Source organism: Pipistrellus hanaki (assembly GCF_964339955.1).
Source record: "Pipistrellus hanaki genome assembly, chromosome: 7".
Classification (NCBI taxonomy): domain Eukaryota; kingdom Metazoa; phylum Chordata; class Mammalia; order Chiroptera; family Vespertilionidae; genus Pipistrellus; species Pipistrellus hanaki.
The window spans coordinates 4,136,772-4,207,110 of NC_140509.1; the positions used below are offsets into that span (position 1 = coordinate 4,136,772).

The 70,339-nt window shown below is 49.9% G+C and overlaps 3 protein-coding genes across 5 annotated transcripts in view; 1 reads left to right on the forward strand and 2 right to left on the reverse strand.

The window, feature by feature from the left end:
- Positions 1-35,884: 35,884 nt before the first annotated feature.
- Positions 35,885-42,310, reverse strand: LOC311626193 (HLA class II histocompatibility antigen, DM beta chain). 2 transcript variants are annotated; one of them, XM_084891248.1, is made up of 6 exons: positions 41,093-42,305; positions 40,207-40,488; positions 38,431-38,715; positions 36,951-37,070; positions 36,774-36,809; positions 35,885-36,216 (listed from the first exon to the last, which is right to left on the reverse strand). In XM_084891248.1, exons 1-6 carry the CDS (start codon positions 41,145-41,147, stop codon positions 36,200-36,202), a joined length of 795 nt encoding a protein of 264 aa, XP_084747374.1. In that variant the 5' UTR covers positions 41,148-42,305; the 3' UTR covers positions 35,885-36,199. The 2 variants fall into 2 exon arrangements, with proteins under 2 accessions (XP_084747374.1, XP_084747375.1); XM_084891249.1 differs by lacking the exon at positions 36,951-37,070 and having other exon boundaries at positions 41,093-42,310.
- A 9,643-nt stretch (positions 42,311-51,953) lies between these two features.
- Positions 51,954-55,041, reverse strand: LOC311626194 (HLA class II histocompatibility antigen, DM alpha chain). Its single transcript, XM_084891250.1, has 5 exons — positions 54,857-55,041; positions 53,687-53,968; positions 52,870-53,148; positions 52,539-52,667; positions 51,954-52,227 (listed from the first exon to the last, which is right to left on the reverse strand). Exons 1-5 carry the CDS (start codon positions 54,948-54,950, stop codon positions 52,223-52,225), a joined length of 789 nt encoding a protein of 262 aa, XP_084747376.1. The 5' UTR covers positions 54,951-55,041; the 3' UTR covers positions 51,954-52,222.
- Positions 55,042-68,891: 13,850 nt separating this feature from the next.
- BRD2 (bromodomain containing 2) overlaps positions 68,892-70,339 on the forward strand; it is an 11,768-nt gene continuing 10,320 nt past the window's right edge. The window contains exon 1 of one of the 2 annotated variants that reach the window (XM_084891080.1): positions 68,892-69,307. The gene's annotated coding sequence lies outside the window, so the exon portion shown is untranslated. The remainder of the gene's footprint in view (positions 69,308-70,339) is intronic. The other variant, XM_084891082.1, reaches the window with a different exon arrangement.

Below are 70,339 nucleotides of genomic sequence, written 5' to 3' on the forward strand. Positions count from 1 at the left end.
AATGAGAAACATTTGTAATAATATGAACAATAAAGATTTATTTAAAAAGTAAAAATAAAAAAATAAATAATAACAAATGAAAGCCTAAGCAAATGACTGGAATGATCAGTTGACTGGTTGCTATGACACACACTGACCACCAGGGAACAGAAGCTCAACACAGGAGCTATCCCCTGGTAGTTTGTGCACTCCCACAGCCAACCTCCTGCACCCGACCAACCTCCCATAGTCCCTCCCCATGGCAAGTCAAACTCCCATAGTCCCTCCCAAAGCCAGCTGGCCAACCTCCGTGTTCCCTCCCTCTGTCCATCCTCTAGCCTAGGGGTGTCGAACTCAATCAGAGAAGGGGCCAAAATCTAAAATCCAGCCTAAATCGCGGGCCGAATGGTTTACTGAACAGTCATAAACTGACAATGTCATAAACTGACAGCGGAGTGCAGTGATGACAGCGCAGTGCGGGCCACATTGCAAGGCCTGGCGGGCTGGATTTGGCCCACGGGCCTTGTGTTTGACACATGTGCTCTAGCCAGTAGGGCCTGATCAGCCCAGCCCCAACTGGGACTAGGCAAGATTGCATCGATTGGTCCTGATCTCTAGCCAGGCCTTGGTACCCCACCAGTGCATGATTTCATGCACCAGACCTTTAGTAAATAATAATGCAAGAATAAACTGTTTCACATACTCAAAACAGTAAACTTATGTTTGCCAACCCAGTATGTGTTTTATCCCTGCTTTTTCTTGGAAGGAAAGTGCTCCTGTATAATCTTCAGCTTCCCCAGGAGGTTAATGATTCTTTTTGTGTTAGAGTGGGAGACTTATCCTCCTGTCAGAGAGCCATGTGGCCTGTGTGCTAGTTAGGACTCTGGTATTTATATTCATGAGATGACTGACATAATTTTTCTTTCTTGTAGTGTCTTTGTCACTGTAGTTTAAAGGCTATACTACTAGCCTCATAAGTGACTAGGGGATATATCCTCTATTTTCTCTAGAACTTATGTGAGATTAGAATTACTTCTTCAAGTGTATGTACAACTTGCTGGAGTAGCAATGTGGGGAGACCTTCACCAATCAATTCAATTCTTTCTATAGATGATGATTGGAATACAGGATTCAATGCAACTGAAAATGAGTTAATCAACCAGCGGTTATTTTCAGAAAGAAAGAGCAAAGCTTGTTTCCATCACCCATCATCTCCTTTCCTTACAGATGAGTCAAGGGGGTGGAGGGGATCAGAGGAGAAGGCCAGGGGTTGAGAGCTCAGTTCAGGGAGAGGAATCAGTATTTTTCAGATTTTATCTATGATAATGAAAGCATAATATGTTAATTAGACTGGACAGCTGAACAACTTTCTGGACGTCATTCAGATGTCCTCTGACAAAGCTGCAGCATCAGGGGCCAAGGCAGAGGTGGTTAGGGGCGATCAAGCATGCAGGCGAGCAGTTAGAGGTGATCAGGCAAGCGGTTATGGGCGATCAGGCAGACAGGCAAGCAGGTAGGGGCAATCAGGCAGGCAGGAGAGTGGTTAGGGGTAATCAGGCAGGCGAGGAGTTAGGGTGGCCAGGCAGGCAGGCAGAGGTAGTTAGAGGTAGTCAGGCAGGCAGGCGAGTGGTTAGGAGCCAGTGGTACTGAATTATGAGAGGGATGTCCAACTGCCAGTTTAGGCCCGATTCAGGATCAGGCTTAAACCAGCAGTCAGACATCCCTAGAGGGGTCCCGGATTGCAAGAGGTGCAGAGTGGGCTGAGGGAGCCCCCATACCCCTGCACAAATTTCGTGCATTGAGCCTCTAATATATAAATAATGAAACTATATTGACACTCACTATCTATGATGCAGGCTGGTATTTTTCATTCTATTTTTTTCTATTCCATTCCATTATGTACATAAAAAATATTTGTTATAGACTCTTTATATATTACTATAGTGTATATTATAGATGCTAATATATAAAAACCCTGGGTCCGTCACATCCACAACAACCAGAGGCTCGACCAACTGAAAGTTAGTCCTGCAGGCGTGGTGACCCAGCACTGACTGCTAAGGGGGCTGCGAATAAGGTCTGGAGAGAGGCCTAAAAAGATAAGCAGGGTCTAATCCATAGCCTCTTTGGCAGCTGATGATCAGCACTTGCCTCCCTCTTTCTCTCTAGGCCTGAGCAGCAGACTGGCCAGCAGCCATGCCTCCATTTCTCTCCAGGCCTCCACCGGGTCTGCTGATCAGCCCCACCTTTCTGATCAGGCACTGTTGATAGGCCCAGAGATGCTGACTGGCATATAAACTGACCAATTAGAACCAAATCCGGGTCAACTGTGAGAAGCCAATGGCTCCCTAGGAGGCAAAGCTTTTGACACTGACTGGCATAGAAACCGACCAATCAGAACCAAATCCGGGTCAACTGTGAGGAGCCAATGGCTGCCTAAGAGGCAAAGTTTTTTATGCTGACTGGCATAGAAACCAACCAATCAGAATCAAATTGGCCAGCAGAGGCGAGCAGTTGGGGGAGAGATCAGACCTGCAGGGGAGGGCAATTAGGGGTGTTCATGCAGGCAGAGGCAGTTAGGAGTGATCAGGTCGGCAGGGGTGGGCAGTTGGGGGCAACCAAGCCTGCAGGAGAGGGCAGATGGGGGCAAGATCAGGCAGGCAAGCAAAGAGATTAGGGGTGATCAGGCAGGCAGAGGGGTAAGGGGCAATCAGGCAGACAGGCATAGGCAGTTAGGGACAATCAGGCAGGCAGGCAGACAGGTGAGCTGTTCGGAGCCAGCAGTCCCAGATTGTGAGAGGGATGTCCAACTGCCAGTTTAGGCTTGATCCCACAGAGGTCCCTGATTGGAGAGGGTGCAGGCTGGGCTGAGCACAAATTTCATGCACCTAGCCACTATTTTGTAGATAAAATCCATTTTAGCTAAATAAATATATTCCACTAATAAAATGTATGTATATAGCCTTTCAGGTCGTGGGTGAGATTTGGAAGTGGACTTAGGAGCACAACCAGTGCTGGAATTCCTATGATCCCACATTTTCACACCCACAGTACCTGTACTTTCAGGCTATTCTGTTTGGGGACAGATTCCAGGGCTGGCCAAGATGCTGAATTATCACGTAGGTTGGAGTGGACTTGATGCCAAGTTCCTGTTTCACGCTGTGGCCTCAGCAGAACCCAGTCACGAGGCCAGAAATCCCCTGGGATTTTCACAGCCACGGGGCGGGGAGCGGCCACTACCCTGGGGAGGAAACTGCTCCCCTCCCCCCCCCCCCCCCCCCGCCCCCGTTGCCCCGCTTCCTCCCGCGGCCCTCACGCTGCCAGCGGATAATCCTCCTGGGCCTCTGAGGGGCGGGAAGTCCCGAGGCAGCCGGCCCAGAGCCCAGGTGGGATGGAGGCTGAGTCTGGAGGGGCGAGGCGGGGACAGGGGGCAGCCCTGGCGCGGACGAGAGGGGGGGGGAGGGGGGGAGAAAGGGGAGAACCTGGGGCGGCGCCCGAGGGACTTGGGGAGCCACCCCACCCCGGGGGCACCGAGCGCGGAGAAGGACCCACCCGGGTTAGGCTGGAGAGTCCCATGGCGTTCCCCCGCCCACACCGCGCCGAGCTCTGAGTGGGGTCCAGCCGAGCCAATCGTAGCCTGGGGCTGAGCTGGGCGGGGCGCTGGGTGGGGGAGCGGTGCGCCCCTGGAGGCCGGTCCACGCTCCCTGCTCCCCGCTCCCCGGGCCCCTGGGGCGCCGGCTTTCGGACGCTCCAGCCCGCGGTGAGGGACCTGCTCCTGCGAAGGCCTCACCGAACGTCCGCACCGGCCTGGGGACCCGGCAGAAGAGGACCCTGCGGCCCGGCTCCCGGGGAGGCGCCTGCGGAGGGCGAGCCCCGGAGGCGCAGACACGGGGAGCGCAGGGGCGCCGCTGTGCCCGGGACCGCCCGGCGCGCAGGAGAGGAATCGGCCCTGAGCCCTCTGGTTCCCCCCCCCCCCCCCCCGGGGCCCAGTGAGGTGGAGGAGGGGGTCTGCCCAGACCTCTGGGGCTTCTACTTGTGGAGGGTGCGGGGGGCCCTGTTCGGGGGTCATTAAAGGCCCGGGTCCTGGGGGCGGTTCACTGACCCCTTCCATTCTCGCCGCGTTTGTCCGGCATAAACCCCTTCCCTTAACCCGGGGGCCTCCGTCCGGGCCACAGCCGCCTTCTGTGCAGACACCACCCTCCGGGCCACCTGCGCGGCCCTCCGCCGCGGTGGGGTTGGGGTGCAGAGTGAAGGGCACCTCCTCAGACCAGGAAATCAGGCGGCATGCAGGGGCCTTAAGCAGAAATCATAGCCGCCTCCCCTCCCCTCCCCAAAGCCACCTTCCTCCCTCACAGTCTTCGCGGACGCAACTGGTGGTCCTCCCTTCCCTGGTGCTCTGGTTGTCTGAGCCGAGTTTGGATAATGAAGAGGAAAAACCGGAGTGGAATGGGAGTGAGGGCACAGGCCTTTCAGCTCCACTCGTGCTTCCCCCTCCACGTAGGTGAGGGGCACAACCCCCACCGCTCCAACGCGGGGCCGAGGTGGGGCTCACTGGGCGCTACTGAGGATGGAGGGGGTATGGCCGGCAGGGGCTCAGCCGGATAGGCAGAAGGTGTGGCCAAGAAGAGTCCAGGAGTACCTGCTTGCGTTGGAGGAGGTGAGGCGCGAGCCCGGACAGCCTGGTGGTCAGTGAAGCGGTGAAATGGCCTGCCCTGGGGCTGAGCTCCGGGTGCCCGGTGTGCATTCCCGGGGGCGCGGCCTGAGCCGGCAGCCTGGAGAGTGACCAGAGGGCACCTGGCACCTGAGAAATGGCTCCCTGATCGCCAAGAGGTCGCTCCAGGAGCTCTCTTCCTGCATTTCCCAAATTGTCCTCCCGTGACTTAATGGAAGAAAACCAGGTCCCAGGCTTGATTAAGAACAAACAAACAGAAAAACTCCGGGTGAGCGTACATGTGTGTGAATGGGGCTACACGACCGTGTGACTGCTTAGTCTAGGGGTGTCGAGCTCAATCAGAGAAGGGGCCAAAATCTAAAATCCAGCCTAAATCGCGGGCGGAATGGTTTACTGAACAGTCATAAACTGACAATGTCATAAACTGACAGCGGAGTGCAGTGATGACAGCGCGGTGCGGGCCACATTGCAAGGCCTGGCGGGCTGGATTTGGCCCACGGGCCTTGTGTTTGACACATGTGGCTTAGTCAAAGGGGTGTCTACCCCAGGCCTATGTGAGGGGCAAATCTGGAGTCAAAGGAACATGGTGTCCCCAGATGCAGGGTCCATTGGCACAAAGCCACTGCTCCAGGACAGACTTCTAGGAGGGCAGTTGTCTAGCCCTAGCTGGTTTTGCTCAGTGGATAGAGCGTCGGCCTGCAGACTGAGAGGTCCCAGGTTCATTTCCAGTCAAGGGCATATGCCCAGGTTGCGGGTTGATCCCTGGGGATGGGTAGGGTAGGGGGGATATACAGGAGGCAGCCAATCAATGATTCTCTGTAATCATGGATGTTCCTATCTCTCCCTCTCCCTTTCTCTCTGAAATCAATAAAAATATATTTAGAGTGCAGATGTCTAATGCCAGGCCCTTCTGCCTCTTTTCCCTCCTCCTGTCCAGATCCTACCTGGTCTGGCTATAAAGTGTTCATGCACCTTTAAGTATAAGAGTAATGTTTTACTGAAGGAATCCTGCCCTGGCCTCACAGGGGTCGTTGTCTCTCCACAGGTGACAGAAGAAGGTAAAATTATCCTCTTCGAGTAAATTCAGGGAGGGATTCCAATGTAAGGGAAAGGAAGCATTGATTCCCTTCCCTTACATTTGGGAAGAATTGCTGAAAATTAAAGAACAACCTTCAGAGCTGTAGGGAGCTTTGGGGTTTGGTGACTTGGGCTGTGGGGTAGGCCCTCCAGAGCCAACACTGGTGTCTCTGCTGACACGTGTGTCTCTTCTCCAGTTGTATGTCCATGTTCCTGCCAGGCAACAGGAAAGGAAGGACTCTTTCAGCAGTCTCCCTTCTTGTCTCTCGTAAGAGAATTGTGAAAGACAACACCCTGCCTCCCGCAGGCTTAAGTTGACCTGAAATTCTCAGCATGGATTCCAGGAGTTGCAAGGACTGTAATTCCCAGCACATGGTGTACATTAACAGTTAACATGTGTTAATAAAACTTTCAATCACTCTGTCACATGTTCAATAGAATCTAAATACCATAATTTTTGACACCCATAATTTTTTTGTTGTTAATCCTAATCTGAGGACATTTTTTCCATTGTTTTTTGTTTGTTTGTTTTAGAGCGAGAGTAGAAGGGAGGGAGGGGAAGAGAGAGAGAGAAAGAAAGAAACATCAATGTGAGAGAGACACATTGATTGGTTGCCTCCCACATAAATCAATAACTGAGGCAGAGGATCGAACCCACAACCCAGATACATCCCCTTGACCAGGAATGGAACCCATGACCCTTCAATGTGTGGGCCAATGTTCTAACTACTGAGCGAGTTGGCCATAATTTTTTTTAAAGATGCTTATACAGCCCTAGCTGATTTGGGTAGAACATCAGCCTGCGGACTGAAACTTCCAGGGTTTGATTCTGGTCAAGGGCACATGCCTGGGATGTGGGCTCTATCTCCAGTGGGAAGCATGTAGGAGGCAGCCGATCAATGATTCTCTCTCATCATTGATGTTTCTATATCTCCTTCCTCTCTTGAAATCAATAAAAAATATTTTTAATAAAAATATGCTTATACATTTTATTTTTTAATGTTTGTATTGATTTTTAGAGAGAAAGGGACATGGATAAAAAGATAGAAACATCAATGAGAAACATCATTGATCAGCTGCCTCCTGCATTCACTCCACTGAGGATCGAGCCCAAAACCTGGGCATATGTCCTGACCATATTGGTTCGATGCTCAACCACTGAACCACTCTGGCTGGGCCATAATTAAATTTTAAAATTCACAAGCAACTTCCTTAACAGCTAGAAAAGATTTTTTAAATTATTTTTTAATTTATTTTTATTTATGTATTTATTTATTTATTTATTTATTTATTTATTTATTTATTTATTTTAGTTCTCAACCCTGGCTACATCCTAATATAATATATTTTGTTCTTGGAAACCTTGATCCAAGAATTATGTTTCCTTATAACAAACTATGTTCTTATAATGAATTTATTTCCTATTCTATGTGTTTACAAAGTTCTATGGGTTAAGATAATATTACAATTATTTAGAAATACACAGCTGGACCAATAGAACTTAAATAGTACAGATTTTGCTAAATAAAAGTATAAAAAGTAAAATTTAACTAAAAATGCATATCTTTCCAAGATACATATGGACTTTATTTTCTCAACTTTGTGTTGATGAAAATTACTTATTCTTATTATGAGACTAGTTCTACATGATTTCTATTTCTTTTTTTTAATTTTTACATGAAAGAACTAAAGAATATTGTTGACAAAAATAAGGATGGGAACAGAATAAGTTTGGAAATGGAAAGAATTTTGTGGTAGCAACTTCACTCAATTTTTAAAATTCCTTCTTAGTTATATGCCAAAAATCACATAGCGAGTTATTATCAGGTAGTATTTTTAATAATCTAATAACTAAGGGTTGAGTTCTTCAACTTTGTTGAAACAATTAGATACCACCTGGTTTGTAAAAGTATTTTTACATATACATTAGGTTCTTTCACTTTCACAGTGAATATCAAACCAGCCTTGCATCCATCCTTGGAATAAATTCCACTTGGTCATGGTGTGTGGTCTTTTTAATATATTGCTGGACGTGATTTGCTAATATTTTGTTGATGATTTTAGCACCTATGTTTATCAGCTATATTGGCCTGTAATTCTCTGTCTTTGTTGAGTCTTTTTTTGGTTTTGGAATTAGGATAATGCTGGCCTCATAAAAAGAGCTTGGAAGTGTTCCTTCCTCTTGGACTTTTTGGAATGGTTTGATGAGTATAGGTATTAGTTCTCCTTTAAATGTTTGATAAAACTCCTCTGTGAAGCCAACTGGACTCAGGCTTTTTTTTGCTGCAAGTTTGTTTTTTATTATTGCTTCTATTTCATCAGTGTTACTGGCCTATTCAGGTTTTCCTTCTATAACTGGGACCAAAATCTGATGGGTACTCTTCTCCACCCACTTGGGTGACTGCCTTTTGGCAGCGAGGTACCCTTCTTTATTTTGGGGGTTCAGCCCCATGTCACCCCCTTCCAGGACAACTGATACAGTGGCCGTCACAATTGTGCCAGGTGGGGAATGAATGTTCGCCAATATCCCAAAAGACCATTATAGGTGTGCAACTGTTCCACCCGCAGTGGTTCAGCGATAAGCCTGCACTTTGTCAATGATTGCTTCAAGGAGGCCAGGCCCCTGGACCTGAAGTCATTGACCATCCATCCCCATGAATCCAAAGCCTGCCATGTACTAATGGCAGCTGAGTTCAAATCTGCAAGAGAATCAGCAGAAGTTAGTACAACATCATCAATACAATGGAACATTGTCACCTTGGGAGGTTTGCCCCCTCTAGCTACATCATGTGCCACCAAACCATGACAAATGGTAGGGTCATGCAAACATTCCTGAGGGAAGACAAAAGTCCACTGTCAACCCTCCCACACAAAAGCAAACTGTTCTTGACTCTCCAGTGTCATGTCCATGGAGAAGGCACCAGCCAAGACTACCATATGGTGGCATCACCCTAATGCCAGTGCAAGGTGACCCGTGTGATCCGCTACAGCCTACACCACGGAGGGCAGTGGAGAAGTCACTCCACTGAGCTCTCTGCAAGCCATGGTCATCTGCTAGGTGTCATCGGGCTCCTCCACTGGCCACACCAGAGAACCGTAGGGACTATACCTGCACCAGATGCTCCTTGCCTTCTCTGGCCTCAATATTGCTTGCCCAATCTCTCCAGGGCCCCATGGGAGGCAACACTGCTGCACCTGGACTACTTTGTGGGCTGGGCAATAGTATAGCAGTGTGATGCAGGTGCCCTATAGTGATGGGCTTCACCACATGCACCCACAAGTGAAATTCACCTTGGGTTGTCACAATCGTTAACCTTTTCAGCACATCCATTTCCAGGATGTATTCTTAGGCTTCACAATCATAAGTCTCTCACTGCTTGACTTCCACATCCCCCAAGTTGGCTATGGCCTTAGTAACTCCATGAAAGGGGTCACCACCGGAGGATCTGCAGCGAGAATCAAATCTTTCATGTGCATTGCAAAATACTTGTTACCCAGGGTGATGGCTCCCGCACTCATGCCCTCCGTCCCCCCTCCACTCTTCCTCTCCACCCTATCCTCCCTCCTGTCCTCTGCCTGCTTCTGCTCCTAGTCCTTGGGCTCCTAAAGAGGTGGCCATACTGCTGTGCCTGATCGCCTGTGTGGTGGAGCCTGGCTCCCAGAGGCTCAGTCTCTCTCAGGCTGCATAGCCGGACCAAGCTTGAATTTGTTTTCCTAATTCTCTCCGTTTTTGCCAGCTGCCTCCCACTGCTCTTTGGGAATCTGGTCCATCAGGGACAGCACTGCCTTTACCAATGCCACTGGCATTACCTTGACTGGCTCCCAATCCTCCAGGAGAGTCCAAGACATCAGGACCGCTGCTACCAGATACCACAGCCAGGTCAGAGGCCACATGATCTCAGGTGAGGCAGATGGGTCACATAGTCAAGGATCCTGCTTGACTCTGCCAATTGTTGGGTCCAAGTTCTTCTGCCAGGGCCTTGACCTCTTTGGATGCCAGGAATTGGTATCAGACAGGAGCTGCCTGATACCAGGGTTTGTGTCATTGTATTAGGTAGATCTGCTATGCCTCCCAATCTCTAGTGCAAGACAGTGTCAAACACTGTTTCTGACTAATTAGATCAGGCAAAGACTCAAAGTCTCCATTACCTGCAGACTCAGGCAATCATCCACAGGTGGAGTGAGAGTTTTTTCAACAGGGTGATATAATTTCTTCTGCCTGGAAGCTAGTTGTTATTCTTGGTCTCTTAAAGGGCCTCAGAAACTCCACAGGGTGGGGTAAGATGTTTTTCATCCAATACAATGGGGCAACTGCCTTGCCCCCCCCCCCCCAAGCAAAATCCACCTGGATAACAAACATCTGCCTGAGAAAGATGTCCTCTGCAGTATGAGGGATTGATTCAGCACAGGAAACCATGGTTTATATCTTCTGAGCTATAACCCCAGAGACCCCAACCCTGGTTTCTGCTCACACCACTCCAGTCTTCCCTACCTCTGCTGGAGCCCAAGGTGAGTGGCTGCACATGAAATTTTGTGCATTGGCCCTTTAAGAGGTGCCTGCATTTCCAGCCATATCTCCCTGACAGACAGCAACCCTATGCTTTTCACAGCCAGATGTTATGTGGGCACTCTTTTCAGTCATGGCACTCTCTGCTGGGGGCCCAGCTTGGGGTTTAGACCCCAGAGTTCTCCGTAGCAACCCCCCACAGCTGAGATATCTCTCCAGAACTTTAGCTACTGCCTGTGGGGGCCTGGCCAGCCCTTTCACACCTACCAGTCTCTATGCAGTCTCTAATTTCCATCCTTAGGTACCAGGGCTCTCTCCAGCTAGTCTTAAGCTGACTATTCAGGATGGTTAGTTTCTATTCCAGTTTGGTCCTGGGAGCATGTCAGTGTAGCATCTACTTATTCCACTGCCATTTTTAATCTCCCCCATTTTTGTAATGTCATCTGGAAGTGCCTTTGAAAAGTATGACAAAGAGATGGAAACTTAACACTAAATGTATGTGTATAATTTCACTTCACTGTAAAAAAAAATGATTAATTTTATAATTGTGTATTTGACAGAGGTAGAATAATGTGTCAACATCCAAGAGGGAGAAATTAATCCAAAATAAATAAACCTGACCAGGCTGGCATGGTTCAGTGGTTGAGCATTGACCTTTGAACTTGAAGTTTATAGTTCAATTTCCAGTTAGGGCACATGACCGGGTTGCAGCTCAATCCCCAGTGTAGGATATGCAGAAAGCAGCCGATCAATAATTCTCTCTCATCATTGATACTTCTATCTCTCTCTCCCTCTCCTTTCCTCTCTGAAATCAATAACAAATATTAATAAAACAAAATAAATTGAACCTGGACCTCAAGGGTTTGTGAACCTTTTATTTTGTATTCATGCATAAGTGGATTTCTGCTTTTTAAAAAAATATATTTTATTGATTTTTGTACAGAGTGGAAGAGAGAGAGATAGAGAGTTAGAAACATCAATGAGATAGAGTCATCGATCAGCTGCCTCTTGCACACCCCCTACTGGGGATATGCCTGCAACCAAGGTGCATGCCCTTGACCGGAATCGAACCCGGGGCCCCTCAGTCCCCAAGCCGACGCTCTATCCATTGAGCCAAACCGGTCCCGGCGGATTTCTGCTTTTAAGAGCACAATTTAATCTACTTCGTGGAAATCAACAGCAAAATGTAGAGGAGCTGTTACAGCATCAATAAGTGTAAGTTTGCAGAAATTCTATTACTAATTGCTGTGCATATTATTTACAGCAGAATCCATGAGTTATTTCCTTCAGATTAATCTGGATTTAGTGTGTACTAATTAAAACTAAATACACGAGCAGAGAAGTAATAGTATATCATAGACCTGTACCCAAGTAGAAAAAGGTATTCATATGATTCAGTAACATTTTTAAAGTTAATGAAAATATTTCTCCTATGAGTCTGAATAAGTTCAAGAAAACCTAAATGTGGCAATTCTGTCAGGAATAAGTGTGCAGGTTTCTGCCTTCACCGCCTTGAGGTTCTGGAGGAGGAGTGAAGTGCAGATGAGTTGCAGCGAGTGTAGAGTGCTTTGCAGCAAGTCTTATTCCTTCGCATGGTTTTTGTGATTAGGTTGTGATCTAATCCTGAAACAGACAGGGTTTGGAGCTTCACCGTGAGTTTGTCACTTTGGTGAAATAAAAACCACCACTGTCGGTGTTTCTCGCCAGTGCTGGGAGCCATTCATTCTCTGCAAGTGTCAGGAAAGTGATCCTTGCGGTCCTCAGAGGAAAAGTTTTCACATTCCAGCTTCTCCCCTGAGGACTCATCTGAATCCAGAATACTGTCACTTAGGCCAAAACTCCCCCATTTCTTAAGCCATGTGTCACCCTTAACACAAGGTTTTCAACCTGGAGGGTTATTGCCATTTGGGACTGAATATTCATAGTTCCCCTATACAATGTAGGATGTTTATCAGCATTTCCCACTCTTGTCCACTAGATGTCAGCAGCACCCATCCTCAGTGTGACAATCAAACCTGTCCCCAACACATTGCCATGTTTCCTGGGGCGCTGAGTGGTTGGGGATCACTGACCTTAACAGAAATGTCTGTGCAAGACAGCGAAAAGCCCAAAGCTGTGGCCAACAGAGCTTTGTGGACACAGGTTTCAAATTGTCCTCTTCTCTGGTACTCAAATATCTTACTCTCAGGTCAAAGCACCGTCACTATTCAGGACAGCTAAGCAGTATGCCTTTCTTTTGTAAAGTGGGAGAGTGATTGTGAAAGGGGATGTGGGGAGAGAGCTGTAAATGCAGTCATAAGTATATCACTTTCAAAAACTGCTTAAAGCAACAAGCATTTGGTTAAGCACATCACTTTTTCAAATGTGTGCACATGGGTGTTGAATGTCTAGGTTCCCTTAAATCTTTCAGTGCCTATGTACACCTTGGAAAGTTCTGGTACCCTCAGAAGTACAAGAACCTCCATTTGAAGGCTGCTGCTCTTGGGGACTGTACGAGCCCAGGGCCGCTGTGGATGGGGCAGAGCAGGTGAGTCCGTGTGCAGGGCAGGGAAACTCCGCTGTTTTGTTTTGGGGTTATTGTGTGTGTTTTCCTCTAAGCTGAAACAAAGAGTCAGTCCCCTGAACACTCACCTCCAGCTGCCCAGCTGCCCAGCTGCTCAGCACACATCAGCCTGATTCCTCCGGTGATAGTAGGGGAATGTGAAAGCACCCTCGCATTTAGAAACTTTTATTGTCGTGAGTTATGATGACAATAGGATGAATATTATTAGTGTATCTTTGAATTCCCATGGGAAAATGTTAGTTGTGTTGTTGACCAAATTTAAATGTTTACAGTATCCTCAGCAGAAGGCGACACAAAAGCTGTAGATGCCAGCTCCTCCCTGGCTGCTCTCACACTGTCCCCTGGCCGCGAGTGACCAAGAGGCCAGCAGAGCTCTGAGCGGAGAAGCACGCTCAGGGGCAGCCGCCCGGCAGGAGACGCCAGGCCCTGAAGGCCATTGGAGACCTCAGGAGGTCACATTCGGTTAATGTCAGAAAAATACCGTTACCGTTGATATCAGGATTTCATCAGAGAAACACGCCACCACGACCTTTCCCAGGCGCTGTGAGCGGAGGAGCTGGAGGATTCCACGTCATTCGCCATACTGAATACCCAGCTGTGTCTCTGTTATTTGTCCGCCGTGACTCCGTTTACATACTCTTAGACACTCACTTAAGGAACAAACACCGGTCTGCTCTGTGGGGTAAGTGAATGAAGTTCAGGACACTCATTTGACCTGGCATTTCAGTTTTAAAAGATGGGTGATGCCCAAACTTGTAAGTAACAAGATTTTTCTAGACAGGTAAACAGATAAACCAACTGGCACATTCATACAATGGAATATTCAGCAATTTTTTAAATGAGCTATCAAGCCATGAAAAGACATGAAGCAACTTTACATGCATACTGCTAAGTGAAAGAAGCCATCTGAAAAGGCTACCTACTGCATGATTCCAGCTATAGAACATTCTGGAAAAGGCAAAGCTAAGGAGACAGTCAAATAATTGGGGATGCTAGGGGTTCCAGGGAAAGAAGGGGGGAGGGATGAACAGATGGAGCTGGGCACTTGCAGGGCAAACTCTGTGTGCTGCGATGAGGGAGACACATCATCGCACATTTGTTAAAACCCATGGATGTACAGCACAGAGTGGGCCGAATGTGAACTATGGAAGTTAGTTAACGGTGATGTGTTGATACTGGCTTATCGACTGAAACAGGTATGCCACACGAATGCAGGATGTTAGTGGCTGAGGAAAGAGGGTGAGGGGCATATAAGAACTCTGTGTTCCACTCAATTTTCCTGAACCTAAAACTGCTCAAAAAGTAATATCTGTTTGTTTTAATGGGGGCAAGGCCTTATATGCACTAAAATGCTACGATTGCATTTTTTATTTGATATGGGGTGAAATCAGAGCAGAAACATTTTAAACTCAAAATACACAAAACAATTTAATTTATGAAATTAATTACCCAGATTAAGAATGTTAAATAAACTTAGATTAAAATTAACTTCTCTCACCCTGGCCTATGTTGCTCAGTGGTTAGTGTGTCATCCCCTGAGGTCTCAGTCTCGATGAGAACAAACTGAGTGAGCTGCTGAAAATGTACAGATTTATGCCCTAAATTCACCGCCCTAGAAAATTCTAGGCAATACAATACACAGCACACAGTCTGTTCGTTGTTAGAACCATGATGTGATCACGTGTCACTGTAGCCTTGAGAACTCTCCTGTCCAGTCATGGGAATGAAAGTGAAAAGGGCAAATAACAGCTTAGTGTGGGACCTCTAAGGAGATCCCTGGGCTCTCTCTTTCCCGGGGATACTCTGACCACACTTGGAGAACTGCTAGCGTGTCAGTTACTGGTGCTAAGAAAGCTAGCTATCTCTGTGTGCTTGGGGGTGGGGGGAGGGTGATCAGACAGCTTGACAACACCAAGTGCTGATGGAGAGATGAGGAGACATAGGAACTTGCATACTCTCTCTCTCTCTTTATTTTTAATCTTCACCCAAGGATATGTTTTTCATTGATTCTAGAAAGAGAGGAAAAAAGGAGGAGAAACATCGATTGGCTGCCTCCAGTACATGCCGTGACTGGGGACCACAACCTGGGGATGTGCCTGGACAGGGAATGGAACCCAGGACACTCCAACCAACTGAGCCACACCAGCCAGGGCTTGCATACACTCTCAATGGAAGGGTTAATTCCCCACTTATTTCAACACTGTGTTTCCCATATGCAATGCTGAATAAATGTGAAGGCACAAATATGCTATAATAACTTTGAGTGAAAATTAATCTTTCATCCCATTTACTCTTATCTATTTGTACACCTGCCTTCCTTATATCCAGGCTTAGGCAGATGGCTGGGCCAATTGCCACCCCTTAACATAATCAGAGTAATTCATAATAGTTGCTTCTCAGTGGATAGATGCAAGGTGATCAGTCCCTTATCTTGATACTTGCCCTATACTGCTTCAATTTTTGGTAACAAGTAGATATTCCTGTTTCTAAAAACACTAAATTGCTTTTAAAATTAAATTTGTTAGTTTGAATTTGGATAAATGACATTGTGACTAACGAAACATAGCTCCTAAGTGGTGGAAAGAAAGGGGAATTGGAAATTCAAAAGGATAAAGAAAAAGTAGGCATTTTCTAGGCCCTGGACACCCCAGCTATAATATTCCACATGCTGCTGCCCTGCTTCTCCTAAGGTCTGGGCGGGCAGAGAAGAGTCCCGCAGCTCCTACCACCGGCTCTGGGGAGGGGCGGGAGACGCGGCTTGGGGAGTTTCCAGGGAGCAGAGAGGGCCTGCCTCTCGGAACCTGTCCTGACTCCTCCAGAGAAGAATCATCGCAACAACATTGTTACGGTTAAAACGACTCCAGGGCGGCGGGGCTGCACGGCTTCTCCAAGCCCAGCTTCTCCTCGGCTGTGACGGGAGGCATGAGCCTGCGGAGTCTCCCACGTGAAATCCATGTTAAACCCAACTCCCACTCCCCTTCGCTTTGCTGAAAGGACAATTCTGCCCATTTATGTAAAGGTGTTTGTTTTTTCCCCACTAAAATGGTATTCCGTTGAATGTTAATTGGTTTTAACTTTATTAACTGATTTGTCACGGAGTCCCTTAAATGCTGAGATTTCTCAAGTATATTTCAACCGTCAGAATACATTCCCGAATATTCACCTCGAGCCGGATGCTGTCCTAGTGCAGAGTCATTGCGAGAACAGAACAGACGCTTGTTTGAACTAATCTTATTTAAAATGTGATTCATATTTCAGGTCTGATTCAAGACAGAAATGTGTCCAGTAGCAAGAATCACTGCCAAACAGAAATAAATGAACGTATAAAAAAACTAAGATATCAAATTGTTTACAAAGTAGACAATACACTCACTGGATGACCTTAAGTAAAAGCACTGGCAGGCGGTAGCCTGTAGGTGGCACCCGAGGGCAGGGAACCGGTCGCCAGAGGCGTGTTTACATTTCACCTTGTGATGCTCTCCCCTCCGCCTGCACTGCTGTCCCTGATGTTTGTCTCCCTTCTGACAGCCTAGGACGGCACCCAAGGCAAATATTTCCTATTTTTGATCCACGAATTGAATATATTTTGTTTTCTGAATTTTATTCAGTTCATCCACCCGTCCTGGCAGGCTCGGCCTGCTCTCATTTCTCTCCGCTGCAGCTTGGGGACCGGCCGAGGCGCTGTGCTCCCTGGGAGGGTGCGCGCTGCAGGGAAAGCGAGGAGGTCCTTTGGAAGAGGGGGGGGGGGGGGGGGGGGGGTAAGGAGGGAAAATACTGGCATTTCCATTTCTACTCATTTGGCGGCTTTCAAACTTTCTATCGGTGTGCATTATAGTGTGTATAACCAAATCCTAGTACTGGTCATGTGCATAATTCATAAGTAAATAAACATGCATAGAAGTGCTCGCATTTCTTTTCCTGAGAGCACTGACTGGCTTCCTTTGAGCTGCTGTAACAAAACGCCAGAGGCCTGGCGGCTCATAAACATCAGAAGTTTATTTCTCAGGGGCCTGGAGGCTGGCAGTCTGAGAGCCCTCTGTGGGTTGCAGACTCCCCAGAGCATGCTCAGTGGCAAGATCGGGGCGCCCTGCGTGGTCTCATTCCTAAGAGCACTAACCCCATTCATGAGGGCTCCACCGCAGGACCTAGTCTCCCCCAAAGGCCCCGCCTCCAACACGTCAATTCAGGCATTAGGTGTCAACATATGAATTTGATGAGGAGGACACACAAATTTAGACTTTAGCAAGGGCTTTACCCCTTCTTCCTTTTTAAAATATATGTTTATTGATTTCAGAGTGAGGAGAGAGAGAACAAGGAACCATCAGTCAGCTGCCTCCTGCATGCCCCACACTGGGGATGGAGCCCACACCAGGCATGTGTCCTGACTGGGAATCAAACTGTGACCTCCTGGTTCATAGACTGATGCTCCACCACTGAGCCACACCTGCTGGGAGCTTCACCCTTTCTTGGAAAAGGTTGGACATCACAGTTGGATGTGTGCTTGGACCTCTGTCTTCCAGGGAATGGCGGTGTCTCCCCTCTTATGCTGTCCACAGGAACGTGTTTAAACGTTAATATTTATTGCACTCCACTGATATGCAGTTCAGCCTTCAGACCATCCATCTCCTGGCCACTCTTTTAACACGTTTTGGGAACATTTTCATTAAAACCAAGGATGTTTTAGAAATGTTTAATTAAATGTTAAAACTAAAGGAGAAAACAAAAATGTTTTCTTGGTGCCAGCAGATAGAAGACTTTGTGAAAAATAAAAAATTAAAACTTGCATAGTTAATGTAAAAGGTACAAAATTCCAGTTATAAAATGAGTAAATCATCCTATATAATAAAAGCCTAATATGCTAAGTGTCGGTCGTCCAATTGTCTGTTCAACCCATCAAAGCATAATAAACTAATGATATGCTAAGGCTGCTCAACAGCTCGCTATGATGTTCACTGACTACCAGTGGGTAGAAGTTCCAACTGTTAGGTTAGCTTGCTGCTGGGTCTGGCCAATTGGGACTGAGTGAGGAAGGCCAGACACACCCTGGAGGCCTCCTGCAGTCCCTCCCTGGTCCTGGTGGTGCGCTGGTGGGTCCCTCGGCCTCACCTGCACCCTCTTGCAATCTGGGACCCCTTGGAAGATATTGGAGAGCCAGTTTCGGCCCGATCCCACAGGCCAGGCCGAGGGACCCAACTGGTGCACGGGCTTCTAGTGAGGACATAATGTACAAAATGGCAACAATAGTTAATAATACTGTATTGCATATTTGAAAGTTGCTAAGAGTAAACTTTAAAGTTCTTATCACAAGAAAAAAAATTGTAACTATCTATGGGGACAGATATTAACTAGACTTATTATGGTGATTATTTCATAATATATCCAAATATCAAATCATTATGTTGTAACCTGAAACTAATATAATGTTGCATGTCAATTATAACTCAATAAAAACATAGTAAATATAAAAGTAATGCTGAGAGCCCTGATCAGTTTGGCTTAGTGGATAGAGTGTAGGCCTGTGGACTTAAGGGTCCCAGGTTCAATTCCAGTCAAGGGCATGTACCTTGGTTGCGGGCACATAACCAGTGGGGAGTATGCAAGAGGCAGCTGATCGATGTTTCTCTCTCATCAATGTTTCTAACTCTCTATCCGTCTCCCTTCCTCAATAATAAATCAATAGAATATATTTTTGAAGAAGAAGAAGAAGAAGAAGAAGAAGAAGAAGAAGAAGAAGAGGAGGAAATACTGAGAGATAGCAGAGCAACTGGGAAGTATTACCGTATTTTACTGTGTGTAAGATACTACGTTTTTTCTAAAATCATTAGAAAAAGATGAAAACCAAGGAAGTCTTATGCATGGAAGTTAGCTGAGGAGGGAGAGAGCAGGTGAGTAGCTGCCCACACCTTGTCAAACAGGCTTCCTCCAATCACAGCCCTTATTGTTACTGACGTCAGCTGATGCCGTAATTGGAGGTGGAGGTGGAGAGTGCGCAGATGCAACAGGGACGTTCTGAGCCCATAAAGTGTCAAAAAATAAAAAGATAAATACCCATAAGCGATTGTCTTACTCTGCAAAATTCAAACTGAATGTAATCAGCTATGCAAAAGAGCATGGACATAGAGCTGCAGGGAGATCATTTGGACCTCCTCCCATTGAGTGTATGATCAGGCAGTGGAGAAAACAGGAAGAACAACTCCTTAAGATGCCAAAAGAGAAGAAGGCCTGAATATGAAAACAATCAAAATGTTTAAAATATTGATTTCTTAATTTGAGGTTGGAAAAAGTGGGGGGAAGGGGAGCTTCTTATACATGGGGGCATCTTATATACAGAAAAACACAGTTGATAAAGTTATCACCAGCTTCCTTAAACCAAGGAAATTCCCCTTGCCCAAGTTCATTATTTGGTATAATTTTTCATTAATAAGAATAACTTAATGCATCCAACTTGCTTACCTGTGCTTCTTAAACCTTGGTGTACTAAAGTTACTAGGAATTGGGCTTAACTGCATATGCCCAGGCTCCAACCCGGGGATTCTGACACAGCAGGGCTAGGGGACTCCGGAGGTCAGCATTTTAAGTACCCAGAATAGCCTAACGCTGGCTGCCCCTGACAGCACCTTCTCTCTTGCCACCAGCCATGAGAACGCAACCAAAGGAGCAGCTCCAGGAGCCCATCGCCGGTCATGGCCCCAGCATCCCTGCTGCCAATGTGAGCAGCGCGGACGACGTCCAAGCCCTTCCTGTGGGAGGGACCACATGCCCAGCTCTGTGGTCCCGGTCCCTTGGGGCTGGGCACGGACTCTGTCGGGATGCCCCGGATGCCCGGCCGGCGCCAGCTGGCATGTCATGTTTCCTTGGTAACCGTTGCTTGGTCCGCACCTCCGGCCTCCTGCCCATCCCCTGTAGCCGGCTGCCCTTCCTTTGCCCATAGGTGGGCCACTTCTGGCTCTCCTGTCTTCCCAGCAGGTGTGGACCTGGGGCTGCTGGAGTCAGCGAAAGCACCAGCATGAAAACAGGGGAACTCGCCTCTCTAGGACCTTTAATAAAAGGGCCAAGTCCCACCCCAAACGCCCTTCCCCGATGCTTTCTCTCGTGGATTAACGGTGTTCACTCGGCTGTCCAAACCAGAAATGTGGGTCCGGTCAGCGTTCAGGCCCTATAAGGTCTCTTGCTTTGAGTCACTTCATCGATTTTACCTCCTTTGCTTCTAAAGAATGGCATACGTGAGTACTGAGTCCAACAGTGGGGTCAAATTAGAGAAATGGATTTTTCAAAAATGTATTTGTATTCATTTCAGAGAGGAAGGGAGAGGGAGAGAGAAACATCAATGATGTGAGGGAATCATTGATTGGTTGCCTCCTGCACACCCCACACTGGGGATCGAGCACGCAACCCAGGCATGTGCCCTTGACCGGAATCGAAACCGGGACCCTTCAGTCGCAGGCTGACACTCTATCCACTGAGCCAAACCAGTTGAGGCAGAGAAATGGATTTTCAAGGCATCTTTTGTAGGTATAATGGAAGTCCAGATAAATTCAAGGAGAGAAGATAGAGGAAAAATAGGTTTAGGTTAAATAATGTCCATGAAAGCACTTAGGAAAATTCAAAGTGTTGCACAAATGTAATGCTTTCTTATTAACTGTGATTTCATTTCTGTTCTAATTCTGTACAGAGAAATTTGGTTTTTTGTTGTTTTGTTTTGTTTTTAAATATATTTTATTGATTTTTTTATAGAAAGGAAGGGGAGGGATAGAGAGATAGAAACATCGATGAGAGAGAAACATTGATCAGCTGCCTCCTGCACACCCCCACTGGGGATGTGCCCGCAGCCAAGGTACATGCCCTTGACAGGAATCGAACCTGGGACCCTGGAGTCCGCAGGCCGACACTCTATCCACTGAGCCAAACCAGCGTCCTGTATAGAGGGCTGTATAGAGAAATCTGGATACTGAGACAGAATGTTAAGACTTTGGTCAAAGAATACTAAATAGTCTAGTTACTATTTGTTTATTTACAATGGAATTTCAGCAACAAAGCGAAAGTTATTTTACAGGGGAAAAAAAAACCACACGCAATGTCCACTCTGTACAACTCAGCTGAGGTCTCGGGTTCAGGTGAACTTGCACACCCAAGAGACAGTAATGGGCAGTACCCCGGAGCCCGGGCGAGGGCACTGAGCTTGTGGAGGGCACAGGCAGGAGCAGCCTGTGGCCGCAGCATTGAACTCGGCCGCCCCGAGTCCTCACCACAGCCTGGCTGCCCCGCCTCTCCTCCCGGGACCTGCTGGGCGAAACTGACAGCCGCAGGGTGGATGGGAGCCGTCCTGAGGCCGCAGCGTCACAGTGGCACAGTGACAGGGCCGCACCTTGCAAAGCCTGTGGTGCGAATTCCTAGCCCAGGTCACACGTGGTTCCCAAAAACGCCGCACAGGGAACCCGAGGCCAGCCCCGGTGCGTTTTCACACATTTCTTGCTGGCAGGCCCGCAAACTCCAGTGCCCACCGCTCTCATCCGCCAGCCACAGCTCACCAAACGGGTCATTTCCAGTCTAAAATGCGGCTTTGTGAAACAGCTGACGTCCACATTCACCCAAACCCGGTGCATTCCGGAGGAACAGCCGGGCAGGGCAAACACGAGTTCCTCTTCCCGTGGGAAAACCGCGTTACCACGGCTGCTGGCTTTGTTTAGTCTTTACTGCTGAGATTATTACAGATGTCCCTCTTTCACCACCCATGGCCCCCCGCCCCGGGAGCACGCCCAGCCTGGCCCCCCCCCTCCCCCCCTCTTCCCCCAGCTGCCTTTCTCTGCCTAAGCTCCTGTGCCTGCAACCATCTCCAGAGTCTGAGCCTGAACAGCCAGTGGCTCTCCTCTCTCCCTCTGAAACTTTCTAAGTAAGTTTCTCCTGTATTGGGGGGGGGGGGGGTATGCGTTGCCCCCAGGCCCACCAGCACACCTGTTCACACTTCCCAGTTGGGCTGGGCCTGGTGCTAGCACTTCAGTGACAGCAGCTCCTGGCATTGCCGGGAGAGAAGCGTGGACGGTGCCAATGAAGAGGAAAACCTCTGCCTTCTTAGCTTCGGACATAAAGAGCACAACCCACCCAGCAGCATCTGCTGTGTGCCCAGTGCCCAGTGCCCACTGCCACCCGTGAAGATCGGCGAGGAGAGGATGAGGGCAGGGCCCCGTGCAGACAGGAGGGCACAGCTGGGACGGCTGCAGAATGCCAGGCTGATGAAAAGGAATTCCAAGGACCACAGCCTTATGCCCCCTGTGGTGTCATGTAGCCCATCCACTGTCCCCCAAACAGCCATGGCCTCCAGAACGTTCCTCCTGGGCTCTGCGGAGTAAACCGGTCCCGGGTCCCAGCACGGGCTCGGGTACGGGCCGGAGGTCCCCAGCACACTGTGTCTCACTGTCCCACCCCGGCCTCTGCTCCCCACGCCCCTGACCTCCCGCCCCTGACCTCCCGCCCCTGACCTCCCGTCCCTGACCTCCCGCCCCTGACCTCCCGTCCCTGACCTCCCGTCCCTGACCTCCTGTCCCTGACCTCCTGTCCCTGACCTCCCGTCCCTGACCTCCAGTCCCTGACCTCCCGCCCCTGACCTTCCGTCCCTGACCTCCAGTCCCTGACCTCCTGTCCCTGACCTCCCGCCCCTGACCTCCCGCCCCTGACCTCCCGTCCCTGACCTCCCGCCCCTGACCTCCCGTCCCTGACCTCCCGTCCCTGACCTCCCGCCCCTGACCTCCCGTCCCTGACCTCCCGTCCCTGACCTCCTGCCCCTGACCTCCTGCCCCTGACCTCCCGCCCCTGACCTCCCGTCCCTGACCTCCTGTCCCTGACCTCCGGTCCCTGACCTCCCGTCCCTGACCTCCCGTCCCTGACCTCCTGTCCCTGACCTCCTGTCCCTGACCTCCTGCCCCTGACCTCCTGCCCCTGACCTCCCGTCCCTGACCTCCCGTCCCTGACCTCCCGTCCCTGACCTCTTGTCCCTGAGCTCCCACCCCTGAGCTCCCACCCCTGACCTCCCGTCCCTGACCTCCCGTCCCTGACCTCCCGTCCCTGACCTCCCGTCCCCTGACCTCCCGCCCCTGACCTCCCGTCCCTGACCTCCCATCCCTGACCTCTTGTCCCTGACCTCCCGTCCCTGACCTCCTGCCCCTGACCTCCCGCTCCTGAGCTCCTTCCTGTCCCTGAGCTCCTGTGTGTGTGTGTGTGTGTGTGTGTGTGTGTGTGATTGTGTGTGTGTGTGTGAGAGAGAGTGAGTGTGTGTGTGAGTGTGTGTGAGTGTGTGAATATGTGTGTCAGTGTGTGTGTAAGTGTGTGAGTGAGTGAGTGTGTACAGGGAGCAGAGGTCTGCGTCCCGGGTGGAAGCGGGCAGGGAGACCTTCCCACGCCCCACCCTCGTCCTTTCCGGCGGCCCATGGCCATCCCCCTTCACACCGAGCAGCGCCGATGGAGCGAGGTGTGAGCTTTGGGTGCTCACGTCCGGTGACTGGAGACTCGCAGGGCCTGGACTGCAGTGCAGAGCTGCCTCCTCCCAGCCGCGCCTTCCTGCGAGCTGGCTCACGGAGTCGTTGCAAACCGGGGGTCCACGTGCCTCTGAGGCTCTCACAGGGCCGGCCTGGAAGAACACACACCTCAGGGGCCAATTGTCTCTTTCCCGCTGCACATCGCCCCCAACCTCGCTGCTGCACGGAGCACCGCACACGGGCCCGAGGGCTGGACCGCTGCAGACACGGAGGCAGGCGGCACCGCTCCCTCGTGCAGCACGTGATGCAGAACCAAGACGGTGCACACAGGAAACAAGACGATGAAGGGTGTCAGCCACATAAAGCACAAGGGTAACATAAATATGAAGAGATGGAGTTAGAACAGAACAGTAGAAACGACAACTACTGTGGGTGGAAGAGCTGGCGAGATGGATGGAGCTGAAGGGTGAGTCGCGAGGGGGCAGGTGAGATGAGAGATCCACAGAAAACAGGAAAGAACTCAGCTACGGGGAGGACAGAGAGAGCAGTGCTGACATCTGGGCGGCCAGCGGTGTCTCCATGAGAGGAAAGAGAATAAACATCTGAGGGGACAATGAGTAATGAACTTACCAACGTTACAGAAGGAGGAAAGGCTGCAGAATAAAGGGTTGAATGAGTACCAAACAGGAGCAAACACACACGCACATGCACACACACGTGCACACACTCATGCACACACCGGGGGGGTTATAATGAGACAAAGAAACATGCAAATAAAAAGCTCACGGAAAGAAAGAGCAGATTGCCTACAGCAGAGCAACATCATACTGACACCAGACTTTCAAAGGCACCGATGGGCTCTGGAGGAAAATAGGATAATGATTCATAGTAGCGAAGAAAAATGAGCTTGAACCTGGAACTTGATGTCTAAGTTGCTGTGCACGATGGCACAACACGGCCTCAGAACACAAGCACTCATACTGAAAACAACCTTGGAGGAAGTACTCAAATATGAAGAGTCAAATCAAGGAGTTTACAGCAAGGAATATAGTAATAAGGATGCTTTTCAACACAGTCAGGACCATATTAAAAAAAAAAAAAAAAAAAAGTAGGTGCGTGTGTGTGTGTGTGTGTGTGTGTGCCCAGATTTTAAAGTTTAGACAATATCCATTTGGTGAGGGGATTGACATTTGGGTGAAAGAAGGAAAAAAATCAAGATGGCAGGTGATGGGTGCATTAAATTAACCTGATTGTGGTAATAATTTCACAATGTGTGTGTCTATTAACTCATCACATTGTACAAAATCACATTAACAACTTAAATACATACGAATTTATTTGTTACACATACATCAATAAAGCTGGAATAAAACTTTTAAATAAATAACATTTTTAAAGGAAATCAAAAGGGCATATGAGTGTACTAAAGAATTTGTGAGCAAGATATAAATATTAAGATATTTTAAGAGATTAATAAAGGTAAGCATACATAAGCATATATCTTAAATTAAAAGCCATCACCATAAAAACATAATCAGTGTACATAACTTTTAATCCAGCATTAAAAAAAAAACAATTAGTCAAAAAACAAAGCAAGAAAAAACAATCCTATCTAATAAAAAGGGTAATATGCAAATTAACCATCACTCTGTCACAAAAATGGCAGTGCCCATAGTCACAAGATGGCTGTGCCCAGTCCTCTCAGCCCCGCTGGAGTCCCCAGTCCTGAGAGCGGGCAGCATGAGGGGCCTGGCAGAATGCTTGCTTTGTTGCCACAGCGACGAGGCCAGCATTCCACGGCCGGCGGAGTTTGGGCCTCTGGACCATGGAGAGCCTCTGGGCAGCGGGTGCAGAGTGGCCAGGCCCTACAGAGAGCTACGGGCACATGGATTCCTGCGTAGAGCTACTAGTATATAATAAATACAAAACATGAAATGAGTTGTAAATATGTCTTAATGCATCAGCAATTACCATTGAAAAGACAGAGGCTCATATGGAGGAAATAAAAATATCAAACAACATGTTATTTACAACAAGTACACTTAAAACAAAAACACATGAAGGTTGAAATTAAAAGGAGGAAAAAGATTAGCAAGAAGATGCAGCTATCGCAAATATAATTTAACACCAATAATACAACTTCACAATTTATAAAGCAATGGCTAAGAGAACTACAGGTAGGTTTTTTCTCGTTGCAGTTTATTTTAACAAACCTCTCTCAAAAATGGTAGGTAGACCAGAAAATAAGCAGAGATCTTGAAGAACAGAACAATTAAATTGTTTAAGCTCAAGCTTATTAATCAAGCCTTAGGAAATAAGAACCAAAGAATTCCTCAGATTAAGAATGACTAAAGAAACAGGACCATTTACTGAAATGCATGATTCTGGATTGCAGGGCAGGAAGTCGGGGGAGTGGAGGAACCACAAGGATCTTTGTTGAGAAAACTAGTGGGATTGGAATGTGTACTGTAGAGTAGATAACACTATGATGTCAAAGTTAAATGTCCTGGATGCTATCATCCCTGTGTTTCTATAAAAGAATATCCTTCTTCTTGAAAAACTCACCGAAGTATTTAGCAGTGAAGGGGCGTGATGTCCTCGACTTACTCTACAATGATTAGGAAAAAGCCTCAGACACAGGAGAGAGGAAAAGAAAGCAACACAGCAAAGTTGTTGAATCTAGACAAAGCACCATAGGAATTCTTATAACTTTCTTTCTCTCTGTTTGGAATTATTGCAAAATAAGAAGGTTAAGCTTTCATAAATAACATTTGAGTTAAAATAAAAATGTTAAAGAATATTAAAATGTGGAACTGAATATAAATTAAAACATTAGATAACAAAATTTAGGACATAAGTTTAGTACAGAATTTAGAGGAAAAGTTTTTTACCTTTAAATACACTTATCAACAAAAACTAAATAAAATAAAACTAAAAGTTAGTTTAAAGGGGACAGAACAAATCCCCCAAAAGAAGGAAGGAAGGAATTAATAAAGAGGATAGAGGTCACTGAGAACTAAAAGCAACAAGGGTTCTAATGAAAACTAAAGTTGGCCTTTAAAAAGATACATATATAGTTGTTCCAGAAAAGAAGATAAAGAACAAGAATCTACTGAGCACATCATCTATAAGAATTTTTATTACAAAAATAAAGAAAGAAATACAAGAAAAACAAGTTTTGTGCCCGTGCTTTATTAAAGTAAACACAGCTCCCCAAGTAAAATATTAACTAAGTGAAACCAACAGTAAATGTGTAACTATAGGATGATCAAACAGGGTTTATTCCAGGAAAGCAAGATATTTCATATGAAAAGTTCTCGATATAACTCCCCATTGCTAAGAGATTAAGAGAGAAAACACAAAAATACAAATTAAAAAAAAGCAATGCAAAATTTAAAACTATTTTTAAAATGTCAACATCTATTGATGTTTGATTTTTTAACTTTTAGAAAACTAGAAATAAATAGAAAACCTCTTAATTTAGAAAAGTTGATACATAAAAACCTACAGCAAGAACATCTGCTTCTGGAAAGATAAAATAAACATACTTTTTTTTATTCCTCCCTCTAAGTACAACCAAGAACCCTGGACGTTACATACAAAACAAACATAAGAGGACTCTGAGAGGAGAGATAAGAAGGCAGACCCTGTAGGAGGCCAGGTGAGGAATGACACATGGTGAGTTACCTGTGTGTTCCTTTGAACTCCTGTATCCTAGACACACACACACACACACACACACACACACACACACACACCTGGTAGCAATAACCAAAAGATCAGGACAGAGGTAGCCTTTCAAGACAGAAAATTTTTAGACAAGAACTGCTCTAAGCCAGGCAAACGCCACAGAAATAACTAGCCCCACGCCCACTCGCATAGAAAGAGCCAATTGGAAGCCTGGACTTCCACTTGCTTGAGGCTCCAAGAGTCATGCCAACTTTCCCTGCAGTGCTGTCTGAATAGACCAATTTGGATGCCAAGAATTTCATTTCTTCAGACCAGTAATGAGGTCCCTTCCCCTAGGTTGTTCTGGAATATAGAAACTTTACTGGCAGAGGAAATGGGGTTGGGAGGGATGTCCCACTCCTGTCCAGCATGACAATACCTGAAAGAAGGTAACTAAACAGAATGAAAATGACAAAATAGGAACTTTGGAACATCAAAAAAAAAAAAAAGGAAAGAAAAATATAAACAAAAAATATAAGTAAATACAAAAAAATTATCCTTAGTTTTCTAAGTTATGTTCAGTTGTTAAAGCAAAAATTATAATACTGCCTGACATGGTCTAAATGTATGCAGAGGAAATAGTTAAGACAATATATATCAAAGGCTAATATGCTAAGTGTCCCTCTGGGTAATGATGTCAGATAGCAATGCCTGGCTTCCTCTCCCTAGCAACTAGCCTCCTTGCAGTTCCTTCAGCCCAGGAACACAGCTTGCTTTATAGCCAGATGCAAACATTTCACACTTTAACCAGATGTCTGTGAAGTGTTTTCCTGTGCCTCATCTCATTTGATCCTCACAGAAGTCCTGGAGTAGATAGATAGGAGACTCGGTGGAATCCTATTTTCTTTTCATTAGCCAGAAAACAGAGATTTATAAAGCTTAAAAACTTGATCTGGCTGAAAAGAAGTAAGAAATGGTGGACCTTGAAAATGACTTTAGGTTTTCTCACTGCGCAGAATATAGTTAAACACTGCTGCAGTTAAATATTTTACCTTTTGTTGTCCCTGTGTGATCTATAATAATAATCTGCTTTGTGTTCATATTTATTGCTGTGTTGCCAACAATTGCCAGTAAAAGAAGTTGGGGTGCTTTACTGGGCTGGAAACATTTTAGCTACTCAGAAAGCAGGTCCAATTAAGCAAGTTTATTCTATATCTATAAAAGGCTAAGTTGACTCACACATGCGCCATACCTATAAAGCTCTCACTGGCACCAATTGCACGTGTGTGTGTTTCCATCTGTCATTGTCGATCATGAATTTGGTTGACACTTCTATTATCGAGAAAGGGAAAATAGTGATATTAAAATATTTCTTCTAATTAACTTCCTTTCAGTGTGCATGAATTTGTGCACTGGGCCACGAGTTATATGATAAATGAGGGAAGAAAAGGGGAAATAAAGAGAAGTAAGGTTTCCATACTTCATTCAAACTGGTAAATGATGACACAGTAGGCAGGGATAATTATGTGTATATAATGTTACACCTAAAACAACCCACTAAAGTTGCTATACAAAAGATATACTCAAAAACACCGTCCTTTATAATAAAGAGCTGCTATACTAATTAGACCGAATGGAGGAACAACTTCTGGAACAATCTTCTGGAATGACCAGTGGAAGCGGGGTGGTGCCACGGGGGGCCACAGGGCAGCCAGAGCTTCGAGGGCTGAGCCCCTTGCATAAATTTCATGCATCAGGCCTATAGTAGATAAATAAAAACCAAATTATTAAAAAAAAAAAAAAAGTTCAAGTAAGCTACAGAAAAGAACAATAAAATAAACAGAAATTAAAAACAGAAAAAATAAATAAAATAACCCCCCAAAAGCCCTCCCATATTACTAGAGGCTGAATTTTGTCCCCCTTCCCCCTGCCCAAAATTCATATATTGAAGCTCTAACGCCTAACGAATTTGGAGATAAGGCCTTAATTAGGGTGAAATGAGGTCATAAGTGAAGGACCCTAGTCTGATAGGATTAGTGTCCTTATAAAAAGAGAAAGAGCCCTGGCTGGTTTTGTTCAGTGGTTAGAGCATTGGCCCTCATATCAAGACATCTCGGGGTTATTTCTTGGTCAAGGGCACATACCTTGGTTGCAGGCTGGATCCCTGGCCCTGGTCAGGGTGCAGGTGAGAAGCAAACAGTTGTGTCTCTCTCACATCAATCTCACATCTCTCTCTCTCTTTCTCTCTCTCTCTCTCTCTCTCTCTCTCTTTCTCTCTCTCTCTCTTTCTCTCTCTCCCTCACTCTTAAAAAACAATGGAAAAATATCCTCTGGTGAGGATTAAAAAAGAGAGAGCAATAAAGAGATCAAACTATTCCCTCTCTCCACTCCGTGATCTCCAAGCGAGGACCAGAAGGCAGCCATCTGCAAGCCAGGAAGACTCACCAGCCTTCCTTCATATTGCACACGTGCCCACGGCTCTCCAGCTGACCTTCCCGACCCTCACTCCTCTGCCTGGTCACTGGCCCGCTGCCGGCCTGCAGGACAGCACAGGGCCGAGCTCCTTGCTTTCAGCCTCGTCCCGAAAGCCAGGGAGGCGGGCGAGGTCAGGGTTTTTGTGCCCTTGGCTCCCTCCCTGAAGGTCACCGTGGGCTGGCTGTGCCCCTTGACTGGGAGAACTGCCAGCAAGTGGAGACTGCTAGAGCTCACTGTCCTCCTGAGCTGATAACCGCATCCCTGTCTCTTCAGGCCTTGGGGAGCCCAGCTGCGAGCCAGGTGCCTGCACCATCCTGCACTCGCTCTTTATAAACACTGCCTTGTAAGCAGACTCTCCGTGGACTAGCCTCCTTGGAGTGAGCCCTCTCTGCCGTTGTGGCCCTGACACAGAGGAAGCCTTGCTGCTCCTTCGCTGCCCAGAGGCCCTCGGAACCCTCATATGAATGAAACTGGGCGGGGGGGGGGGGGGGGGGGTTGCGAGCACCTGTCTGGGCAGGATTCCTATAGGTCTGAGGCCTCTTCACGCTCTGCAGCCCCGGGGACGGTCTGGCCAGGGTGGCAGGAAGCACGAGTCACCCGGGCCCTACCTCAGGCGCTGTGAGGGCTCTTGGGAACGGCAGGCACTCCCTGCGAAACCAAATGGGGAAGGGGTTAGACTCCACCCTCATCTGTCATCTCATTTCCCTAATCTTACTCTGCACACAGAATTACTTGACAAGATGATTGAAATATGATTTTCCTAAATAAACATTGAGATTAAATACAAGTCTTGTCTGTTCCTTTCACACCAATGTGTGCATGAGTCAGGAAACAGAGAGGACCTGGAACTCAGGAGAGAATCACACACACACACACACACACACACGCACGCACGCACGCACGCACGCACACGCACACACCCCGCTGTATATTTGGGTTTCGTTCCCATTGTCTTTAATGGTAAAAGAAAACCTCCAACTAGAAGCCAACACATTCCCGGAAGCGGTGGTACTGCCCGGAGGGCTGAGTTCTCCCTGCAGCGTGGGCGCCCTCCGGGACACAGAGCCAGTTCTTGGATGGTGACCAATAGGGCTGTGTGACCTTCAAAGTCAATTTCAGCTCCAAGTTCAGCTTTTAAAACAAGACACGCTAGCCGGTTGGCTCAGTGGATAGAGCGTCAGCCTGTGGACTGAAGGGTCCCGGGTTTGATTCCGGTCTAGGGCACATACCTTGGTTGCAGGCTCAAAGCAACCAATTGAAGTGTTTCTCTGTTGATATTTCTATCCGTTTTTTCCTGTCTCTTCTACTCTTTCTAAAAATCAGTGGGAAGCCGAAACTGTTTGGCTCAGTGGTAGAGCGTCGGTCTGCGGACTGAAAGGTCCCAGGTTCGATTCCGGTCAAGGGCATGTACATTGGTTGTGGCACATCCCAGTGGGGGGTGTGCAAGAGGCAGCTGGTTGATGTTTCTCTCTCATCGACGTTTCTAGCTCTCTATATCTCTCTCCCTTCCTCTCTGTAAAAATCAATAAAATATATTAAAAATCAGTGGGAAAATATCTTCAGGTGAGGATTAAAAAAAAAACAAAAACAAAAAAAAAACTACACAAGACATTGAAGAAAGAGAATCCTTTGTTGTACCACTTGGACTAGATAACCCAAAACCCAACACTTTCTCTCTCTCTCTCTCTCTCTCTCTCTCTCTCTCTCTCTTCTCTCTCTCTCTCTCTCTCTCTCTCTCTCTCTCTCTCTCTCTCACACACACACACACACACACACACTCACACATGCCTTTTGGGGTTCCGTTCTGCTCCACACTCTCTATCCTTTCAGCCCTGGAGCTGGCCCGTTATCCCTCGGCCACCTCCCTCCCAGGCACTGGAGTCCCCTGTGTATGACTTGTGATCCTCCCTTTCTCCCCACTGCAGTGGCTGTGCGGGGCCAGGAGACCTGCGGGCACTTCTCCCTGCTCCACATCTGGATGAAACAAAACCCTCGCGGTCAGAGCACGGACGTCTCCAGAGGCCTGGAAGCTGTCCAACTAGCTGGCCCACTTCCTGCCCGGGGCCCTGTCTGTCCTCCCCCTGCTGTGACCAGCCCAGGCCCGCCCGATGCACAGCTTCTCCATACCGGCCAGGCCTGGCCCCGACCAAAGCCCACCCCAGGCTAGACTGGAATTTCAAAGGGAATTTCCTGTCAAACAAGCAGAATGGAGAACAATGGGAGGAAAAATGAAAATGAAACCTGACAAGCCTTCGAGCAGAAGTTACGAAAGGAAGTGTGGGCAGTGTGGTGGAGGGCTGCCCAGGCTGATGAAGTGAACACAATCTAGAAACTTAAAGCATAGAACTGACCCAGGGTCTGGGATTAGTTTCTGAGCCTACATTTAGCGATTAACACCCTGAACCCTTCTCTTCCAATCCATGGTCCTGCTCAGAGAATAACCATTTGGAATTCACGAGCTCTCCCCTCCCCATGCCCTCCTCAAACTCCTCCCCAAGACGCCCTGAGCCCAGGGTCCGAGGGGAAAACACGGGGTGGAGGCCACTGGTCCACTGACTAAACAAACACTGAGCACGACTTGGGACATGGAGTCTCATTGGATGGAGCTCTGCCCACTCTCAGGCAGGCCCGGCCCCACAGACACTGTCCATACCCCCAACCCTGAACAGCGCACACAGGAGGGCTCCACATCTCCTGCCCCCAGCTCTTCAGACTCCCCACCCGGCCCTCCTGCCCCGGCTCTCCTGCCAGTCCGCTGCCGGGCTGAGCTCCTGGCTTCCCTTCTCTGCTGAAGGCCAGCACCCAGCTCTCCTCCCAGACGGGGCTGCACAGCAGCGTTCTGTGTGCGGCAGGCGGGCCCTTCGCTGGGCACAAACAGTATGTGGCTTCCGCAGTCTGAAACCAGCCCCCAAAGGGGCGCCCCTTGGGTTGGGTGGGGGAACAGAGGCTGGCTCTGAAGAGCAGTGGCTCCCCGTGCCAGGGGCCTCAGAACAAAGCAGACTAGTTCCTTTGCTCAGGGAGACAGCCATCCTCTAAAGTAGGGGTGTCGAACTCAATCAGAGAAGGGGCCAAAATCTAAAATCCAGCCTAAATCGTGGGCCGAATGGTTTACTGAACAGTCATAAACTGACAATGTCATAAACTGACAGCGGAGTGCAGTGATGACAGCGCGGTGCGGGCCACATTGCAAGGCCCGTGGGCCTTGTGTTTGACACATGTGCTCTAAAGAATCTGCTCCTGGTCCTGGCCGGGAGCTCCAGGGATCAGAGCTCTGTCTGGATGTGCCAGGGTTGTGGGTTCCATCGCTCATCAGGGCACACACAGGAAGCAGCCAATAAGCACAGGGATGGGTGGAACAACAGATCGATGCCTCTCTCTCTCCTCCTCCTCCTCCTCCTCCTCAAATCAATTTAATTGATTTGAGGGGTACAGGGCACAGAAGAAGTGACTCCCAGAACTCAGGGCTGAGGCTAAGCCCCGCCCCTGGGTCCGCACTGAGGGTCTGTCGGTTGTGATGGGGATGTCGGCTGTGATGGGGATGTCGGGCTGTGATGAGGATGTCGGGCTGTGATGGGGATGTCGGGCTGTGATGGGGATGTCGGGCTGTGATGGGGATGTCGGCTGTGATGGGGATGTCGGCTGTGATGGGGATGTCAGGCTGTGATGGGGATGTCGGTTGTGATGGGGATGTCGGGTTGTGATGGGGATGTCAGGTTGTGATGGGGATGTCGGGTTGTGATGGGGATGTCGGCTGTGATGGGGATGTCGGGCTGTGATGGGGATGTCGGGCTGTGATGGGGATGTCGGGTTGTGATGTGGATGTCGGGCTGTGATGAGGATGTCGGGCTGTGATGGGGATGTCGGGCTGTGATGGGGATGTCGGCTGTGATGGGGATGTCGGGCTGTGATGAGGATGTCGGGCTGTGATGGGGATGTCGGGCTGTGATGGGGATGTCGGGCTGTGATGGGGATGTCGGGCTGTGATGGGGATGTCGGCTGTGATGGGGATGTCGGGCTGTGATGAGGATGTCGGGCTGTGATGGGGATGTCGGGCTGTGATGGGGATGTCGGGCTGTGATGGGGATGTCGGGCTGTGATGGGGATGTCGGGCTGTGATGGGGATGTCGGCTGTGATGGGGATGTTGGTTGTGATGGGGATGTCGGCTGTGATGGGGATGTCGGCTGTGATGGGGATGTCGGGCTGTGATGGGGATGTCAGGCTGTGATGGGGATGTCGGCTGTGATGGGGATGTCGGGCTGTGATGAGGATGTCGGGCTGTGATGGGGATGTCGGGCTGTGATGGGGATGTCGGGCTGTGATGGGGATGTCGGGCTGTGATGGGGATGTCGGGTTGTGATGGGGATGTCGGCTGTGATGGGGATGTCGGGCTGTGATGGGGATGTCGGGCTGTGATGAGGATGTCGGGTTGTGATGGGGATGTCGGGCTGTGATGGGGATGTCGGCTGTGATGGGGATGTCGGTTGTGATGGGGATGTCGGCTGTGATGGGGATGTCGGGCTGTGATGGGGATGTCGGGCTGTGATGGGGATGTCGGCTGTGATGGGGATGTCGGTTGTGATGGGGATGTCGGCTGTGATGGGGATGTCGGGCTGTGATGGGGATGTCAGGCTGTGATGGGGATGTCGGGTTGTGATGGGGATGTCGGGCTGTGATGGGGATGTCGGGCTGTGATGGGGATGTCGGCTGTGATGGGGATGTCGGCTGTGATGGGGATGTCGGGCTGTGATGGGGATGTCAGGCTGTGATGGGGATGTCGGTTGTGATGGGGATGTCGGGCTGTGATGGGGATGTCGGGCTGTGATGGGGATGTCGGCTGTGATGGGGATGTCGGGCTGTGATGGGGATGTCGGCTGTGATGGGGATGTCGGCTGTGATGGGGATGTCGGGCTGTGATGGGGATGTCGGGCTGTGATGGGGATGTCGGGCTGTGATGAGGATGTCGGGCTGTGATGGGGATGTCGGGCTGTGATGGGGATGTCGGCTGTGATGGGGATGTCGGCTGTGATGGGGATGTCGGCTGTGATGGGGATGTCGGCTGTGATGGGGATGTCGGCTGTGATGGGGATGTCAGTTGTGATGGGGATGTCGGCTGTGATGGGGATGTCGGCTGTGATGGGGATGTCGGGCTGTGATGGGGATGTCGGTGGTGATGGGGATGTCGGCTGTGATGGGGATGTCGGCTGTGATGGGGATGTCGGGCTGTGATGGGGATGTCGGTTGTGATGGGGATGTCAGGTTGTGATGGGGATGTCGGTTGTGATGGGGATGTCGGCTGTGATGGGGATGTCGGGCTGTGATGAGGATGTCGGGCTGTGATGGGGATGTCGGTTGTGATGGGGATGTCAGGTTGTGATGGGGATGTCGGGTTGTGATGGGGATGTCGGGCTGTGATGGGGATGTCGGGCTGTGATGGGGATGTCGGGCTGTGATGGGGTCTGTCGGGCTGTGATGGGGATGTCGGTTGTGATGGGGATGTCGGGCTGTGATGGGGATGTCGGGCTGTGATGTGGATGTCGGCTGTGATGAAGATGTCGGGCTGTGATGTGGATGTCGGGCTGTGATGAGGATGTCGGGCTGTGATGGGGATGTCGGGTTGTGATGGGGATGTCGGGCTGTGATGGGGATGTCGGCTGTGATGGGGATGTCGGGTTGTGATGGGGATGTCGGGCTGTGATGGGGATGTCGGGCTGTGATGGGGATGTCGGGTTGTGATGGGGATGTCGGGCTGTGATGGGGATGTCGGGCTGTGATGGGGATGTCGGCTGTGATGGGGATGTCAGGCTGTGATGGGGATGTCGGGCTGTGATGTGGATGTCGGGCTGTGATGAAGATGTCGGGCTGTGATGTGGATGTCGGGCTGTGATGAGGATGTCGGGCTGTGATGGGGATGTCGGGTTGTGATGGGGATGTCGGGCTGTGATGGGGATGTCGGGCTGTGATGTGGATGTCGGGCTGTGATGAGGATGTCGGGCTGTGATGGGGATGTCGGGTTGTGATGGGGTCTGTCGGGTTGTGATGGGGTCTGTCAGGTTGTGATTGGGGTTGTGATGGGGTCTGTCAGGTTGTGATGGGGATGTCGGGGTTGTGATGGGGTCTGTCAGGGTGGTGATGGAAATGGAATGAAATGGTGCATGTGGAGCACCTGGCACAGAGTCTGGCCCCAAACACTGAGCTTACAAGGATAAGCTCATCTCACCCTCATCGGATCCTTGAGGAAGCAAGATGGATGTGCACCCCTTCCCCTGCTCCATGAGAACATCCTATCCTGCCACAGCTCACTTTCTTCTTATAAATTACAATTACTGCTCCAGATTCTGTCTTTCGGGATGGAGAAATGGGAGAACTCCTCCACTTGAGTAAGAGAGCATACTTGAGTAAGAGAGCATCAACCCCTGCCCCAACACTGCCGATAGCCCTCCCCGGCGCCTCAGGAAAAGACGGGGACAAGCAATGCTTCCACGGCATTTATTCCTCAGCGATGTCACCAGCGCCTCACTGCCCGAGGGTCTCAGCGGGGCCCCGAGGAGGAACATTGGGCTCCTTCCCCAGGTTATATTCACCCCAGAAACACACCTTGGGCAATCACTTATTTACAGAATATTCCCAGAAATGAGCTCCTCCAGGTTGCTAAGGGTTACATGAGAAGGAGACTGGGAAACTCTAAGAATTGGACGGAGAATCCATGGGATTCCAGGGAAATCAGAGGTCTGAGGAGAGGGTGCAGACATCACGAAGAGTGTGAGTGGAAGCTGCAGGATCCCGCCTCTTAGGAAATGTGCCGACCTGCAGGAGAAATGGAAAGGAGACAACAGGCTTCAAACCAACCTGACCCCAACCTTTGTCTCTAGGACCATCATGCCAGACCCCTTATCACAGGGACACTGAAAACCCCGGAGCCACCCGCAGCCTCTTCCCTGTGGACCAGTGGTTCTCAACCTTCCTTTAAGACAGCTCCTCATGTTGTGGTGACCCCCAACCATAAAATTATTCTCGATGCTACTTCATAACTGTACTTTTGCTACTGTTATGAATTGTAACATAAATATCTGTGTTTTCTGATGGTCTTAGGCAACCCCTGTGAAAGGGTCATCCAACCCCCAAAGGGGTCTCGACCCACAGGTTGAGAACCGCTGCTGTAGACACTCCACTGGGTAGAAGAGGAAGGTAGGCACAGCCAGGAAGCAGCTCCTAATCCCGAGTAGTGGCTAACTCACACTCTTGGCCTGATCCAGTGGAAGCTTGCCCCTCCAGAAAGCACCACTAGCTGAACCTAACGCTGACCCCTCAAACTGCACCCCTCCCAAAGGGCCCGGAGGCAAACACACCAACACAGATGTTACCTTCTGGATAAGTGGACCCAGCGAGGACAGTATAGCCTAGGAGAGGAAAATAGCTGATTAGAGGGAAGTGTTTTTGATTAAAGTATCTGGCATGATTCATAGCAAATGTCGTAGCCATGGGAGACCCAATCATAGACAGCGGTGAGCGGGGACTGGGAGTTCAGGAAGGCCACTCACCACCAGTGGGACCAGCTCTCCGCCAACTGAGCAAACCCAGGGAGAAGATGATGAGGCCCAGGACCAGGACCACCACAGACAGAGAAACCTTCACTGTCTGCTCCGGGGACAGACCAGGTGCTACAAAAACAGAAGCTTACTAGAACCAATCTCTACTGCAACTTTATTTATATCCCCGGAGCAACTTTATTTATATCAACCTCCACCTAGCAGATTCAAAGAGGCTTTTTCCCAACCCCAAAGGTCTAGCTCACACCACCTCACTCCTCAAAACTCCCAGCCTATGACTATTTCTAGAATATTCCTAGGGGACCCCTAGAGTTAGCGCCCTGGCTTCCAGCTCCTCTCAAATATGGTGGGGCCTCTCTTCCTTCACCCCAGGGGCGCCCTCACCAAAGAAGAAAGGATTCCTCACTCCCCTTCCCAGTGACCCATGGTGACAACATCTGCTCCCTTACTCGCTCTGAGTTTTTCCTATTTAAATGTCTTTCCACCTTTCCTAACTTCCAGTGGTTCTATTCCACAAGTCACGTGTCTCCTGGCCACATCCGGATTTCCCGTGTGTTCTTCCAGAACCTGTCTCCAGCCCATTCACAGCCTAGAGCTGATGCTACTCTAGGTCCTGTCCCACCTGATTCCTGTCCCATGTTTATGAACCCTCCACCAGCAGAGGGATCTTGGGAGTCAGGCTGTGCAGGAGACGCCCAGGAGAGCTCAGGTGAACCTGTGGGTTCCACTCTGCTCCTCATGCCCTTCTCGGCTGCCCAACAAGACACACACTTCCCACCGGGAGACATCTGCTCCCAGCAGCCAGTGTGGCACCCTGCTCCCCTGCCCTTTCTACACACTTCCTCTTCCTCATTTCTTCCTCTTCTCTTTCCCCAGCATCCCCACATCTGTGTGCAACTTCTCCCAGTTCCTTTCACTAACTCCAATCCCGGGGTTTGAGCAATCATGACTGGTTCCTTGTTCTTTAGCCCCCAGCATGCACACCCAGGCACCCACCAGCCACAGCTTTCCCTCCGGATAGAGCAGCCCGAGCCCAGCACAGCCCCGGGCCAGGAGACAGCCCCCTTTCTTCTGCAGCCTCCTCTACTCCCCCAATTCCCATTCCTGACCCGACAGCAGAACAGTGGACGCCTAAGGACCCTAGAATATTGCATCGCAATTTTTGGCTCTGAAATCTACATCCTCTTTTCAGGGCAGCCCTGCTCCCCGCCCACCTCAGACAAGCACATGACATCAACCACACCACCATCACTACGGCATTGCCCCACCTCCAGTCACAAGCCCTCCCTAGCCCCTCCAGACCCACTTCCCATTCTCCATCTCCCTCTCTCCCATACACCGTGGACCTCTCCACATCCCACTCCCTCTGCGGAAATATTGGTGTTCACTCCCAACCACCACATGCAATAGCTCTCTGCTTTAACCCTACTTCCACCTCCCCTCCACCCACCATCCCCTACCATGCACTCACTCCAGTCCTGAAGGGTGAGCTCAGGAGTCCCAAAGTGTTCCACCACACAGGTGTAGGTGTCCCCGAAAGAGGGCGCTGTGGCTAAATGGGAGACGGTCTGGTAGGTCCAGTCTCCATTGGGCTGGACAATCTTATGGGCGCTGCCGTGAGGGGGGACAAGCTGCCCGTTCTTCATCCAGGTGACGGTCACGTTGGCCGGGTAGAAGCCCCACACGTAGCAAGCCAGCATCACGGGCTCCCTGGTGTTGAAAGGTGTGGCTTTGGCTACCTGCACAGATGGCGGCCCTGCATGGAGGAAACGGGGTCAGGAAGGAGGGAGAGCCTTTTCTCCGACCTGGCTCCTTCCTTCTTGCATTCTTTTTTTTTTTATATAATATGTTTGTTTGGTTTTGGTTTGGTTTGGTTTAGTTTGGTTTGGTTTTTCCTTCTTTAATTCTTCATGGAGTTTGCCAAACCGCCCTCCCCACACCCACCCGGGCCACCACACATCCCTTTGAAATAAGGAATTAAGATTTACTCCTGCTTTGCTCTTTATTTCCTCCCATTCCTTCACTGCCCCTCCCGTTTTTTCTTCTCCAAAATCATGTTGGATCACAAAAGCATGAGCCAGGTCTGAACTGCAAGCTGTTTCGGGTGCCCTATATTTATCTCAGAAGCATAAGCTGACAGTGGTCCCATGTCATCAATTAGGGCTTATGTGAGGTAGAAAAAGACTATGTTCCCAAACCTCATTCAACAAATTAATTTGCTGCCACAGCCGGTTTGGCTCAGTGGTAGAGCGTCAGTCTGCGGACTGAAAGGTCCCAGGTTCGATTCCGGTCAAGGGCATATACATTGGTTGCAGGCACATCCCCGGTAGGGGGTGTGCAAGAGGCAGCTGACCAATGTTTCTCTCTCATCCACGTTTCTAGCTCTCTATCTCTCTCCCTTCCTCTCTGTTAAAAATCAATTTAAAAAAATAAATAAAAATTTTTTTAAAGAGTAAACAAATTAATTTGCTAAATAAAGCCCCTTTTCCTCAGATAATTTAAGGAAACAAGCCCAGCTCAGGACTCTCTTCAATTTGGATAAATGTAGTTCAAATTAATGCTGTTGTTAGTGTGCACGTTTTTACTAGTTTACTGCTTGCCTCTATCTTGGTGCTTTTCAAACAAAATCCCAGAAGTCATGGTAACATGCAGATCCCCTCGGGGAATCCCCAGGGGTTGTCATTCCATGAGTCCGAGGGGCTCGCAAGGGCTGGCACTTTTCAGGAGCACCTTCCCCCGGCCATTCCGAGAAAGGTGGGCCAGAGACCACACCTCAGGACACAGTCCTCTGCCCTTGGAGACCAAGTCTCCTTAGACCGCTCTGAGTCATTCTGTGCAGAGAGCACACCCCGACCGAGGCTTCCCTCAGCTCCCTTGTCCAGGGCCACCCCAGCCCTGTAAGCTCAGATCCTGGGACAGAAAGGGGTACACGTAGGGAAGCCATCCTGGCTATGCTGACACGCCCGCCTGGCGAAGCTGGGACCTGCCCAGAGATGCCTGCCTAGGAGGAAAGCAGCGGCTGTCCCCTCCACAGCTGCATGCGGGCTCAGGCATCTCTCCCTCCCTGTGCCTCCTCCACCCGCGCCCACCACCTGTGTTCGCTTTAGGGCCAACCCTCCCCCTTTTTACATCCAGGTCCACACGCTTTCTGGCCAAATCCCAAACCCCTTGCCTGCAAGGCTCCTCCCTGGCCTCCCCTCTCTCAGCTGTGCTCCCTAACAGCCCCTCCGCACCCCTCTCTCCTTACGCGTCCTTTGGGTCAGGGATCCCCAAAAGGGCTGTGTGTGTTTGGCACACTCCTGGAGCCCCACAGACAAGCGCTGGAGCAGGATTTCCTGGTTGTTGAGGAAACCTGAGAGTTGAGTGGCCAAGCGATTCAGCATCCCGAATTCAAGAGGGACCATTGCTCCCTCCTGTGGATCCCAGCAGGTCAGCAAATCCTTGTTGAAGGAGACACAATAAGAGAAATCCTGTGGATTCCCATCATCGTCCAGCAGACAGGAGCTTTCCACGTGGGCCACGAAGCCGCCTGCAGGAGCCAGAGGAGAGGGCGGGGCAGAAGCCAGGGTCAGCGACACCGGAGACCAGACACACGGGTCCCACCTCGGGCAGCATCTACTGACCAAGCCATGAACTGGAGTCCCCAGGAGCCCCAGCTAAGGGATGAGATGGAGCAGCAGGGTTTAGAACCTGTTTCCTTCTTATGTGAGACCAAGTATGGGGACAGGAGTGGCCCCAAAGTATCTGCATGTTTAAAAATGACCATTTGCCCAGGCCAAGACCTTCAACAAGGCACATTACTGAGTGAGAGAAGGGGTCACGAGAAAGAGTCAGCCTTTCTCTGTGCTGGATGTGTCACTAAACAGCCACGCCGTACATATTCAGGAAGCTCTGCCGGCACTGAGGGAGGAGCAGGGGGTGCAGCCCTCGCCTCCATCCCAGCCCGAGGTCCTGTCACACAAATGATTCCACAGCTTCGTTACTAGTAAAATCCCTACCAAGGTGCAGTGCAAGTGCCATCGGAGTATGTAGCAGGGAGACAAACCAGTCAATGCGTCCAAACCCAATAACAAGCCCCTGCCCAGGCACAGCACGGGAGCAGAGAGGCGGGTCCCGGGAAGGAAGGTCCTTACCTGCTCCGGTGCAGCCCAGGCCGAGGCCCAGCAGCAGCCGCAGGAGTGTGCTCATGGTCGGCCTGCAGAGACGCGGGGCATTCGCTTCCAGAGGCCTTGAGTGCTCACTCGCCCCAGAAACCCCAGCCTGGGTGTTGATCTCCAGACCCTGAGCAGAATGTGGTATTGCCCGGGCCCCTTGATCCCCAATAAATAAGTGATAGATACTAACTTTTTCCTACCAGCTCACCCAAGTCGCGTCCCAAACTGAGGGTTGCCAGATTGGCTAGGTAGCCGGGGACAAACATAGAGACAAATCGGTGAGTGCCTCAGAGTAGCGTCATCAGTTGCTAGGTAAATCTCATCTTGCCCTGGGCTCTAAACAACTCCTGGTCTCTTAGCTCTTACTGTGGAATGGAATATCCAGTCTGCATGTGGGTTTCCCTGGGTCGGTGGTTAAGCTGGTTAAGCTGTTTCCTCTCAATGTCCTCCCCAAAGACCGACTAGATAGCATATTTTGTTCCTTTAAGGGAGGGAGGTTGGGAAGATATTCAATATCTCTCGGTCTGCCCTGTCACCCAGCAGGCCGAGGACAAGGAAGGGACCTTCTGGGGCAGGTGACAGAGGCAGGATGCGGAGAAGGAAGGAGGCACGGGAGAGTGTGGGTTCCCTCTGGCCTCACACAAGACAGCAGAATAAAGGAAGGAGGCTCCCCAGGGTCAGGGACTTGGCCTGAAAACCACCCTGGGCCTCCCGTCTTCCTTTGTCCAGCCAGTGGAGTTTCATGTCCTCCTTTCTGCTTTCTGGGGCAGGAAAACCTACCTCCTACACTCTGAGCCCCTCAGGGAAGCCAGCAGTCCAACTCTGCTTAACCCCTTGATAAATGCTGGTGACGGGCCAGTGCCCAAGCTCGCCTGTCTGCCCCAACCTCGAAACTCCCCTGTGTGCTTCCCCCACTGGTCCCACCTGAGCCGAGGCAAGTCCCTGCATTTTGAAGCCATGAGAAAAATAAGATAAATCCTCCCTACTTTTCTTCCCCTTGGAAAAAACAGAATTTATTTTTAAACTAAATTTATTGGGGTGACATTGGCTAATAGGATCATATAGGTTTCAAGTGTGCATGTCTATGATACAAAATCTATAAAGACATTGCACTGTGTACCCACCACCCAAAATACAATCATTCTCTATCACTATACTTGGCCCCTTAACTTTTACCCTTCCTCAACTAACCACCCAAATCTTGTAACATAGAAACCTACACCTGAAGCCTATATGATCATATTAACCAATGTCACCCTAGTAAATTTAATAATAAAAATTTAAAAATAATAATAATGGATTTTCAATTAAAACAACCAAACAACAACAACAAAACCACAATAGATCTGGTGACCCTGGATCAGTGACCTAGCCTCAGATGACTCATCTGTAAAATAAAAATAAAACCTACTTCCTACTACAATTATTAAGATTAAATACTTGGGGTTTGTAAGGCTACTATTTCATGCTAAGATCCTTGCATACATTGGTTCTTCTCTCTGGTAACCACTATACTGTTTGCTGTCTGTTTTCTATCCCACATGTGAGTGAAATCATATGGTTCTTAGCTTTTACTGATTGACTTCTTTCACTTGCCATAATATTCTCATGTCCATCTATGTTATTGCAAATGATGCTCTTTCATCTTTTCTTGTGGCTCAGTAGTGTTCCATAGTGTACATGTTCCACCTTTGCTTTATCCAATACTCTACCGAAGGGCATTTTGTTGTCTCTATATCTTGGCCACTGTGAATAATGCTGTAATGTACATAGGGGTGCTTATGTCCTTGTAAATGAATGTTTTCAAGTTTTTCAAGTAGATACCCAGAAGAGGGATTGCTGGTCGTATGGTAATTCTATGCTTCATTCTTTGAGGAATCGCCAGACTGCTTTCCATGGTGGCTGTAGCAGTCTACATTCCCAGCAGCAGAGAATGAGGCTCCCTTTTCTCCACAGCCTCTCCAACACTTGTCATTGCTAGTCTTGTGGATGGTAGCCATTCTAACGGGTGTGAGGTGGTGTCTCGTGGTACTTCTTATTTGCATTTCCCTATAGCTAGTGGAAATGTATCTATCGGCAATTCATATGCTTTGGGAGAAGTGTCTGTTCAGGTCCTCTGGCCACTTTATAATTGGGTTGTTTGTTTGTTTGTTTGGTATTGAGTTGTATGACTTACTTACATATTTTGGATATTACCCCCTTGTCGGAGCTGTTGTTTGCGAATATCTGCCATTCAGTTGGTGCCTTTTTGTTTTGTCGTCAGTTTCTTTTGCTGTGCAGAAGCTTTTCGTTTTGTTACAATCCCATTCATCTATTTTTGCCTTTACTTCCTTTGCCTCTGGGGTCAAATTCATAAAATGTTCTCTACGACCAACGTCCATAAGTTTAGTACCTAAGTTTTCTTCTATGTAATTTCCTGTTTCAGGTCTTATATTTATGTCTTTGGTCCATTTTGAGTAAGATTTTGTACATGGGGACAAACTGTAATTCATTCATTTGCATGTGGCCATTGTGTGCTTTTTGTTCCTCTGTCAAAAATTATTTGCCCATATATATGTGCTTTTATATATGAGCTCTCAATTCTGTTCCATTGGTCGGTCTGTGTGTAGGTTTTTCTGCCAGTACCGTACTGTTTTGATTATTGTAGCTCTTAGTAAAATCTGAAGTCAGGCAGTGTGACACGTCCAGCTTTGTTCTTTTTTCTCACGTTTGCTTTAGCGATTCAGAATCTTTTGTGGTTCCATACAAAACTGGTGGTTTCTCATTCTGTTTCTATAAAAAAAGGACATTGGTATTTTGATGGGGATTGCATTAAATCTGTATATTGCTTCGGGTAATATATCCATTTTAACTATGTTGATTTTTCCCATCCATGAGAATAAAGAATCTTTCCATTACCCTGGAAAAGACAAAAATATATTTGGGAGAGGAAGGGAGAGGGAGAGAGAGAGAGATAGAAATATCAGTGATGAGAGAGAATCATTGATTGCCTGCCTCCTGCACATCCCTCACTGGGCCCACCCCTTCCCCCCCACCCCCCCACTGAGGATCGAGCCTGCAACCTGGGCATGTGCCCCTGACCAGAACCAAACCCGGGACCCTTCAATCCGCAGGCTGAGGCTCTATCCACTGAGCCAAACCAGTGAGGGTGAAAAGACAGACTGTAAATGGCAATTCATTCTCCTGTCCCATTGTGAGTTCTAGCATTGGTGGCTTTTTCCATCACAAATTTACAGCCTTAACTTGGTCTCTCTCAGCTCCCCAACAGGCTCCAGGGCTGCCTGTTCTCACCGGGCCTCTGAAAGCTCTTGGATTTGGTTTAATAGTGAGTTAGACAAAAGAGGACGGGGGTGGGGTGAGGGCTGTCACCACACTTGTCTGTCCTCCATCCCAAGAAATTTCTGATCTTTATGAAGAAAAATGGGGGGAGGGAAAGCATGCACCAAAAGTAACACAAAGGGGAAGGACTGTCAGAAAGAAAGCCTTGTTCCCTATAACTGAGCTTACCGGAGGTGTGCCGTGTTTCCCGGCGCCGGTGATGAGACTGATCTAGAGACTACCTCACCGATGAGCACCCATGTGTTGGAGTGGCAGGAATGGGTGGAGAGTCCAAACTTGCTGAGCTTCTATGTGGTGACAGATACTATAGGTGGGCCTTTTACATGCTGCCTCGCTTAATCTCAAAGACCTGTTAATTGTCCTCATTTTAAGTTTTGGAAACAGGTCCAAAGATACACACCCAAGTCTAGAGGCATGTGCACACATACACACGCACACGCACACGCACACGCACACGCACTCGCTGCCCCTGGGACTGAGACGACCCACAAGCTGGTGGTGGCCTCGCTGGGGAAAGGAGAAAGGAAAGTGCCCCGGATGCAGCCAGGCCTCCTGTTCTCAGAATTCCTTCTGCTCTCAGAACTAAAGTCCCTTCCACTTTCTCTTTCAACAGCTCCAAACTGGGTGAATTCTGCATGCACACCCGACACACACTCCCCAGACACACACACTCCCCAGACACACACACTCCCCAGACACACACACACACACACACACGCACGCGCGCGCACGCACGCACGCACGCACGCACACGCACACACACACTCCTCCTCGCATCCTCCCTCCCCCTGGGTAGGAGGCGCCCAACCCCGCAGGAACTAGGCCTGGGGCTCCTGTGGACAGAGGAGTGCCCGCACCCGCACCCGCGCCCAGACTCTGTTACTGTGGCCGCGGAGGGATGTGAAAGGGGAGGCAGCGGAGCCGCGGTTTCGCTTCTGTTCCGGGGAAGGCTGCGGCGGTGCAGCCTGAAGGACGGGAACCCCGTGACTGCGCGCGGCGGAGAGGTGCTTCCTCTGACGCTGCTCGTTGTTCCAGACCAACTGTCCCGCCAGTCACCGCAGGGCCCCGCAGCCGCTGCCGGGGACTGTGTGCGGGCAGCGCAGGCCTGGAGGGGGGCAGCCGGCCTCCCGCCGCCGCCCCGTCCCCGCCCCCGCGAGCCCCGCCCCGCGCCAGCTCTGCGGGAAGCCCGGGGCGGGGGGCCTCCGCCCGCCCTCCCGCCCCTCCCGCTCCTCCCGGGGGAGGGAGCCTCGTGGGGAGCAGGTCCACGTGGGAACGGGCGCCGCAGGCCCGCGGGCTGGGAGGGACGCCATCGCGGGCGTGGCGGCGGGGCGGCCTCTGCGGGTGCGGGTGCGGCTGCGGCTGGGTCCCAGAGGGGGTCCCGATGCGGTGGCGGTGCGGTGGCGCGCAGTTCTTCGCCGCGCCCCCGCGGTTCTCTGGTTCCCCCAGCACAGGTGCACTGAGCTCAGCCCCCGCGTCCTGGACTCAGGAGCTGCGCCACCACCATCAGCTGCAACCTGAACGCAGTCGCCCGAGACCACCCTGTGACTTACTTCAAGTCTTCTCAAAAATGCACACACCCGCTCCTGCAGGGCTGCGCTGCTCCCAGGCCGCCAACCTCGCCCGCACGCACCCCCCACCCACCCACCCACACACACACACACACACACACACACACACACATTCCCTCACCGGGATTCTAGCTCCAGACCTGACCTCCGGGGCCCAGTGGCTGTAACCAGTTGGTCTTCCTTCCATCCTGCAGCCAAATCGCTTGCACTACCAGGGGGTATGCTGCCTGATTGGCCACCACAGCTCCTGCCCAGCGTGATCTCCATTTAACTAGGAGAGAAGGGAGGCGAGGAAGGTCAGTGCTGCCCAGATTTACCCAGGTACCAAGTAACGAAGCATAACGTGAACTCCGGATTTATTATTCCAAATCCTATACTTTTTTTTTTAAGTTGACTTTATTATTAGTTTTTGTTGTTGTTGTTGTTGTTGTTAATCCTCACCCAAGGATATTTTTTCATTGACTTTTAGGGACAGTAGGAGAGAGGGAAAGACAGACAGAAATATCGATGTGTATAGAAACACATCAATTGGTTGCCTCCTGCACAATTTATAACCAGGTCCTGGGCCAAGAAGGAGCCTGCAACCAAGGTACATGCCCTTGATCAGAATTGAACCCAGGACCCTTTGGTCCACAGGCCAATGCTCTATCAACTGGGCCTAAATCCTATCTTGATGCAAATTGACCTTACCTTCGTGACACCTACCAGCCAATCAGGCGTGAGTATGCAAATTAATTAAACAAAGATGTTATTGTTGTTGTTGTTGTTAATTTGCATATGCAGGTGCCGGCTGCAGGGGGGGCAGGACCTTGTGTCATAGCATGGTGACTGTGCAGGTGTCCCGCACAACCCCAGCCGCTCTGGGCCTCTGGGCAGCATGGGAAGGCGGAAAGGTGGCTCTGGCAGGAGCAAAGGCAGCGTCAGCAGCCAGGGAAAGGAAGGCCCGTTCTTGCATGAATCTTCGTTCATTGGGCCTCTAGTACTTCTAATAATCAATTAAAATGATGGAAAATTGCCAAACCTTTTTAATATTAATAAGAACCATAATTATGTAAAAGTTAACATAAAAGTAGAATTTTATGAGGGAAAACTTTATTAAATCACATAAATGAAGACCTAAAGAAGTAAAGAGACATCTCATTTTCATGGATGGGGCATTCTAACATAATGAAAAAATCAATTTCCCCCATATCCAAATGACATAACCGAAATGTCCCAACAAAAGCATAGCAGAATTTGGGGAAAAACTGACAAGTTGATTCCAAAATGTCCATGGAAACAAGGACCTTGAATGTCTTAGACAATTTTGATAAAGAAGAGAATATTAGAAAGCTACAGCAATTAGCCGGGACCGGTTTGGCTCAATGGATAGAGCGTCGGCTTGGGGACTGAAGGGCCCCGGGTTCAATTCCGGTCAAGGGCATGTACCTTGGTTGCGGGCATATCCCCAGTAGGGGGTGTGCAAGAGGCAGCTGATCGATGACTCTCTCTCATTGATGTTTCGAACTCTCTATCTCTCTCCCTTCCACTCTGTACAAAAATCAATAAAATATATATTTAAAAAAAAAAAAGCTACAGCAATTAAAACAATATGATGCTGACAAAGTAACTGCATTATCCATAGACTAATCCATCCATATAGGGAACCTGGTGTGAAAATCCTTGGAGATAAATGGAATATTTGGTCATTGGTATTAAAAAGATCAAGTTATTATTTGGAGGGGAAAAAAGTTGTATCCTTACACTGAGAGAAAGATTCTAGATCAATACAGACCTCAACACGAGAAGAAAGCAATCACACCAATGCCAGCCCGGGGATTCTCATACACAGACAGACAGATGCAAGGCTGAGCTTTCACCCAAAATCACTCGTCTGGAAAAGAGGAACTATCCTTGTATAGAAGTCCTTAGCGTTTTTCTTTCCAAATTAAGGCCATTTTGTCCCAGCTATTCAGAGAAGATACAGCATCCTAAAATAATCTCAATAAATTCACTAGAAGGCTTAGAATAAAGTTGTTTTATAAAGTGTGAGAGTAGAAACAAAAATATGTCTACATTAATATATTACATTAGAAAATGTGACTAACTTTGTGAGTTGGTAATTGAATAAAGGTAGTTTGAATATTTGACTATTTCCTTATAACTTCTATATTCTTAAATTTTCATGTATTAAAATTTGTTCAAAAATCTTTTAAGATATTCTCACTGAGATGCAACTTAAAATGGCAATGAGGTAACACCTCACACCTGTCAGAATGGCTATCATCAACAAATCAACAAATGACAAGTGCTGGCGAGGATGTGGAGAAAAAGGAACCCTCACTCACTACTGGTTGGAATGCAGACTGGTGCAGCCACTGTGGAGAACAGTATGGAGTTTCCTCAAAAAATAAAATATGGAACTGCCATTTGGCCCAGGGATCCCACTTCTAGGAATATATCTTAAGAAACCTGAAACACCAATCAGAAAGAATGTATGCATCCCTATGTTCATAGCAGCACAATTTACCATAGCTAAGATCTGGAAACAGCCCAAGTGCCCATCAGTAGTAGATGGTACATTTACAGCATGGAATACTCTGCAGCAGTAAAAAAGAAGGATCTCTTACCCTGTGAGACAGCATGCAGGGATTTGGAGAGTATCGTGCTAAGTAAAATAAGCCAGTCAGAGAAAGACAAGTATCACACGATTTCAGTAATATCTGGAATCTAATGAACAAACTAAACCAGGGGTCCTCAAACTTTTTAAAGTGGGGGCCAAATCACGGTCCCTCAGAGAGCTGGAGGGTCGGACTATATGAACTACTAATTCCTACTGTAACACCTCGGCTGCGCTCACTGCCCAAAAAACCTGGTGGGCCGGATCAGACTCCTCTGCGGGCAGCATGTGGCCTGAGGGCCGTAGTTTGAAGACCCCTGAACTAAACTGATGAACGAAGTGGATCCAGAGACATAGAAGCATGGAACAGACTGCAGAATGTCAGAGGGAAGGCGGGGGGGGGGGGGGGGGGGTGTTGGGGGATCAACCAAAGACCTGTGTGCACATATATATGCATACCCCATGGACACAGACAATGAGGTGGTAAGGCCTGGGATGGGGTTGGGGGCGAGCTAGAAGGGGTCAATGGGGGGGGAAAGAGGGACATCTGTAATACTTTCAACAATGAAAATAAACTTTAAAAAGATAAAAACTGCATTTTCTTGTGAGTTTGTAGGGATTTCTAATATACACTGAGTGACCAGATATGTATGACCACCCCATCAGTACTTCGTTGGGCCACCTTTTGCCTTCAATGCTGCAGCGATTCTTCTTGGCATTGACTCCATGAGATGTTGAAAGGTGATTCAAGGAATCTGACACCATGCCTGATGAGTAGCACTGTCCAGTTCTGTGAGGTTTGACGGCTGTGGAACCAGCTGCCTGATGGCCTTTTACCTTCGTCCCACAAATGCTCAATTGGATTGAGACCTGGTGATTGTGGGGCCACCTAAGCAAGGTAAAGTCTCCCTCATGTTCTTGAAGCCACTCCTGCACAATACAAGCACTGTGGCATGGCGCATCGTCTTGTTGGAAGAAGCCATCTCATTGGGATACGCCATCAACATGATAGGATGAACTTGATCAGCAATGATACTTAGGTATGTTGTGCTATTCAGACATTGTTCCACACGAATTAAAGGGCCCAAATCATGCCAGGAAACATGCCTCAAACCATAACACTGTCCCCACCAGCTTGAAGGGTTGTACTCATGCATGTGGGGTGCGTGCTTTCATGTTGTTTCCGAGAAATTTTCACTCTGCCATCTGCATGATGCGACTGGAAACGTGATTCATCAGACCACATGACTTTTTCCCCAATGCTTGACTGTCCAATCCTTGTGTTCCTGTGCGAATTGGAGACGTTTTATCTTGGTAACTTCAGACAGCAAAGGTGTTCGAACAGGCCTTCGGCTTCCATATCCCATATGATGCAGTGTACGGCTAATATTCCTACAAACATCAGGTGGTCATAATAATCTGGCCACTCAGTGTATTTTATGTAGTAATCTTTTTTATTTTTTAATATAATCTTATGTCAGTATAAATATTGCAATTGCCTTCTTCCATTTGCAGCTCATCAGTTAGCACAGATTCCCTCCTGAATAGATTTAATGTTGGCCTTTAGAAACCTTATGGTTTAAGCTTTTATGATCTTAAGAAGCCCCTGACCGGTGCCAGGGATCGAGCCTTCAACCGAAGTACATGCCCTTGACCCTGGCCAGAATCAAACCCAGACCCTTAATCTGTGGGCCGATGCTCTAATCACTGAGAAAACCACCTAAAGCAGTGATATTTTTTATTAGAAGTGGGACCCAGAGTAGAGAGGGTCTTGAGTGCTTCCCCCCTCCCTTTTTTTTTCTGACTCCAATGGTGAGTATTTTAAGAAACGGTATAACAGACAAAAAAAGGGGGGGATGGGGGGGAGATGGTCTAATAGAATATTTGATCAAAAAGTGCTAACCCAAGCCCATTATATTACAACTGAGAAACTTGAGGCCTAGAGAGGATATGTGGCTTGTCTAAGGTCACACAGCATAACAAAAGCAGCTTCAAGGCTTGACTGCTGGAATTTCCCCATAAGTTGGGAAATAGATAGAAATCAGGAAGGCATAGATAACAATGAAAGACAGATGTAGAATGTAAAGTGAAAAGAAAAACATCTCAAAAGGCGAAAATGTAATATTTGAAGACAGGTTCAAAGTAGGCTCAGAAAAGAGAAAGAAGTCACTGATGCTGCTACGTCCCCTGAGAGAATCTTTGCCAAGTTATTGAGTAACTTTTCCACCTGCCAAACACCATCCTAAACATCTGGCAGACAGTAACGTAGTTAAGCTTCACATCAATCCCATCAGCCCTACTGTCGTCATCACCCCTGAAGAAGCAAAGCACATCAAAGCAGTTGCCCCAGGAGTGGTGCCGGCCCGAGGGCCCACTATGGGCCCAGGCGGCACTTTCAGTTCTACCTGGACCAGCGGGGAGGACAGACCGGTTAGAAGGACATGTGAATTCTGGGCCCTTCCAGCCTGCTCAGCTGTCACTTCAGGAGCCTACGTGCACTGTTTTCACAGAACTGACATGACAGAACAGCATCTGGCCTGGCCGGAGTGGCGCAGCTGGTTGCTGTTATCCCGTGCACCAGGAACCTGGTTTCCAGTCAAGGTGCAGGCCCAGGTTGTGGGTTGATCCCCAGTAGGGGGCATGCAGACCTCATCAATTCTCATCATTGGTGTTTCTATCCCTCTCTACCTCCCCCTTCCTCTCTCTCTAAAAAAATAAAAATTAAAAAAAATCACCATCACTGGGTTTGGCTCAGAGGATAGAGCATTGGCCTGTGGACCAAGGGGTCCGGGTTTGATTCCGGTCAAGGGCATGTGCCTCGGTTGCACGCTCCTCCTTGGCCTGGGCCCTGGTCAGGACGCGTGCAGGAGGCAACCAATCGATGTGTTTCTCTCATATCAATGTTTCTCTCCGTCTTTCCCTCTCCCACTCTTTCTAAAAATCAATGGAAAGGTATCTTCAGGTGAGGATTTTTGAAAAAGAGTAGCGTCTGAGGCTTACTTTCCTGCTCCTGCAGCCTGTTTCCGGGCGACGGTGAAGGTGGAAGGGAGTGTGCACTTCCGAAGGCAGTGAAGCGCAAGGACGCCCACAGGCGAAACCCCGGCCTTGTGTGCGCCCAGACCAGGAAGCAGCGCTCCTCACCGCCGCACACCTGGCGGGGGTGAGAGCATCGCATGGTGCTCGGACCGGCGGAGGCCGCTAGGAGCTGGGGTTTCCCATCTCCCCCCCAGCCCCCGCCAAGGTTCAGGTTAAGGCATGTTGAATTGGACATGACAATTCACTCAAGTTGAGAATTCCAGAAACGAACACCATGAGTTAAAAAAGGAGCCACACCGACAGAAAGTAACGAGATTTATTGCCTTGAAGTGGGACGATAGTGGTCATGATAGAACGGCCACTGGCTCCCTGGGATGCAGGCCGGGGCAGCACAGCCCCAGCTGAGAAACCTGCACACACGTGCACACGCACGTGCACAGACACACGGGCACACGTGCACAGCCCCAGGCCTTCTGCTCTGAGGAGGAGTGGGGCCGGGTAGCCCGTGAGGAAGGGGAGCAGCTCTGCTGGATGGCCGGGGTCAGGCGTCAGTCTCAGATCAGGAAGTCAGTCTGAGGAGAGAAGGATGGGGAAAGCCATCAGGAGGGTCCCCTCCTCCCCAAAGCCGCCCCTCCACCCCCCGCCAGCAGCAGGTCCGGCAGAAGTTGATCTCTCCTTGCCCATCATCTCCCCACCCTTCCTGCAGCTCCCGTCACCCCTCTGCCCTCAAAACCATCCCTGTGACCCCCAAGCCTGTGTGTAACCCGGACCCCAAGCAGGCGATGCCCACGGAGCCGATACAGCCTCGCCACCCAAGGGCCGGAGGGCCCCTCTCAGTCCCCCTCAGGCCCAGGAGAATCCGGGCACCCCCACCCCGACGTACCGCCGGAGCACGGCTTCCGGAAGCGGATGATGAGGACCACGCCAACGAGGATGCCCAGCACGCCCAGGCCGAAGGCCACGCCGCACAGCACATTCTCCAGCAGGTGTGAGGGCAGCGCGTTGTGGGGCACTGGAGACAAAGGGGAGCAGGTGGGTCCCGAGACCTGGTTAGGGAGCCCCCACCCTGGGGACTATGCGGTGTCTGGGCTGACAGGGGGGGGGAAACTGAGGCGTGAAAGGGGGAGACTGGACTAAACAAGGCCCGAGCGGAGAAGAAGGCTCCGGGGTCTGCCCCTTCTGCCCCCGGAGGCAGGCCGGGAGGAGGCTCTCACCCCAGTAGGCAATCGCTGTGTAGCCGTCAATCTCGTGGGTGACGATGCAGGAGAAGATGTCGGAGGGCGCCGGGGTGACGTTTAGGTAGGAGAAGGCCTGGAAGGTGAGCCCATCCAGGGCTGAGACGAAGGTGGGCCCGGCGCCCTCCACGGGGGCCAGGTGATGCTGCCAGGCCACCGCCAGCGACGGGGGGAAGAGGTTGCTGACAAAGCAGACCAGCGTGTTGGGCTTGCCGAACTCCAGGGGCTGCAGCGTGAACACCTCGACCACAGGAAACCCTGGAGGGCGGGTGGGGGGACAGAGGGGACTCTTCAGGGAGCCCAGTGTTTGGAGGGGGCGTGGCACACGGAGGGGCGGGCTTTGGGGGGTCCCGGGGCGCTGGGCTCTGAGGTCTCCTAGGCATGAAGCAGAGCTGGACCCAGAGGCAGAGGCAGAGGCAGAGCCAGGCCTGGCCACTGCGGCCGCCCCGCTTCCCGCAGCTCCTCCTGTCCAGCCCCCCCGTGGCCTCCGACCTCAGCTGCTCCTCAGGGAACGCCGGCAGGGCCCCTCCGTCTATCCTGCTGAGCACATCCCAGCGCCCACGTCCGCTGGCCCCCTGCTCCCGCTGACTTCAATCTAACACACCCTGGGACGCCCCAACCTAGGCCCCTGTCTCCTGCCCCCACAGAGACCGGTGCAGCCCGTGGCTGGTAGAAAACCCAAGGGCCGGGGGAGCCCCAGAGCCCCAGAGGTGGGGGCTGGTGTGAGGGAACAATTCTGGGTATGGATTAATGAGGTTCCGAATGCAGCACCCACCCACCCCCAAAAAACCCTGACCTCTAGACACCGGGATCTTCCCTTCAAGCTGTGGGCCTACTTTCTGGACCATGGTTTGGCATAACCCTTCGTCAAAGGAAATGGCGGGGTTATCTCTAGTCTGCTGCGCCCAGTCAGCAAATTCGGGCAGGCGAGGCACGCGGGTGTTCTGGGAAAAGTCGAAGGAGAAGAGCTGGTCCTCGTCGTAGGTCTCGGAGAGCCCCACGCCCGGGCTCCAGTCCTGGCAGTACACCGTGTGCTGGAACGTGTGGTTCTGCAGGCCGGCCCGCCACCCTGCCGCTGCTGCGGGGAGACAGAGCAGGGCGGGTCAGCCTGGGCACCGGAGCTGGGGGGACCCCTCCAGTGTCTCTTATCTGGGCTCACCCACCCCGGGGGGTGGAAAAGAAATCGCTGGGATCTCTCCCAACTGCCTCTGCCCTCAGAAGGCCAACTGTCCGAGGCCTGGAGGTAACGGCTGCTGTCTAAAGGGTCCCGGTGGGGGCGGTGCGTGCACTACTGGCTGCTGAAACCCAGCACACGCCCAGCAGGCAGCTGCATCCGCCCCAGGGAGACCTTTGTCTAATTCGCCAGCCCCCCAAAAACGCTTCCCCTCACTCCACCTCCAACCTTTGCAACGACAAGATCAGGGAAGTGACCTCAGACCTGCAAGAAAGAAGCCCTTGTCTGTGAAACTTCTGGCAGAACTCCCCCAGCGAGCAGGAAGCCTACCCAATACCCAATATTTAGAATAATAGGCATTTTGAGTAAGAGGGGTCTTCCAGATTATTCTTCCATCCTGCCCCATCCTTTCCAGAGAGGGAAATCAAGAAAAACTTTTCCAGAATTGCAAGGTGAGCTGATGGCCCAGTGTGGTGGCTCTTGCGTGGAGCCATGGAAATAGCATTTGCTTTGCTCCAATCCCAGCGCTACCACCTCCCACTGTGAACTTGCAGGAGTTACTCAAACTCCAAGCCTCACTTTCTTCATCTGGAAAATGGATATAATAATCTCTGCTTCAGAGGCTCTTACATAAAATGTAATAGTACCCCTGGCAGTTTGCCACCCAGCCCTTGTAGCTTTGTCCCAGTTTTGCTGGTCTCCACTACCTGGCAGTCCTTCCAGCATTTACAGAGCGGGCTCTCCTCCAGGGCTCTGGGTGGGCACTGAAGCCAAGGGGAGGGGTTGTCCTACCTGGAGGGGCGGCCCCGGAGTGGGGCAGCAGCCACAGGAGGTGCAGCAGCTGCAGCAGCGCAGGTCCAGGTCTGGGGCCCCGCTCAGGACCCATCCTTCACCCACACTGCAGGCAGGGAGCTGCCACCAGCGGCCCAACTCCCTCGCAGACCCTGTTCCGCCAGCTCACATCCAAAAGGGTCCCTGCCCCTTTGGCTAACCAATCACAGGAGGGAAAGCTCTGACATCACCAGTCGCTGGGGAGAGAGGCCTGGAGCCAGCAACCTCCGGAAGAGGGCTTCCCAGGCCAGAGCCAGAGCGGGGTGTGACTGGGCGGGGTAAGTGAGCAGGGACTTCTGCCTCCTGGTGGGGGCCCCTCCGCGCCTGCTCAGCCTCAGCCAGGAGTCTCACCCAGCCAGCGGCCCGGGATGAAGCTCCTCTTCCCGCAGCAAACCCCTGGCCCTCCGCGCTCCCCTCCCATCATTAGCTCCGGTGCGTTCTGGAGCCAGAAAATACAAGGGCGAGTAAGACGTGATCCTGCTTTCAAAGGGCTTAAAGTCTAGTGGGGGGAGAGGGCCAATGAATACACACCCAACACTGTAACGTATTTAATTAAAACGTGCCCCGTGGTTCTGGAAGTAGTCATTGTATGAAGGTGAAGGATCAGGTGAGACACCTCCGGACGGCTTCTAAGACTCATGAAGAAAAAACGGTTTGACAACAGGACGTGAGCGAAGAGAAGAGCGTTCCAGGGCAAGGGGTGGGCACGCGTGTGAAGTCAGAGGCCCAGAGCTCCTTCCCGTGCCGCCCCGTGAAGCTGGAGTGGGTGTGTGGACACTGCTCACGCGTCCCTGTCTGGTCATGCAGGCAGAGGCATGTTCACGTGGAGCTGGAAACGCGGGCAAGAACAGATCACAGAGCCCGATTATGCCACAAGGAGGGTCCGGCTTCTGCTCGGCAGATGATGAGACAGTAAAACTGACGCGTGCACCATCATTTCCACCTTCACAAAGAGCTGTCCCGCTATTGCCAACAAGGACTGGAGCTTAGACAGAATTGAGGCAGAACTGCTGGCCACGAGTGTGTAGTGTATGAGATCAAAATAAAAAGTGGCACACACTCCGCCCTCTTGTGGCAACATAGCAGCGATCCAGGTGACAAACGTTCAGAACCTGAGTTAAGTATGAGGGGTGGAGATAGGGGAATCGAATCCTATATAATAAAGAGGAGATATGCAAATTGACCAATGAGCAATCAGCAGGGACCTGAGGCTACTCCCTCCCCCACCCCCGCCCCTGCCCCCACCCCAGTGGGGCTTGACAGGAGACCTCAAGGTGCATTTCCAGTCCTGGTGCTGAGCTAGGGGACCTCAGGCCGCACCCTCCACCCCAGCACCAGGCCAGGGGACCTAAGACTGCACCCCAGTGGGGCTTGACATAGGACCTCAGGCTGCACCCCCTACCCCAGCACAGCGCCAGGGGACCTGAGGCTGCACCCCCTGCCTGGTTGGGCTTGACAGGAGACCTCAGGCTCTGCCCCCCACCCAGTGGGGCTTGAAGGGGGACCTCAAGGTGCACCTCCAGTGCTGGGTCAGGGGAACTTAGGCCATACCCCCACCTATCAGGGCTTGATAGGGGACCTCAGGCTGTGCCCCCCACTCGGTGGGGCTTGACAGGGGATCTCAGGCCATATCCCTCACTGGCAGGGCTTGATGGAGGACCTCAAGGCATGCCCTCTGCCCCAGTTTGGGCTGGGGGACCTCAGGCCACACACCCCATCCTGGCGCTGGGTCAGGGGACCTGAGGCTACAGCTCCTCCCAGCAGGGCTTGACAAGGGTGGGGCTGGCCGGGTCTGGATCTAGCCCAATGTGTGTGTGGGGGGGGGGGGGGAGGAGGGAGGGGAGGCAAGTCTGGTCTCACATGATTTTGAAGTGCATGTGGGTGGGTGGGAACTTGACTCTGGGTCCCCTGGGGAGCCCCAGACTCTGACAGGAGAAAGGTTTTCATATACATTTTACTAATTTTCTTTCATCTCTGACATTTCTATCATAGAGAAAGAGCAAATAGCAATATAAAATTATTTTCTCTAATTAATCCCCCTTTAATGTGCACAAATTTCGTGCACCGGGTCACTAGTATTGTGATAATTAGGAAGTAGAAGCTAAAGGGCTTGGCTACTGATTAGTCGAGGGAAGGTTAGATGGCGTCAGGATAACACCCAGCTTTCTGACTGGGTGGTGGGGTGAGTCACAATGGACAGGTTTGAGGTAGAAAACAACGCCATAAACGCAGGTTTGATGAAGAGGAGAATGAATTCCGCTTTGCACGTGTTGACTTTGAGATGCCCGTGGAGTGAGGTTTGTGGATGTGGATGTCAGCTCTGGGCTGAAGGGCCTTCATTTGAGAGGTGTGCGGGTTGGAGCAGAGGTGGTGGACGAGATCACCCAGTGAACTGTGCAGCGAGGGGCGGGGAGAGGCACAGGACACGTCTGCACAAGCTCCAACCCCAAGCCTCACGCCAGCCAAGATCCGGGGTCCATCGGGAGCACATAGCCACGCTAGGTATTCCCGGCGGGGGTTTACTATCGAGAATCTGCAGCAAAGGCAATAAGTACAAAAGGAAAACAGAGAGGGGCTGGGGGGCTGAATAAATGTTCAAATACTTGTCAGACGCCGCTGGGCCGGAGCTGGAACCGTGTCTGCACCTCTGTTGCCCGGGGGACACCCAGTCATAGTTGGCTCTGGATCTACCAAAGCGCTGTCATCGCCAGCAAGGCTGGCTCACCGAGAGGGTGCTTCCTCTGCCCAGCAGGCTCCAGTCCACACTCGCCTGTTCTTGCTGCTGCTGTCACTACCTGCTCCTGCCTCTGAGAGACAAAGCAGGAGCTTCCTGGTTTCTCCTGCCTGGCGAGCTCTCCCGTGGGAGCCAACTGGCCAGGAGGCTGGAAGCACATGCCCTGCAGACACGGAGCAGCCCAGAGCACCTGCAGGGGGGCGCCAGGTGCCCTCGGGACCTGCTAACCAGGGCACGGAAATGAAAGAGCTTGTAAGAACCTGGCAGCAGCAGGAGCATTCCGGAATGAGAACAAGGAAGACTCTGATGAAGAGAAACAGGCGTCCCAGGGAGCAGGGCAAGGCCAGCATTGCCAAGAGCTTCTCAGAGGGCCTGGAAAGTGTCCTCCGTTGGAGTACGAGCTGGTCGATGAATTGAGGGAGAGCAATGTCACCGTGTGGTGGGAGCGCTCCAGATGGCAGTGGGCTGAGAAGTGGGAGGCGAGGCAGAAGCTGTCAGTGTAGAGCTGCAAGTTCGCTGGAGAAGAAAGGAGAAAGGCAGAAAGGGTGGGGGAAGACGCAGGGAGAAAGAACTGATGTGGCAATTAAGTAATCTTAGAAATTAATCCATGTGAACATGGCCCATCTATGTTCCTGAGACTTTCAAAGTTCCTATTCCCTTTAGAAAAGCAGATGACAGCAGTAACAGCCCCAAACAAAACCAAGCCCATGACCTCTGGGATGTGTGAGCAATGCTGGGCAGGGGGGGCGGAGGGGGGGTGTCAGGGTTGGGGCAGGGTTTGGAAACCACTGTATTACACTCGAAACACAGAGCGGTTCCCAATGTCCAGCGTTTTTGTTTGTTTTTTTTTAAGAAAAAAACTCCCATCTCTTTTTTAAAATATATTTTATTGATTTTTTACAGAGAGGAAGGGAGAGATAGTTAGAAACATCGATGAGAGAGACTCATCAACCAGCTGCCTCTTGCATGCCCCCTACTGGGGATGTGCCCACAACCAAGGTATGTACATGTCCTTGACCAGAATCGAACCCGGGACCCTTCAGTCCGCAGGCTGACGCTCTATCCCCTGAGCCAAACCGGTTTTGGCCCAATGTCCAGCTTTGACACCCAACTCTCCCTTCCTTTTCTCCCTGGCAAATCTGCTGAACAAGTCGTGGCCACCATCTCTCCCCTCTCATACTTGCCATTTAATCCTGAAGCCTCCACAATGGAATTACCACGAGCAGTTTTGTGTTGCTGAGTCACGTGGACTCTTCCCAGTCCGCAACATTTGACACTGCTGGCCGGGCCTCCTGCCTATGCTTCTGACATCAGATGGCGCTCTCTCCTGTGCCCTGGTGTCCTCTGTCTCCTTCGTGCACTCCTCCCTTCCTGCCACCCTTACCCTTTATGTTGGTGTCCCAGGAGGTGTGTTCTCAACCGTCTCTTTGATACTGTCCATGTCGGGGATGGCATTTACTCCCGCACCTCCCCGCACCACCAACAGAGCTGACCAACCTGCCCCTTTGGTCAGCTCTGCTGACTCACACCCCTTGTCCCCAGCTGCCTGTGCGGCTCCATTTGGATGTCGACAACAGCAATTCTCAGACCGTATTCCCCACAAAAGTCTCCCTTAAGAAATTTTAAAATGTATTTCAACACCAAACACATTTACATAATAATTATGCAATCATTTATTGCATTTAATAAGGCTCTTTTGGTTAGAAGCAATAAAAACCAATTCTGGCTAACTTAATTTTTTTAAAATATATTTTTATTGATTTTTTACAGAGAGGAAGGGAGAGAGATAGAGAGCTAGAAAAGTCGATGAGAAAGAAACATCGGCCAGCTGCCTCTTGCACACCCCCCACTGGGGATATGCCTGCAACCAAGGTACATGCCCCTGACCGGAATCGAACCTGGGACCTTTCAGTCCGCAGACTGATGCTCTACCACTGAGCCAAACCGGTTTCGGCCTAACTTAAATTTTTTTAAGTATGTTTTTATTGATCTCAGAGAGGAAGGGAGGGAGAGCTAGAAACATCAACGATGAGAGAGAATCATTGATTGGCTGCCTCTTGCACACCCCACGCTGGGGGCTGAGCCTGCAACCCAGGCATGTGCACTGACCAGAATCCTACCATGACCTCCTGGTTCACAAGTTGATGCTCAACCACTGAGCCATGTTGGCCAGGCCTAACTTAATTTTTTTTAAATAAGAGAATTGTATATTTTATATATTTTTAAATTTTGTTTTAATTGATTTTTTAGAGAGAAAGGGAGAGGGAAAGTTAGAAACATCAATGATGAGAATCATTGATCGGCTGCAGTCCGCAGGCCGATGTTCTGTCCACTGAACCAAACTAGCTAGGGCCTAACTTAGATTAAATTTATAAGTGGCAATTTATTAGAAGGACATTGAGTGAGCTCAGGAAATCAAGAGTGGAATAAGCTAGCCCCAGAGAGGGAGCCCTGGGCCAGCAGCAGGGTACTTGCCATGAAGATGCCTCACCTTCAAAGGCCTCCAGCCTCCAGCTTTCAAGTTGCACACCGCTGGGCGAGACAACAGACTGGGCCAGCCTGTACAGGTGGTGCCTCCAGATCAATGAGCTGTGGGCACAGGGCCTCCGTGCAGCAGAGCCATCTCCAAAGCAGGAGAGATCAGCAGGAACCAAACAAGCACCCAACTCCGCTTTCTTGAACGTACAGCACCCCAGTGGCACAAACGGGGTGCCAGGAGCTGCTGGGGAGAGATGGCTTCTACTGGGGCTCTGGTCTGTCACCAGCCTTGCCACAAACTCAAAATGTACTTATTATTCTATATTGATTAATAAAATATTTATATTCCACTAACAGACTTCCTTTGGATCTATAACTAAAACGCTTTTTTAAAATTCTACTAGAAAAAATTTCAAACATGCACAAGAGAATCTAATAAACTCCTATGTACTCTCATAAGTTTCAACGATCTTCAGCATTCTGAGTCTTCCATTCATGCTTAATTTATTGTCCTGTTCTTCACACTTTTTCCCTGTATTTTACAGAAATTCTGTCATTATAGTCCATGAGGAATATTTCTAAGGGAATCTAAAATAGATGATAATTTTCTTTACAATAACTATAATACTCTCACCAAAAACATTAAAAACACTTAATTCATTTAACTTAATGTGTTCTCACCGCCCCCCTCCATTATCTAAAAAATGCCTAAAAGATGTTTTAAATGAAAAGCAGTGTCTTATGGTTTTTAAATTGTGCTTTCGTTTTTTAAAAAATGGGTGAGTTTTTTATTTTCTATTGTCTCATAAACCCCTATGGTTCAATAATGAATTCTAATAGACAAATTAAGTTGAATAATTACTACTCTGAATGCACCTCCATCTCAAAATTTACAAAACCAAACTCATCACCTTCTCTTCTCAACAAGTTCCCACTTTTATATTCAAGACCTGAATAGCTTAACTATCCAGCCAATTATCTGAGCTACAATGTGAGCCAACCTCATTTTCCTCACATCTTCTCATCCCGTTGTTTGCCAAGTCCTATCGCCTCTTCCACAGCTCTTAAACCTGCCCTCCCTTCTCTTCCCATTCCCACTGGCTCAGGCCACCACTGGTTTGATCCCTGGATTACGACAACTTGCTTATAATTGGTTTCTGTCCCCAATCTCACTGTTATTTCCCAGTGCTGCTAAAGGGATGTTTTATTATGCATATTCAGTCACATCATACTTGTGATCTGGACCCTACTGAACCTACTTATCTGTATCCCTGTGGGATGAAACCTCAGGAAGTCTTTGGAGCACTGAACAGAGATCAGTGCACAGCGTCTTCGGTGTGCTCCCAGCACCCTGCGCCTGCCACTGCCATCGCTTTTATTATTCTCTTCTATTCTTGTCTGCTGCACCTGACCCCACTGCAAGGTCCTTAAAGCATTGGTGGGCAAACTCATTCAACAGAGCCAAATACAACAGTACGATTGAAATTTCTTTTGAGAGCCAAATTTTTTAAACTTAAATTTATTCTAACGCAACTTCTTCAAAATAGACTCGCCCAGGCTATGGTATTTTGTGGAAGAGCCACACTCAAGGAGCCAAAGAGCCGCATGTGGCTCGAGAGCTGCAGTTTGCCGACCACAGCCTTAAGGGATCATGTCATATTCTTTTATACCTTCTCAGCATCTACCAAGAAGGCCTACCAAGTGACTGTTCATTGGAGGAATAAATAGGCTGCTAGTGCCCTGGCTGGTGTGACTCAGTGATTGAGTGCCATCCTATGCACTGAAGGGTCCCGGATTTGACTCCCAACCAGGGCACATGCCCACGTTGCTGGCTTGATCTCCAGTAGACATGTATGTGGGAGGCAGCCAATCAATGCTTCCCTCCCACATCGATGTTTCTTTTGCTCTCTAAAATCAATTTTAAAATTTTTTAAATAAATTCAAATGGGCTGCTAGTTTGTTACTGAAGGTGTTGAATCTGAGCCTGGAATCCTTCTAACTTTAAAATAGATCGTCCCTTCTAACAGAGATCTCAACCAGCAATGTCTTTACTCTATGAGCACCTTCACCCCCCACTGCCTTCCCTATGCACCCACCACTCTTCCCAACGGCCACTTTCTTCCTGGTCCCCACCACCTCCTGCTTCAAAGATCAAACCTAGCTCCCACTTTACCTTCATGTCTAGCTCTGTGTCTCTTCACATCCATACTCATCCTCTCCTTTAGATACATTACTAAAGGAGTAGCAACCCTCTCAACACTCTACAAGGTTGAGATTTACTATGCTCACTATATAAACAAGAACTGTGGCTCAAAGACGTCCATTCATTTATTTATTTAACAAATATCTATTGACCATCCTCTACGCACCTGGAAGTATGCTGGATACCAGACACCTACCATCTAATCCTATATAGTAAAAGGCTAATATGCAAATTGTTCACGTGGGCAAGAGTTTGACCGACTGGGAGTTAGACGTGCACTGACCACCAGAAGGGCAGCACAAAACATGGTGTGTTCTGCCGGCCCCTATAGGCCCTGACAAGAGCAGGACCAGAGCTGGATGGTGGAGCAGATGAGCCGGGCAGCACCAGGCCAAGATGGGTGAGAGTGGGGACCCCAATTGCCCCACCAGTTGCCCCAAAGATCGGCCCTGATCGCCAGCCAGGCCTGAGGACCCTACCTGTGCATGAATTTCGTACACCAGTCCTCTAGTTATAATATAAAGGGACATTAAGTAAACAAATCTATAAAAGCAAATTGTAAGCGATACTCTGAAGAAAAAGAATTCTGACTCCCTAAGAGAGACTAACTGGAGTGGGGGACCTCCTGATATTGAGATGGGATCTGAAGGCGGGTAGGAAGAGTGCACCGATGGAGGGAGCAGCATGTGAAGGCCCAGAGGCAGGAAAGGGCTGGCTCCTTCTAGGAAGTGAGGAAGGACCCGTGTGGCTGGAGCAGTCAGAGCCGGCAGATGAGGCCAGAGGCAGGCAGAGGCAAAGCCACGCGGGACCATGGGACCACAGAGTGTTAGTTCTGATGCCACAACTACTTTATTCCTCATCTCATGCGTGAACGTGCTAAGGTGGCTGACCCCCTCCAGTCTCTCCAAAGCTAATCATGGTGCACACTGTTGCCAAGTAAATCTTCCTACCAAGGTAGCTTTTATTCCCCCAATCAAAATAGCCCCTTCCTTTGTACTGCATTCGGTCTGCATCACGTGGCCTGGGTCCTCTGCACTCTGGAGTTCTAGGCCCAGAGGACGGAAACTGCTCTCCAATATCAGCAGTGAGCCCCATACCAACTAGTGATTGTTTCCCGTTCTTTATCCTGTCACTTCCTCATCAGTCAGAACAGGGTGCTTAGCCTGCAGCCCACGTCATAAATTCCAGGGGTCCATGAACCTGGATGGAATAAATAAGTCACCTTATTTTCAGTAACCACTAACTAAAATTTAGTTTTATGAATGTAGAAAATAAATATTTGTAATAATAGCAGTATGTTAATGTTGTCATCAATAGAAATCATCATCAATTAATATTTTCATACCACATATACAGACATCTCAAAATATCTCTACTTTATAATTATGGGAGTTGTTAGACCTGCCAATAAGTCATTTTATTTAACGTATGAGTGAAGAAACATATGTGTGGTATTAAGAAAACACATATTGCCCTGATCAATGTGGCTCAACTGGAGCATCATCCAGTGCACCGAAGGGTCACAGGTTCAATTCCACACACACCCAGGTTGTGGGTTCAATCCCTGGCCGATGTTTCTCACATCCATGTTTCTCTCTCTCCCTTTAAAATAATTTTTTTAATTTTATAAAACATACATATATTACTAGACTACCACACATTTTAAAGATATCTTCATAATTGTTTATTTACGTATTTACAAATATTATTGTTGGGTAAAGTCCAAAGGTGCCACCAAACTGCCAAAGAGGGCCACACCACAAACTTAAAAACTCATTTGAGCCCTAGCTGGTTTGGCTCAGCGGATAGAGCGTCGGCCTGCAGACTGAAGAGTCTGGGGTTCGTTTCTGGTCAAAGGCACATGCCCGGGTTGCAGGCTCGATCCCTAGTTGGGGGCATGCAAGAGGCAGCCAGTCAATGATTCTATCTCTCCCTCTCCCTTCCTCTCTAAAATAAATAAAAATATATTTTTAAAGAACTCATTTGAGAAACATAATGTCCTCACTGGAGGACATCTTACTCAGAGGGCAGCACAGAACATTCCCTTGTTCTGCTTTTCCTCCCTTTTTGATGCTCTTCCCTTGGTTCCACTTCCTACTCTTTCTCCCTAAGGAGGGAACCCAAAGCTCAATCCTTGTCCATAACTAAACTCTGTTTCCTACTTCCTCATAAACCTCACCTACCTTATAAATCAAACCCTGCCTCAAAGATGACTCACAAATCTACCTCTCCTAATGTTTTTCTCCAACTCCAATCCTGGATCTTAAACTTCCTGCTATGCTTAGCAATCAGAATAACACACCATCCAGGGGCAAAAGGCCTGGGTTCAAATCCCAGCTTTGGTCACTTACTAAGTGTGACCATGGGCAAATTATTTAATATCTCTTTCTTCAGTTGCTTCACATGAAAAATGAGAGTGATGTCTACAGTATTTACGTTATCTATGTATATACTGAGTGGTCAGATTATTATGATCTCTGAATGCATAATAATCTGGCCACTCGGTGTATATATATTAGAGGCCCATTGAATGAATTCATGTATGGGTGGGGTCTGGCCAGCCTGGCCAGGGAGAGGGGATATGGGCAGCTGGTCAGCCTGCCTGCTGGTTGAACTCCTGGTTGAGGGGATAATTGCCTATTAGCCTTTTATTAAATAGGCTATACACTGAGTTGCCATATTATTATGCATTCAGAGATTATACTAATCTGGCCACTCAGTGTGTAAAAGCCTAATATGCAAAGTGTCCCCTTGGGAATTAGACCTACCGGGAGTTTGATCACTTGGCAGCTGGAGAAGGGAAGCCCTTGCCAGCAGCCGGCAGCCACGAGGGACCCTACCCAAGCACAAATTTTGTGCACTGGGCCTCTAGTAGGATTATAATGATTAAGAGCGTCAATACCGTATTTTTCGGACCATAAGACGCACTTTTCTTCCCCCAGAAGTGGGCGGGAAAAGTCCCTGCGTCTTATGGTCCAAATATAGCCTACACATATACTGTAAAAAAAAACCTTTTTTTACTTGCCCGGCTCTGTGTGGTCTCTGTGTGCTTGCCCGGCTCTAAAATGGTTCTAAATGCTGCTGTTTACTTTACAGGGTTGATTACATGTGTTTATGACTGTGATGTTGGGTTTTAATGCACATAAAATATTTTAGGACACTATTTGTTTCAGAATCTTTTTTTCTTCATTTCCCTTCTCTAAAAACTGGTGCATCTTATGGTCCGGTGCGTCTTATGGTCCGAAAAATACGGTACATGTAAAGGACTTTTAACAGGGCCTGATATGTGTCAGGTACTCAGTAAACGTTAGCTATCACCAGTCTCATCTCATTCCAACCTGATAATTTCATTTTGTAGGTTTTAAAAATTTTTATTGAATTTATTGCTGACATAAGTCAATAGAAGTACAATTCCATAATACATTATCTGTGTATAGTATTGTGTTTACCACCCAAAATCAAGTCTTTTTCCTTCACCACTTATCCTCTCCTTTACCCTCTTCATTTTGTGTTTATTAACAAATATAGTGTTAGCTACTAGGGATATGAAGATAGAGTTCCTATCCTATGATCCTGATCAAGTCACTGCTCAAAAACTTCCAGTGGCTCCCAGCTGAGTTCAAACCTAACAGCACTAGAAACCCTTCACAACATCCCCTCAAATTAATGTACCTTCGGGGCTTCCCTCCTACCGCTTCACTGCTTGTAGTTTACACTCTTCTGGCCAGGCTGGACTGCCCTGCTGTATAAAGATGACGGATGCCACATGCTCTGTCTTCCCTCACACCACCCCATGTCTCAAATGTGTACATGGCGGCAATGACTGTGTCTTACTATGATTATTTCCCAATACTTTGCATGGTACCCCAGAAACAAATCATTACATTCTTACCTAAGTTGTATACTTACTTAAGCATTCATTTTCTTCATTTGCTCTCTTTGTGAGCACCTCATACTAGCCAGGTACACCAGGAGCTGGGGATTTATACCGGGGGGGGGGGGGGGGGGGGAGGGGGCGGAAGAGAATACAACATGGCCCTGTTCTCAAGATCAAATTCTACTGAGGGAGAGGCACATGTAATCATGCAAATGCCATTCACTGTGAAAAGTGCAATCATCAGGACACCAAGGACTGCGCAGCCAGCCAGCTGAATTTGGGAGGCAAGTATAGGCTTTTCAGATGCTCTGGGGACTCAAATGGATTGGAGAAAAGCCTATTGCATGTTAGACTGCAATATGTGTAAAACACAAAAGCATAAAACAACGGTGTGTCCTGGGAATAGTTCATTATGGCTGGAGTACAGGGCACAAGAAGAAGTGGCTAGACACAGGCCAAAGAGGAAGGCAGGCCTTTCTGTCAAGTGCAGGAATGTGGGTTTTACCTCCCAGGCCATGAGGAACTAACACAGGGTTTCTGCAGCAGCACATGGCCAGAGTTGTACTCATTCCTCACAGGGCAGAGGCAGAGAGAAAAATCTAGAGCAACATTGTCAACAGGGCTTCCTGCAATGTGGAAGTGTCCCATAATCTGTGCTGTCCAGTAGTCAGCCATTAGCCACCTAATGAGACCTTGATATGTGGCCAGTGTAACTGAGTCACTAAATTTAAAATTGTATTTAATGTTAACTTAAATAGCCACAGGTAGCTAGTGGTTTCTGTACTGAACAGTGCAGCTTTAGTGATAAGAAAAACCAATCAGGAAGCTACTGATGTAGCTCAGGTGATAGGACAGTGTGATTCGATAGATATTTTAGAGGCAAAATGGTAAGGATAGTGGGTAGAAAGTTGTGAGTAAAAGAAATCAAGAATGCACTCCCAGATTCCAGGCTTTGTGATAGGATAGCGGCCATCAGCCAGGATAACACAGGAGCAGGGCTCCCGGTTGTACAGATCGAATCCATTCTGGCCAGGCTGAAACATCTGGAGGTTATGCAGGCGGTAATATTTAGTAGCAGGTTAAGCTCCGGAGGGTACAGATCTGAGCTTTGTGTCATTGAGTGAAATTACTTCGAGAAGATGAACAGAATTAGAAGCAAACTGAAGTAAAATCCTGGCAAACATCAACTGGCAGGAATAAGGAGAATTCATGAGGAGACTGGAGAGGAACCGCTGGACAAGTAGGGAGAGAAACCAGCAAGGCTGGTCACAGAAATCAAGGGTGAGAATTTCAGGAAGGAAGCATGATCAAGTGTCAAATGCTTCAGAGAGGTCACTTAAGGCAAGAACTGAAAAGAGCTTCCTGCCTTTGCCAACGAGGAGGGCCTTGGTGCCCTCTGCCAGCAGTCCCAGTAGTGGGAGAGAGGGGCAGAGAGAACTTAGGTAATTTCAGGTCCTGACTGTGCAGGGGAGATGAGGTAAGAGTCTAAAGGGGTACAATAGTGATAAGGTTATTTTCTTTCCTTTTTGGGAGCTGGGAAACTTGTAGAATGGAGATTTTAAAATGCCAATTTGTAGAAAATAGAGGCTAGCTTCAGAGTAATAGATAAGGTCAACCAGGTCAAAAGAAAAGGCATTTTCTTCAGCAGAAGAGAGGACTTCGAGCACAGTGGTGAGTCACGTGTGCAGCCGGCGAGGGAAAGCCGCGCCTTCTCTGGGGGCCTGTTCTTGGTGGGAGAGTCGGGTATGGACTACAGGGCGAACATTCAACCATACTGAGGGGCAAGGAAGAGAGTATTGTGAACGAGTAAAAGGTCTGCTTTAGGTGGCAGCTCAATTTCTGTATTTTTATGGGATTGACTCAAGATTTAAAGACTAGGGGGCAGAGCCTTAAGGAAGAACTATCCGTTTTAATTTCAGTGGTCCAGCACGAGGTGAGTAAAGAGGTGAAAGTGACCAGAAGGCCGGTAAGTTCTACAGAAGGCGGGGAGTCCGGGACCAGCAGGTCTCCATTACCAAGTTTTGTTAGGCCCTGACCGGTGTGGCTCAGTGGACAGAGCCTTTGAGGGTCCCAGGTTCCATTCCGGTCAAGGGCAGTTACCTTGGTGGTGGGCACATCCCCAAAGGGGGTGTGAGGGAGGCAGCTGATCAGTGTTTCTGACTCTCTGTCCCTCTCCCTTCCTCTCTGTAAAACAATCAATAAAGTATATATATTTTTTTAAAACGCAGAAGTTTAGTTAGGTTCAGGGCATGCGAGAGGCTGCAAAACTGCCTAAGACATCTCATGCCCCCGCGGCAGACACCACGGGTGACCGTGTCCTTGTCCCGAGGCCCAAGCACACCGCTAGCGGGGAAGGCTCCCGCCCCCCTCCCCATAGCCGGGGGGGACCGGGGCCCGTTCTCCTCCCAGGACTTCCGAGGCGCCTTTCCGGGGGCTCCGCTCGGGGCGGCCGAGCTGCACCCCCAGCCGCGGGAGAGGAAGCGAGTGCGGCCGCCCGCGGGGCGCGGGGCAGGGCGGGGGGGGGCCGGGGAGGGGGCGGGGGAGCCGGAGGCTGCGCGGCCGCTCCCGCCCCCGCCCCACCCACCGCGCGCCCCGCCGCGCCGCCGCGGGCGCCTGCGCTGTGCCGCGGCCCGCGCCCCGGGCCTGCCCCTCCCCCGCCCGGGCGCCCCTTGCGCCGGCGCAGTGCCACGTTCCCGGCTGCGGCGGCCATGCTGGACCCGTGAGGAGAGGCGTGGGGGGGACAGGCCGGCGACAGCGGCCGGGAAGCCGGGTCTAGAGGAGCGGCGGCGTTGGGGCGCGCGGAGACGCTAGACTTAGGCCTGGACCGGGAACTGCCCCGGGCCCCTCGTGGGACCCCCGGAACCTTCGGGAAGCTGGCCCCGGGAGGGGGGCGGGCACGTGACTCGGGCCAGCCAATCCGGGCGTTGCTGACGTGTCCGCGCGGCCCCGATGATCTCCCCACCCCCCTACTCGACCGGGAAGGGAGGGGCGGGGGGCTACGCCCCCTCCCCCCACACAGCTTCAGTTTCCAGGGTGGGGGGTGACACCCCGGATTGCATCTTCCCCCCACTCCAAGCCGAGGGGAACACTGGATCCCCCCTGGAAGGTTCCAGGATCCAGGTAAGAAGGGGCCCTGGAGCGGGGGTGTTGCCAGTCATGTACGTGCTTAACCAGAGTTGGGGAGTCCGGGAGGGAGATTCTTGGGGTTCAGAGCACCATCCTGAGGGTGGGTTTGCCCTTCAGCTATTTCACAGCCAATGGGAGCGTGAAGGGGGGCCGGCAGGAGAGGCCACCTCGGGTGGGGGAGGGGAATGGCCAACCTCATGCCTCCATGCCTACGGTATTGGAGGGCGAAGGGGAGTGCGCCCCCCATTCCCCTCGTCCCCTGGGGGTACAAAGCCCGGAGGCCTTGGGCGGGCGGGGTGGGGGTGACCTGTGGGCTGAGTGGGGGAGGTGACTACGTGGGGGAAGGCTTAGAGGCCAGTCCGCGTGAGCCAGGCGGCCGCGCCCGCTCCCCGCAGACCGGAGCGCGCCCTGCGCCTTTGTGTGCCGCGCCGCTCGCGTGGTCACATGGCGCCATCCGGTGTGCGCTTCGAGCTCTTATCGAGGCTGCGCTCACGTGGGCACGGCCTGCGGAGCCTCCTGCACAGACTGCTGTGCGCCGCTGGTCTTACTGAGCATGTGCTTACCCCCGGCCGGAGGCCCGGGCCTGTGGGGAGCAGAAAGGCCCAGGGTGGCTGCAGGGAGGCGGGCGGTGGCATGGCCCGGAGCGGGGGAGGGAGGCTGGGGACCGCCGAGATGTCACAGCTCCCGGGTCTCAGGTTTCTCCAGGGTTTCTCCAGGGTGGCGTCTTCCGCCTCCCTCCCCTCCCCCTCCCGAACAGTTCGCTCCCTGTGTGCTGCGGGGGAGGGAGCGGAAAGGAGGGAAGAGCTGCTTTTCCAAATCACTGAGGAGCTGTGGCCTCCGGGGTGACTCACGGGGGGAAGGGAGGCTTGAGGGGGGAGGGGAGCGGTGATGTTGCGGAATGCAGCCGCAGTAATGCCTGGCTGCCCTTTCGCTTTCCAAGGCCCAGCACTTCCCCTCCTGAACGTTCCTCTCCGGGCTGCCTCCTCTGGCCTGCCAGGCCGGCGGCGAGCACGGAGGGCTGGGCCC

Excerpts from the sequence above, each read along its gene's own strand:
- LOC311626194 (XM_084891250.1), bottom strand. The coding sequence starts at position 54,950 with ATGGGTCCTGAGCGGGGCCCCAGACCTGGACCTGCGCTGCTGCAGCTG. Across the intron at positions 53,149-53,686 it reads GAAGATCCCGGTGTCTAGAG|GGTTTCCTGTGGTCGAGGTG; the intron begins GTCAGGGTTTTT and ends CCCGCCCTCCAG. Across the intron at positions 52,668-52,869 it reads CACAGCGATTGCCTACTGGG|TGCCCCACAACGCGCTGCCC; the intron begins GTGAGAGCCTCC and ends CTTTGTCTCCAG.
- LOC311626193 (XM_084891248.1), bottom strand. The coding sequence starts at position 41,147 with ATGAGCACACTCCTGCGGCTGCTGCTGGGCCTCGGCCTGGGCTGCACC. Across the intron at positions 40,489-41,092 it reads CCTGGGCTGCACCGGAGCAG|GCGGCTTCGTGGCCCACGTG; the intron begins GTAAGGACCTTC and ends TGGCTCCTGCAG. Across the intron at positions 37,071-38,430 it reads GCTCACCCTTCAGGACTGGA|CACCTGGTCTGTCCCCGGAG; the intron begins GTGAGTGCATGG and ends CTGTTTTTGTAG.